General features: G+C 44.6%; 1 protein-coding gene across 1 annotated transcript; it reads left to right on the forward strand.

Annotated features, from left to right (window-relative positions):
* Positions 1-3,946: 3,946 nt before the first annotated feature.
* SDC1 (syndecan 1) lies at positions 3,947-26,950 on the forward strand. Its single transcript, XM_044445156.1, has 5 exons — positions 3,947-4,145; positions 23,733-23,817; positions 24,000-24,586; positions 24,963-25,110; positions 26,452-26,950. The coding sequence occupies exons 1-5, from the start codon at positions 4,086-4,088 to the stop codon at positions 26,616-26,618; spliced, it is 1,047 nt and encodes a 348-aa protein (XP_044301091.1). The 5' UTR covers positions 3,947-4,085; the 3' UTR covers positions 26,619-26,950.
* The last annotated feature ends 28,987 nt before the right edge of the window (positions 26,951-55,937 follow it).

Genomic DNA, 55,937 nt, shown 5'->3' on the forward strand with positions numbered 1-55,937 from the left:
TGACAAATGGACAACAGAGGGGCTCATGTTTATTTAAGCATAATTACCATTTCATATCTTGTGCCCTTGAAATTGAATGAAGAGTATAAATCAAAATAAATACTGTTTCTGGCTCTGACTGGGAAGATACATAAGTAGTTTGGTTTTTAGGTTAATTTGGTTGTCTCAGAAACTCACATTAGTTTGCAAAACCACGCTTGCATTTTGCAAGAGTCTCACTCCTGGGTCCCTAGACAGAAAGTGGGGCAAGTGATAGGGAGAGAAAATTCTGGAAAAAAAATCTTATGGGCTTACTCCTAATTTCCATTGGTGTGGTAAATAGAAAGAACACAGCTAGTAGCTCAGTCCTTAGTAGGAAGATCATTCTTGCTCCCTTTTAATTGCACAGAAAGGGAGCCTCCATCAACTTACAAGGTTGGAAAGCAGAATTCAAAGAAAGGAAAAAGGCACCTGTAATTAAGTAGGATGATGATGATGAATATGTTAATTGCATTCTTCAGTCACCTTTCCCTTAAAAAAAAAACCTCAAGCAGCTTACCAGAAGATTAAAAATTACTAAAGATGATTTCTGCTAAATACCATGATGCCATAAACAAGGAAAATGTCAGTGACAGCCAAACTGATAAATTAACAAGCCCATCACATGCTAATGATTCCCTAGGAAAGTGAGAAATTAGTGCTGAAAAGACCATGACATGTTGACAGAAGGCCACACTGGAGAGAGCATTCCATAATTAGGGGTAGAGGGGTGGGGAACTACCGCAAGATTAATGTATCCTCTAAATGCACTGCAGGAAACACATCGCCCATTCACTGATATGGAGAGCATTTGCCTTCTAGTTTCAAATTACCTAGTTATGGGCAAAAATGAAAAGCTGGCATCAACAAGAAAGGAATGTGAAACACCAAATAATTGTACATGTCATCTACCAAAATATTGTCAAAACACTGATTTGTGGAACATGAATGACAAACATTGGGAGAATGCTATTGTTTTTCAAATTTTGTCATGTTCCTGGAAGGATTTGGCCGGCTGCTGGTGGGAAGGGGATACCCACTGAGATGAACCTTTGGTATGATCCAGAAAGTTTCTTCCTGTTATGGCTTGATCATTATTCTAAAAACTCATTCTGAAACTTCATACATGGCTTCATATTTATCACCATCCAAAATCAGAAGATACCAGCAAGATGCCCAGGACCTTTCATTCCAAACCTAAAAATTAATAATCAGAATTTGGATTCAACTGTACTCATTCCAGATGTGAATTCAGTGTGCTGCAATTCAGTGTGTGTTTGGGCAGTGGTGCACATGCATCTTTTCACTGCAGTACTAAATTGGATTTGCTTAGATCATCCCTCCCCAACCTGTCATTCTTGATGTTTTGGAATACAGTTCCAAGCATAATGGCTAGGACTAACAGGTGTTAAATAACTGGAGTGTACCAGGTTGGGGAGGCTTATCTTAGATGGTTTGCCTAATGGGTGAGTTAGTGCAGAAAGCAAGGGCCTTGCGGGGCCATGCAACGATCCCACCGAAGCTACGATAAGCATAATGTCAGCATAAGTCAACCTGCTCTCTGAGTGCAGAGCTGAGAGTTCCGCTTGTCAGCCCACCCACCTCCGGAAGAAGTGACCTCTGCTGTGAAAGCTGCTGTGCGGTGGCTTGTTTCCAGCGCCACAGCACCAGTGTTGCAGGCATCTGCAACCTGGAGCAATAGGGTGGTAATCTTCTTGTGGTTTCTGCATATGAGTGCTCTAGCCTGCTTGGAGCAGCTCATTGTCCTCCTCTGAAGAAAGGCATGCTGTGATTAGCTCCAAGTGAGTACACGCAGGCAGAAATACAGAAGCTCACTTTTGCAGCCATTCATAAAAAGTGCAGGCAAGGATTCCAAAAAGTGCTTTCTAGTTTGCTTACTTGGGGACTTCGCACTGTTTGAATAGCAGATTTCAAAGATATTGTTCATTTCATTTAATTTAGTACTAGGCCTACCTGAGCATTTTGGCCACACTTTAAACAACAATAATAATGGTGAATTACTTGCAGCAAAGATCACTTCTTGAGTTTTAAATGTGCAAGCTTAATGTTGTGAGCCTTTCTTGGGAGTGTGTCCAACTGAAAGTAGGGAGACATCTCTGTGTAGGCTCAGGGTGCATAATTGTTGATGTTCCCAATCTGACATGGTAAAAGGAAGATAGTGATCTATAATGGGTCAACTCAGAAAGAAAGAGTCCCTGCATAAGGGCAGAGCAGCTCACCACCAACCACAGTCTAAAAGCAATGAACATTCATAGCATTCCAGTCTGATGAAACCAGTAAGCTCTTACTCCAGCGAAGAACACGTTCCATGCATTCATAGCAAATAAAGAGACAAGCATCTGCATATGCTAATAGCAATATAAGTAATGATAGTACAGAACAGAAGCATAATGCATATAAGAATGACCATCCATTAACATTTATTTAAAGCATACCAAAAACTGAAATAAACATAAAACTTACCCATTGGTCAAATGACAATATATCCTAGCAATCATCTTTCTGATTAAGCCATATCTTCTTCCCCACTACAGAGATAGTGCCTCCAAATGCAATGGGATTTCTGAGCTTTGCAAATAAGTAACTACATGACACACCCGTCACATGGATGCACTGAACTTGCACCTTTGGCTTTGCTGTCTGACGATTAATAACCATCTCACTACTTTCAGATATTGCTCTTTGGTGTCTTTATAGCTACCTGATAGCTGGTGTACTTTTTTTTTCTTCATTATTTCACCTCCCTCCCAACAAAAAATAAGCAGCGGAGGTGGGATGTGGGGAGGATAACTTGCTTGGCAGACATCAACAGCATGGCAACCCTGAGTCTATTAAAAGATATCGTGTTACTTAGTTTTTCTCTCCCCAGGCTCTAGTTTTAAAGAATAAGATCTGTAACGAATCCAGGTCCCAATCAAATGGGAGTATTTGAAATCTGGATCCGCGCATGCGGAGCGAGACGTAGAAGAGGGGAGGGAGCAGAAGTCGCGCCCAGACTCCGAGCATGCATCCCTCTGCTCAAGGGCTTAAGCATGCCCGTTGGGCTCCCTTCAGAGTTCCCAGGAGCTCGGGAAATGAGGGAAATCCGAAGGGTCTGATCTAGTTCTAGCATTTGGAGATTGCAGGTTTTTTTCCTCTGGCGATCGTGCTCTCCCTTTCGTGCCCGGGATTTGGCGGGCTTTCCTAATCCCCCCCCCCCCCCCCCCCCAGGTGCCAAACTCTGGCTTGTTCTCTTTATGGGTCAGCCTTCCCCGACCTGGGCGCGCCTTCCAGAGATGTTGGATTACGACTGAAAGGATCACCACTGGAGGTGCCCGGGGTCGGGGAAGTCTCCTCGTTGCATTCACATACGCTAGGCGGGGTCTCCCACGGAGGGGGAATTTTCCCCGATCCTTTAGATTGGGGACGCGTCCTCTCGCCGCCACCGCCCCTTTCTTCCTCCTCTTCCCTTTCCCCGGGAGGGGGTGAGCCGGGTTTGAGAAAGGGAGCGGGAATGGCTGGGGTGAGCATCGCAGCCGCCCAGGGTGGGATGCAGGCAGAGCGTAGCAATGCAGGAACCGCCGAGGGCTTGTTAGATAGGACCGTGTGAAATCAGGGGCTGGAACAAATCTCCCGTGAAGGTGATGAAGATGAAGAAGGACTTTATTCTTCATTATCATCATCATGATGAATGGGGTGCGTGCCCGGGAAGCAAATAATTTCTCAAGCCTCGGTAAAAGAGGACGGGCGGAAGAGCGAGGACACGACCATTACGGGCGGAGGAAACGCTGCTTATGGTCCGCCAGGAAAGGGGGCGTGGCGGGTGTGGGCGTGGCCGCGTCCCGGCGAGGGCGGGGCCAGGTGAAGGTTGTCGCCTTCGATTTATACTGGAAGCCAGAGTTCAGTCCTGCTTGGTCCTGGGCGCTCCTTTTTTGTTTTTTGTTTTTTTACTTTTGCTTTTTGCAGCAGTCGTTGGGAGGAGAAGCAGCGGCGGCGGCAAAAGACGACGGAACAGGAGACTTGCTCCCGTGTGTGCTTCGGAAGGCGGCTGCTTCGAAACGGCGAGGATGGTCCAGACGGCCGGGGCGCTGTGCGTGCTCGTCTTTTGCTTCCAGGCGGTCTTGGCGGTGAGTAGCCGCCCGGACTGGGAAGGTGGAGGGCGGCTTTCTTGTGGCGGGTTGGCGCTTGGCCGGCGTCCTGGAAGGCGCGGCTGCACGTGGTCAGGGCAGTGAAGGAGGGGGGAGAGCGAGAAAGACAAGGGCTTTTTTTTTTTTTTTTTAATAAGCCCTGCAGGAGTTTATATTGCTTTCTTTCTCAGAGGTCCCGCGGTCTTGGGGAAGGGCCCGGCCGCGCCGAGACCCGAATTCTCTCGGAACAATTGACTTGGAGGGAAGAGGGAGCCTCGCCGCCCCCTTTCTCTCGCCGCGCGCCCTCCCAGTGCCTGTAAAGCGGTTCCAGTTGGTATCTGTGGGGCACGGCGCACGTGTAGCCTTGCCTTTCTTTTTTTTTGGGGGGGGGGTCCCGCATCGCTTTTTCTAACGCACCTTTCCCCACCACACACACACAGGCACACACACACACAGACGCAGACTCTCTCGCACTCACTCTTCCACAGGTTCTTGGGGGAAGAGAAGCGACTTCCGAAAGTTCAGTTTAGGAGAGGGGCGTCTCCATAATAGTCTATTGTGTTGGCTGGGGGAATCCAGCCGAGGCTGCCCCCGAAGGCTTAATTCAAACCAGACCATGGAGTCTCATAACCTGACTGGAATTTTTCCCCCTTAGCCTCAAAGCCCCCTTCCTCCCTCGTGCTGCGCTCCTTCCACTCCCTCCCTCCTTCCCTCCCTCGTTGCTCCTCACCTCCCTGTAGTCAGCCGGATATTTGCCTTGTTCTTTTGAGCGGCGCGTTGCCCTTTCTGCTGGCTGGCTTTTCCTTCGAAAGACAGGTTCCAACTCGAGCAGAGCGCCGAGCTACATGCCCCAGGACCTGGCATGCCTTGGCCCGTTTCATGGTTGGCTTCGGTCCCCTTCTTCCCGCTCCCCATGCATGTAAATCGCTACTAGATTTGGGGTGTGCAAGACTCAGTGACCTCTTGTGGCATGCCTGCCTGCCTGAAACGTGGTAGCTGAACGGAGGTGAATGTCATGTCTTCATAGGAGGCAGTATGGAAATCAGCACAGATGGAACTTGTGACATATGTACAACACACCCGATTGCATTTGTTCCAGAAATGAGGTTGGATGGTACAACTGTGGTTTGCTAAGTAACCACCCCAGGTGCCTCACGCTCAGCTTGCCCGTGTTGCTTGAGCCTGTCAAGCTGGGAAAGAAGCAGTGATGGGAAATCATGCCAGTTATTATAATAATTCATTGATAGCCCACTTTTTTTCCCTTGTGAGGAACCCAAGGCAGTTTACAAAGCTTCATATTATCCTCACAGGAATATGAGGTGAGGTGGGTTGGGCTGAGAGGCAGCGACTAGTTCAGAGTCACCTAGTGAGCTTCATGACTGAGTTGAGGAATAGAGCCCAGATCTCCCAGCTCCCTGCTCTAGCCACCAGACCACCTCTTGGAAACAGCAGTTACTAGCCCTGTGGTACGATTGTTCTTCTCCCCAGTTTTCTGAGTTGAACTCCTACTAGCTTTACACTATAAAAGCACAGACTGGGTTCACACAACATGATAAGCCACAATGATTTATAAACCAGCAGTTTTTCCAGTTGGGTTAGGTTGGGTTAACCAAGTCCTAGAATCTAGTGCTTATCTTCTAACTTTGAAAGCTACAAGACACCTGGAAGAAGCAGAAAATGTTCGGTTTCCAAGACTGATATTGGGCAGAGAAAGAACTTATTGGACTAGTCCCTTAGAGGTGTATGGATTCTTAAAAAAGACCTTAAGGTTTTTTTTAAGTGTGCTCTTTGTAAGGGCCAAATAAATAGGGCATGGCTCTGATTAAAAGTGCCTAAAACAGCAGAAATGCACAACACCCAAGCTTGGAGGCAGAACACTAATAAGGCTTCAAAGAGCCCCCCCCCCCACCCTTTTTTGCTTGCACAACCAAGAGTCATGGTTTGCATAAGTGAGTAATTTCTCTGTCCCTTCCTCTCCAAAACTGTATAACCAAATAAACCGACATATAAAAAAGAAGAAAACTGGATCACAGTTGGGTAGTTTCTTCAACAGTGGACTTCATTACAGGTACCATTGCAATTAAGCATAATCATTAACTTTGTTGTGCTGCAAGGGATCATCAGAGGAAAGCATGGGTGCTTCTGAGGTGCCTGTAGCTTTCTGCCTTTGCACCTTTCAATGGAGGGAATTCTGTAGGGTTTTTTGTTTGTTTTTTTTGTTTTAATCTTGCTTTCTTTCAGTGTGCTTGAAACCAAAGCAGAAATCTGGGTGTTAATTCAGTGCTCAAAACTCACCTGCCATCTCCATGGTATTCTTTGTTGGTTGCTCACCACTGGTGTCCTTGTTATATGAAACTCTGCATTTTATAGGCATTCACACTTGCTTCATTAGGATTTATGAGCAGAAAAGGGTGCATAGAATTGCATCATTTAGATATTAGAAATGGGAGTTTACACTTCATTTGGCACTTTGTGATTGCTGAATCCATTACTTTGGAACACTTATTGAACTAACAAATCTGAAGACTGTGACTGTAGTCGCATCCCTACAAGCAACACTAGCCATTAAAACAGCCTGCTGATGTTTAAACTCTGGTGCCTACAGTAAACTTCATTACTGGTGTCTTCCCTAAGCACTACAACCAGCAGATGTCGCCACTGAATAAACAATATACATTACCTGTCTAATAGCCACTCCCAGAGTTTCTAACCTGACAAATTAACTTCATTTTGAAAATCCCATGTTAGATTACACTGTCCATCAGTGTAACTGCTACAACAGCATGCACCTGTCTCATACAGAGGTGATTCTATTTAATTTATAAATGATGAAAACTCGACACCCTGTGCCAAGGCTTTAAGAACTGCCTGTTTGTTCCAGTTTTTGCTGTTCATCCTAACTAGTTTGTGCATACCCAGTGGACTGACACACCGGTGGGACTCAGTGCTAGAGCAGTGGGGACCCTGTGGTTGAAAAGAGCAGTCAAGGAAAAGTGTAAATAATTTCAGAAATGTGACAGGTCAGCAGACCTTGCAGAAGGAAGACTCACCTGTCTTGATGTGGAAACCAGAGTGTCCAGGGTTACTTTTAAGCCGCTAGTTTTCTCCTGTCCCATGGTGGGTCCCATAAGTACAATAGAACAAGTGGGACCACTGTGGTAATATTGCATACTGCCCAACGTATTTTTTTGCTGTACTGGAGCTATTTAAGTAGCAGCTGCACTACCATCTGTCACACATGCTGTAGCTGTATGCTGCATTGAGCAGGAGTTAGGCTAAATGGCCATCCAGTTGCCTTCCAACTCTTGATATGCTACAGTTCCAGATTCGGAGTGCATGCTACTTGATAGATTACAGGTGGGTTTGTGAACTGACTCCCCAGTTCACAGAATCACAGAATAGTAGAGTTGGAAGGGGCCAGAGGGCCATCAGGTCCAACCCCCTGCTCATGGTTGGACTGCAGTTCAACCATCCCTCTGTCCGGTTGCATCTTGAATGCCTCTAGTGTGGGAGAGCCCACAGCCTCCCTAAGTAATTGGTTCTGCAACATCTGTTTGTAGTGATGTTAGGTGATATGAAATACCACTCTGTGTCTGATCTGGCAGGTCTCATGTACACATGCAAGCCATCTTGTGAGAATGCATGTATTAACTGGTGTTAAGGTACATTGGTATAGTTAACACTTGTTTCAGGCTAGACGCTGTAGGAGAATATACTCAGGTATACATGTTTAGAGACAGTATCTTAACTGTTGAATTTTTGTGGACGTACATCTGGAATAACTTTATCTGTTGAAGCTGTGTGTGTGTTGCACATGCAGGGGGCATAATTACTTGGCAAGCTTTGCAGCTAGATTGTACTTGTTTATAAATCATCCCTACCATAAGCTGCCTAGCTTCAACTTTATTTAGACTGCAAGCACTTTATCAAAAAGTAAAATGTATATGTGTTCCCAGAATGCCATGCTGCTTCTCATAGAAACATTCATGCACCTAAGGTTGACTTTGTGCCTATACAAGAGCCAAGTAAATGACCAGGTATTCTTGATGCTGAGTTCTTCAGTGCTAGCTGTAGACAACCCATGGAACCTTCCTGACTGTGTATAAGTTTGCACATAATGGAAGCCCATGAGTTAAACAAACAGGGTAAGCAGGAGAGAGTGGTGTGTGCTTGCCACCTTTGCTTTTAATCAACAACCTACAATTGACTCCTTTGTAGATTTTTGACCATGACATCTGAATTTGGATGGATGGGTTGTTTAGGGATTGGACAACTAACTCAACAACAACTGTTGCATTGGACTACCCCAACGACAAACTATGGGTTAACCATTGGGTGATTTAGCTCTTAAGGAGCTCACCCATAATGGGTTTGAATATCATGCTGAACAACCTACTAAGGAGTTGATGGTACATTGTGGAGTGAAACGTGAAGTAAAGGGTGCATTGTGGGCCTCTAACTCATGAATGGCAAGCCGTGGATTGCTTAAAAGGTTGTCATTACAAGTGAATCAGGTCTATGTTAGCTATCAAACTGGATTTATTTACTGAGAATATAGGTAAACCTTGTCTTGCCTTGCATATTGTGTCTTTGCAATCTTACATATTCGTAACTCATCTTAGGAGTTCTTTAGATATGTCACAATTAAGTTTTGTAGACTATGGATGGTCTTTCCTAATCATACAATACATACATTCATACATTCTTACAGTACAATCTGAATATACTATTAAATAAGTACCCACTGATTTCTTCAGTGAGGTGACTTGTGTCAAGGTGACTTTTTAGGACCAAAATGTACAAAATAAAATGGTTTGTGCTTGTGCCTTAGATCTAGTGGGTGAGTGTTCTTGACTCTATATGTTGGAAAACCCTGAGTTTTAGTAAGGAATGGGTTTTTCTGTAGACACCATTATCTGCAAATTGGATGTAGTGGCTTCCCTATACTTAACCATCACACTCACCCCTGATTTTCTCTTGCTTACAGGGTTGTGAAAAACATAATTTTAACTGTAATGCTGACTGACAGTCTTGCGGGTTGCATAGTTCACCACGGTCCTAAAGTGAAAGATTGGTTGCTGGAGCCCTAAACCTGTTTATCTGAAATAGTTTAATCCCTGTCAAAATTGAGATCTACCCAGTGTTGCTTCACTGCAGACAGAAGATAACTCAAAACTTGCATGACTGATTAAGCCAAACTGTGAAAATGCTATCCTATATAATATCATTTTATCCTCTATAATACTGTCAAATCTCAATTATGTCAAGAAAGTCAAGTGCATAGCACTCCCAAAACAACTATTTTTCCAATTAAGTTAAACAGGTCTGAACTCTTCTCTAATTAACTGTTGATAAAGTCAGGCTTCATCTACAACCCTTGGGAAATTAAAGATTTGGGTATATTTTAATGTTTCTTACAGAAGAGACATAAATGTATTTCATGTTCCTTCTCTACATGGGATCAGACTTTTACAATGTTAAAAGTTGTGGAGCTGGCAGTACATAGCAACAACTGCTAAACCATAAGGTTTTAGACAATGTTATGCATAAAGTAAGTTGACATAATTGCAAAATGGGAGAGGTCTGCATAATTTTGAACTGTATTTTTTCACTAAAAAAAAAAACGATTCACCTCCCTGGAGTGCAGAGGATGGTCAGTTCTGAGAAAATGTGAAGATAGGTGGAGAATGGCTGAAAATTATGCCAAATGCTAAACTTTCACACCCAACTACTTCTATTTAAGGAACAGAAATAGCTAGGGTGTTTTCAGGTGTATCCCTAAAATTCTGTGGCCTAGATTATCTTTTTAGATATACATGATGATTAAGATGCAACTGAAGCTAATTGGCTAGGTATTAGAATCCTTTCTCAATTGCATTATTATATTCATGCAAATTTTCATAGACCTCAAATTATCCAGATAATTTGCTTAAATAGAAAACCATACTAGCCTCAGTTACTGAACTGAATTTCCTAGGAATACCTACAGATTGTACTGATAGAAAATTTTAGCCCACCAATGAATGTATTTCTTACTTCATTTGGCAAAAGGTCAGCAAACCAGAATCAGAATCAATCACAGATGCAGAGTTTAATTCTAGAGTTAAAGTTTAAGGGTCATTCCAGCCTTTTCTGGGCTGGGCAGAAAGGAAGTAGAATATGCATTGCAAGCAGAGTCATACTAGCCTTGCTTAGGGTCAGGGCTAGGGAGGTGTCTCTAACTAGGAGCAAGTGTCAAGTCAGGGGTCAGAATGGAAGGTTAAGTGCTGCTGTGGGAAGCCTCAACTGCAGTGTTTTGGCAGCATCTAGACTCAAACATAGGAGAGATGGCAGTACAGCACCTCTGCATAAACTATGCTGAGTTGCTCTTTATTAGCATCTTCTTCAGAGCCAAGCAGCAGACTAAACAACTTCAACTTCAGTCTAGTGAGTGAGGAAACCAATCTCACTAGGAATAACTAAGGGTAGGAGGAAAGTCACTTGCGCTTTCTGGGATCAAAAGCTTCTCCCCCTCCCACTTGCCCCAAGGCTTACTTGGAGCTCTCCAGTATTGGGTAATTGCTTCTGAAAAAAGAAACCATGGCTTCTCTGCGTTTAGAGACAGGGAAGCTCCTAAACAAAGCATTTGTCTGTAAAAATATTTGTCTTAAATGACTAATGCTAGTGAACTGAGGAAATTGATAGGTCATTTTCCATCCATAGTCAGAACTCCACTCACCTACAGCTGGGATTGCTAGGCCCTGTGGGCTTCAGGTGATCTAGACCGACATGATGTAAGCCTAAGGTCATGTTGGATGATCTAAGTGCTGACTGGCAGGGACTACTTGTTCTTCTAAGGCCTGTTTAGACTTGACAGCTAGTGCACCTCTAGGAACCTTTTGGCTAACAGTGTAGTGGATCTCAGCACGTTGGGCAGGAAACAATAAGCTGGCAAGAAGCATACGCATAATTATATTTGTGACTGCATAGACAATCTGTTTCTTGTACTTGAATTTTTGTCCTGGATCTGTGGCTCTTCTGAGGCTTCTGTGGCCTCGGTGTGCTAATAACGGCATCTTCATTGAAGTTCTGGCAACTTTATAGTCTGGAAGTCTTCAACTGATACCAAATTTCATTTTGCTCTATCATGAGAGATTTTGTGATACACTTATCAGGGCCTTCTCCTTGCTTCTTTATGGAATGATACTTTAGATGTCCTAGGCAGCGTGTGTGGCTCTTGCATCCTCCATGGATGCTTGAGGCTGCACAGCAGGAAGTGAGACAGATCTCCCAAGGCACCTTAAGAATCTGGGTTCTGGAGAGAGGCCAGCATTAAGTACCCCTCAAGATGAACTTCTCTTGGAACTTGTAATTTATAGAATGGTGCTTGCTAGTATTCACAGGTCTTCACAGTTATCCTTTGAAGAGCTTTGGAGCTGCTTTCCCCCACTGAGGGGAAAACACATGACATTGAAGACTGCTAGACATTATGAATCATTGCTGTTAGGCAGACACGGGTGTAGGTTCCCTACAAGGAGGAATTTCTGACCTAAATAGGAGTAGGGACTCATTCCTTAAAACAGATGAACTATTTCACTTTCCCCCTCCCCATTCTTACAGCATAGCTCTTGTTTTTGCAAAATGTCTGGATCTGAATCTACCTTCTTTGGTTAGCATTTGAAAAGATCACAGTTGTTGGTTTGTGGAGCAAGCAGAAATAGGGTGCTCTCAGCTATCCTTAATGAGGATGGGGAAGGTTTTTTCTATCAAAAAAGGGGAAAAGTCAACAGTCACACATCATTATTAAATAAATTTAGAGCACATAAGATGGCTTGTAAAAATGCTCTCGGCCTTGGGCCTACATTCCAGTGGGAGGGGGTGATACTGATGAGGCCAGAATGCTAGCTTTCCTGAACCTCCTCCAGGTTCTTTTGCTCCTCCTCCTGAAGTATCTTCAGTACATGGGCTGATAACCCTGTCCAGCAGAAACAGGAGATTGACGTATGGGAAAGTGAAGATTGCCTCTCCCTTTTCCTCTTCCCTGCAGGCTTCACCGGGGTGGGAGGAAAGGCAGAGGCTTCCACATTTAGAAGGACCTCTGAGCAGCAAAGACCTAGTCAACAGGACAGTGCCTTTAATTGTATTATTCAAAACCACAGGTGAAATATTGTAATGTTTCAGAAAATAGTTCCCTCTATTAAAGCCATAGCTACTTAGCTTGGCATCTGCCAATTGGAGAGTAAGGCAGGTGAAGATTCATGTCAGCTCTCCTCTATTAAGGAATATTTTTGCCAGAGCGGAAAAGCCAGGTCTGGGAGTACTGCATGTCCCTGTATCATTGGTATTGCCATCTTAAAGTCATAACTCTGTACATTCCATATTGTTAAAAATATGAATGATGAGTTTAAAAGAGGGCTAGGTTGAAATTTTTTTTAGGTTGAAATTTTTTATTTAAATAAAAGGCTAGGGTTAGTGTTAAGGTTAAACTCAAGCTCTTACAATGTTGGTTGGCCCACAATTGTATAGACAACTCTGAGAGCCCCTTATCTTAAACTTCTGGTGGTATCTTGTTTTTGTTTTGTTTTTTTAATGAAGATAACTTATCCTAATAAAAATTTAAAGCAAGAGCATTGTATTTAAATTTGGTGTTCTCCTGGGTGCTTATTACTCATTAGCAAATTCCTATTTAGCCAATAGCATTTCTTCAGGAGCTCACAGACTATGGCTTGACTCAGTAACCAACCATTAATTTCTATTATCTAACAGTGAAAACTAATCTTAGTAAAATATTAGATGTAATAAGAAGATAATCTGAAAACTAGGCAAACTTGTTAGTTCCACCATGGGTCACTCCTCATACAGTTGAAGTGAAGAAGCACAACAGTGAAGAAGAATTGAAAACTCTGAAGACCAAGGAGGTCTGTGATGGTCCAGTATTTAAATGACTTATACAATCAGTATATGATTTATACAACAATCATAATTCATAAATTATTGTAAAAAGTTTGCTGACCAAGTGGAAAGACTATCTTGCTGAGGAAAATGCAGAATGAGTTTTTCAGACCGATGTCTTAGATTCAGCACCTGGTCTCCCCAATTCAGTGATCTCTAATAAAAGACCTGGAGATTCACTGCCAGTTGGAATGCTGAAAGGCAGTCTCAGACATTCAGTTGTACCACTGGACTCAACCTGGAGTGGGCATGCATAGGAGCATGCTTGTAAAAGGAAATGGTAAGCATGCGTACATACGCGTTTCCTTACTTTCGTGCTGCTATGCTTGGCACTGTATGGCCTGTGAGTAGGCTGCCTCCTGAAAAAATGCCTGGCTGGTTTCAGTTGGCATAGACATGACTGAAGGAATAATACTGGGTTCATGGGGTCCCCGTTATGGATTCGTCTTGCCCCAGGAATATTTCTCACCAAGTTAAATACATTTACTGGTAGTAGATGGGCAATTACAACTGCAGATCATTGAATCTGTCACTTGGCTCACGTGGAATGACAAGCCACAAGTGGGAAAGGACAAGAGCAATGCCTCTAATGTTCCTACCACTGATCCTTTTACCCAAGAATGTGTTGTTGGTTGTTGAGCATGATGTGTGAACCTGGACCGATGGTTTATTTGGGAGAGAAACAAGCCAGCAGCTAACCCATAGTGGTTAACCCAGCAACGAACTCAGTTGCTTCACTTTTTAAAACAAGTATAGATTCATGTTGTTATGATTATATTGCAATTATATTCTGCCTTTTCCCCACTTGTAAGGACCTTTTATACTCACAACAACAACCCTGTGAAGTAAGTTTGGCCAAGAGTAAATGACTGCCCCAAAGCCACCTAGTGAACTTCATGGCCAGGTGGGAGCCAGAGCATGGATCTCTTAGATCCCCAGTTCAGCACTCTAACCACCACAACACACTGGCTCTTTCTGGTTTACTCAACCCTATATTGGCTTATTCCCCCCACCCCACCCCACCCCACCCCAAGGGTCTATAAATATGACGGGTTTATGTTTCAGGTGGCTAGAAGGCAATTCTGATTTATTGAACTGTTTTTATTAGTATGTTGGTGCTGTTGTAGTATACAACAGAATTGGAGGGCACCAAGTTAGGGAAAGTTGTTATACACCATTGCAGTGGTGCAAATCAAAACATTAATATGGTGTTTGTGTAGAGTTCCTTGGGAATCTCAATCAACCAGTCACACAAAAAAACAGTGTTACCAAGAAAAAAGAATAATGTACTACTTTGGGGGCATTTGCAAACTGTTTGAAGCAGGCTATTTTCTGCTTATTTCTGAACTTAATTGAAACATTATGTGTAATTCAATCAGAAGGGTAGACCTATCCTTAAAGGCAGCCTAAAAGTAATTTTAAATAAATAAGACATCTTGCCATTGAGTTATTCATAACCTTGGTGCTAATGGGTTTTTCCCCTTTAAAGCCAATCTAGAAATAGTTTAAATTAAAAATAAAATCAAGGAATTCTGATTTTAAGATGAGAATTCCATTGCAATGAATTGTGGCTGCATATGTGGTCATGCCATTTAAAGCAAAGTGCACCATGTAAAGTTCCTTGATTTAATGCAAAGCATTTGATTTCCCCATGTAGGCATTTTTATTTAAGTGGAGAATCTGATGTGACAAAAGCACAAGAGGTCAGGCTTAGCACTGAAGCAGCTGCAGTGGCAACTACTGCCTTAATGCTGTAAGGGGCTAAACTTAAAAGAAACTTGAGGCTCCCAAAAGCGGCTGCCATCAACCAACTCATAGGTTCCTAGTTTAACTAGCTATTCCAAATGATAGTCTAGTTTGTGCACAGTGTGTAGATGTCAGATCAAAGAGGGTCATATTTCTGTATCTGAAAAAACATTAATTACCCCTGAATTCTGCACTCGTTTCTATCAAAACTGAATGGGCGTGATAGCTGCAAGATCTTATGTTAATGTTTACAGTGACAGCCTGAGGTAAAGCTGAAAAATGCAGGATCACCTAATTGCAGGTCTCCCGCAGGTCTAATTGGGCCAGGTGGTGCAATTAGAGCCACATCAGTATGTTCATGTCTCAAACTGGTCGTGTCTGAAATAGCTGCCCTCATATGGGAAGGGACCGCACAGATATCTTGAGGATCTGCTCCTACACTCAGCAAGATCTAATTTCTCCTTGATTGTACCACCATGCATGGAGCTTAAATGTTTTCACAAAAGCCTCCCTGCATAGCAAAACTGGGTATTGGTGAAGGCTAGGCGAAAGCCTTTTGTCTCCTGAATGAAGAAGACTTGTCCCTTCTTCTCCCCCACCCCACCCCTGGTATCACCTCCAATAGCAAGATTAGGAAAAACTTTACCTTTTGGGTCAACCCTTTGTACAAATCTCTGCCCATGTCTTACCATGCTTTGTCAGCTATGTATGTGTGAATTGAGAAGTTTGTATGTGCTGCTTTTGGAGCAGCTGGCATAACCCTTTAAAAATCAGAATTAAAAAAAAAAAAATCAAAGGGAACATCATAGCAGAGGTAATAAAACTCCACTGCCTGGGCAAGCAAAGCTTTCACCTTGTGCCGAAAAGAAAACTGGTATGGTGGGCTTTCCTTGGGAAGAAATTCAGAATTAAGATGCCATGATTGGAAAAGCTCTTTCTGTTCACGGCTGAACTTGCTTTTGATGGTGGGGGTGGCTCTTGGGAGGGGTCTTGGAGTACACACAGACAGGTGCACCCATATAGAAGTCTGTCTTCCGAATGTCAACAAATCCTTTGTTGGAACATGCGAGTCAGATTTGTATCTGTCAGGGGCATGGTGATACCACCATCAAGCATGTTGGTAATGTCTTGTAAAATGAGTTTCACTGAAAATGTAATTGTAAACCTTGAGGGTAGCTCATGGAAATAATCAGCAGAAGAACGTCTATGTATTAGTGTCTGTCACAAGGTGAAAAGCTTGCTAGACTGTTAAATGTCACACAGCTGGCACTTGCTGTGCTCAGTTTGGTGGCCCTGGTAGATGACCTTCACAGTTCAGTGCACCTTGCAGAGCTGGAAGATAATCTGCAATTTCATGCAGCGTGTGAGTTTGTTGGCGCTCCCCTCAGTGGGTGGAACTGGTGGAAAGGAGATCTCTGCATGTTCTCAGATTGAACAGAAGCTCTGATCAGCTCTTGATTCTGTTTGCAGGAAACAGATACAAAATAGAGATGTTCCATGAATATAACAACTTTCGGTACCAATCGTTGGTCCATGTTTAGGCTGTCAGAAATTCATTGTATAGCCGTAACCAGCTACTCCGTCTTTCTGCTCCGTTCTCTGTAACCAAGGAATAATAATGGCATTTCTTCCAGGATGGTGAAAGGGATTTTTTATAAGTGACATTCATATAGGATGTTCCCTGAGATTACCAAATTGAGTTCTGATGCCTTAGTGCAAGGGTGAGCAACTTGGTTCCTTCCAGATGTTTTGGAACACAACACCTAAAAACCTTCTCTGTCAGCAGTGATGGCTGGGGCTACCCTAGTTTGTTGTCCTTTACTCTAACTTGGCTCTGCCGCCACCTGTGTTCATTAAGAATAGAAACATGGAGATCACTGAAGCACTTTTTACGTGCAAATGAGTTGGTTTGCTCCTTGACTCAGTGATATTCGTATACTCTTTACAAAGTCAGGAGGAAATAACAGAATTAAACACTGCATAATAAAAAACTTGAACCTAGAACAGAATAATTTGGTTGGTAGTTTTGGTGAGAGAAGATGGGAGCAAATTTGCTATAGCCTATTGATAAAGAATACTGGATTACTTCCTGCTCTGATACCTGAATGATGTGCTTCAGACTAGAGCTGGGAATACTTTTAAGAAAAGCAAGTAGCCTTCCCCATAACAGTAGTTAGATTCCAGAAAAGTTAGATTCTAGCTTACTCCACTCATTGCTGTGCTAGAAAAAGTAATATTGGAACACTTTCTAGAAAAATTTCCGATGCTTTAAATTTTTTTAATCTGATTAATATGTTCATTTGACTGAATTTTATCCCAAAACACATTCTTCCTAAATAAGCACACTAAATACTTCATTTCATAATCAGAACTGAAAATGTAATCCATGTCAATTTTATGTGTGCTATAAATATATCAACAGTTTCCCAAATAGCTGCAAAGTATTTGAACTAAAATATTTGCTTGGGGGGAAATTAACTTAAACACACAGTATTGCTTACATGTAATATTCAAACATGTTCAAAGCACTGTGTGGAATTATTATATTGGAGAATTTGTAGAAATGTAGAGACAATAACATATACATTATGACATAGTTATACCTTGAACAAAAATGACTGTTCCTGAAAGAGTACACTGTTTTTAGGCTATACACCCAAAGAGAACTGTTACGTTTTATATCACTAGTTGATTCTTTGGAAGCAACAGTAGCACCTTCAGCTTCATTCCCTGTATGTGCTGCTAATCAGTACCATTTCAAGTTGAGAGAATTCTGATTCTGAACTAGCTGAACACGCTGCCTCACTGAAGGGTGGATTGGGTCTGTTGGTCCAGGCCAGGGAACTTGGGCAGAAGGGACCGGCTCCACTCACGCCCTGACTGGGGGAGCTGTTTGGCCACTCTGTGAACAGAAGATGGGCTTGGTAGACCCTTGGTCTGATCCAGCAAAGGCTCCTCTTATGCTCTTGAGCGAAGCAAGCAGTGGCCACAACCTTCATTTAATCCGAGTTTTCTTTCAGCTTGTTAGTGAAGAATTGCTAGCAAGAGAGGGCATATACATGAAGTATAAGACTGGTGCAACGGCATTGTGCACAGGAAAGGGTTGGTCTTCCTTGTTTTCTGCTTCCCCTGTGGCCAACTGAGCACTAGGGTTTGTCAATGTTTGCCTTAAAAGTTCATATCCTATATTTATCCCATCTAATATGATTGATTGCAGTAGCCCAGACAACTGTGAATAAACGCAGAGCTACAGGTTGTGGAAAATTTTCCAGGGAACAATGTAGCATTAGAAAATGTTCTGTTTGTTCGGCAGAATTTCCTGGTGGTGTGATCTGCTCAACAGCCTGGGACGGAGGAGCAGAGGTTTTTAACTAGAGAAGTTTTTAACTTCTGTGGCAGAGGTTTTTAACTAGAGGCTGGATAGCTACCTATTAAGTAAGCTACTGTTGTGGATTCCCTGCATCAGCAGGGGCTGAGTTAACTGCTCTGATTCCGCATCATCATTCCTTACCTTCTGCTACATCATTCTGAGTAACAAGTCTCTATCATATGTTGTTCTGTGCTTTTTGGAATACTTGGTTGTTGTGTTTGTGGCCATATTTGCATTTGAATGGCTTTGTGAGTTCAGAAAATGTTGCTAAATTAAAAGTAACCCCCTCCACAAAAGAGATTTTTAGGCACACTGGCATATAAAATCAAGTTAAGCTGAATTACATTTCATTTCTTGAGCTGTGAAATAGGTTGAGCAATCTATTTCAGTCACTGTTGTGTTTGTTCAGAAGCTAGTGATGGTGCTGGGTTGTCTGAACATGTCTTTGTGTTTGTATCTCAAAGAGCAGGAATTAATACATAGTGCCTAAAGAGTAGCATTTAGTAAACCAGAAAAACTGAAGCATATTACCTGCCATCCAATCACCCTTGTGATCCTGGTTGGAGAAAGAGGCTCCAAGGCTACAGCTCTGGGAGTATTAATATGCCAAACCTTCTCCAAGCTGATCAGTCATCCTGATGGAGGTCAGGAGAAGGAAATGTGCAACCACAGAAGTATTTTGCCCTGTACATTGGCTGTATTACACAAGATACTCAATTAAATTCAGAGTGAGGTGTAAAGGAATACGCTGTGGTTTGTGTGGCCATCCTCTAGTGGTGGTCCCTTCCTTCCTGAGTCAGAGATGTGTATTTGCTGTTGGCTTGTGTTGCCTGGCGGTCCCTTCTAAAGGCCTTCTTCCGAAGCAGGACAGACAGTGCTGCTGGGAAAGCCCTCTGGCTGAATTAGTGGGAGAAAGGCACCAACCTGGTGCCTTTGCGCTGTTGTTTCTCTACTCATGTGACCTGTGCCAGCACTGGTACCACACTGCTGCATTTATTTGAGGAAGTACCAGGGAGAGCAACAGTGATGTCAAAGGGATAGATCTGAGCATATCACTCAGGCTTCTTCCACCCCTGTGCCTAGCACTCAGGTGTAATGGAAGATGCTGTCTCATCCCTACATGGAGCAAAAAAATCACCTGCTGGTCCAGTCAGCTTCAGGGTATTGTCCTTTTCCAGGAAAATGTCTTTGGCCACTCCAGGATTCCTTGGCTTCTGCTGCCTTAATCGTGCTAATCAAAGTTATGGTTTTAAGGAATGGTTGCACTGAATGCTTGCTGTAAACATTCCTCTTGGCTTGAATAGAAAACCTCTGCTGTGATGCATTTCCTTTCTCATAGGTTATGCTGTCTGGCCACTGTAACTGACTAAGCAGTGGGTTTAAGCCTTCCCGTGGGAAATACCTAGAAAGATGAAAAGTCAGGTCAAAGCCTTGACCATGAGCGGTGGGTGTTGTCTGAACAAAATAATCCCTCTCTTTGATTGGGCACTGATTACAAGAGTTCCCTTGTCTGCAAAAGGATTTCCTGCTTGCCTTGCTGTGACTGAGAGAGGTAGCAGTGATTCAGCATGTAAACTGCGTTGTGTCTCCCTGCCAAGGACGTCCTGGAGTCTGATCAGCCATGTGTCCAAATGTTTTGGGTGTAGGAGGCAGGCCCAGTGGAGTTGCAGCCAAGCAAAAATAATGCCATGGCATTGCATAAACCAAACCTAGGTTTATGCTAATAGCTGAATAGATGATATTTGGCCTAGTTTTGGAGTATCACTTTGAACTACAGGTGTGGAATCTCGTGACTGAAGGCACTTCTGCTTTAAAGTGGTTGTGCCAAGAAAAAATGGATACTGTAGAGAGGAATGCTAATTGTGCTGTCTTCTGTGTACTAGTTCTTGTAGGCATAGATTTTCTTTCCCCATGGGGCAGCCTTCAGCCCAGCAATTTTCTACAGGTGGAGTTCATTCTGCCTGCCCTGCTTGGTTCAAGCGACGGCAATATGCTTATTGCCAATCTTCCATCTACAGCTCTCACCCAACTTGTTCCTTCGGGAAGCAAAACCTTCAGCCATGCATCTGAGGTGGGTTGTGATTTGTCCGCTGAGAACCTCAGCCTAGCATTTTGCTTCAACTCAGCTACTGCGTTATAAGCAACGTACATCAAGAGCCATGCATTTATTTGTCTAAGCAGTTGGAAAAACTGCTTGAAGCACAGTTGGCTGAAGTTGAGTACAGTGCACAGTACTCGATATTACGCAGCTCATAAAAAATTAAAAGTAAATAGAATGAAAAGCAGTTAGTCCAGGGTTCAAGTTGTAACGTTTACAAGTTGTTTCATTGCCTTACCAGTTGCTTGATTAAAAAACAACAACACCATATGTAGTTAAAAAGAGCAGATAGCCGTTGATGTATCCAGCTGCCGTTCATTGGTGCTCAGAAACGACTGAACTCATTGTTCTTAATGTCTCTCAGAATTGGAGCCAGAGTCTTTTAAAAGAGCAAGTTATCTTGTGAGTAGAATTGTGGTTTAGCAGTTTAAGGGTGCTGCCAGGCAGTGGGCTTATAGCACAAACAGTTGAAAAACATTGTGCAACTTACACATCTTTCCTTATCCAGTGGATTTTTCGGTTTATGGAAAAAAGACAAAAGAGGCTGTGGTGGAAAAAGGGAGGTTGGGGGCTAGAGTGGAAGATGACTTCATTCCCCCCACATAAAATTCTGTGAATGAGGTAGGACAATAGTGTAATAAAAACATCCTTTGGGAAGTACCTTAAATGCTCAGAGAGCAGAAGATGTTTTTGATTCTCTAGCAGTGATGACCTTGTTGCTGGGCCAGATATTTGATGGCCTGACATCGAGTACAGCTTTCCACCTCCCAAGAAATGCAAGTGGTGATGCTTGCACCTTTCATACTCCCATTCAAATTTAGCATATTAGCAGTCTGTTTCCAGCTTGTAAATATGTAGTATTGTGGGCAGTGCTTGCTTTCATGCAGTTGGTACAGTAGCAGCCTATGCTATCCCAGCCAAGCTGCAAGAAAGGAAGCTTGTATGCCTTCACATGCATCATGCAAAGTGGGGAGGAGAAAAGAGATTCCTGCTCTCTCTGCACTGGAACAGTGAATGGCTCCCCATGCCAAAAGCTGAATGTCAGGAAAGGGTGCATAAGTCACTAGCATATCCGTTTTTATGCCTTCTCTGGAATTTTGAGTGCTTGCATAAACACTTGTAAGAATGAGCAAAAAAAATTCCCAAACACATTGAAAAGCGCTTAGTATGTCAAGGACAACTTTCAGGGAAACTTAAGTGAAATGAAAGAGTGATATTTACTTGAAAATGAACCAGAACTGCTCTGAAACTGAATTCTATACACTCTTTAGTGCAAAGCAGGTGGATAGACTTAAATCAGCAAAGAAAAATAGAAATGGAAATTGAGTTTCCTACTGATACTATTTCATACATCCTTAAGCAGTGGTGCAGATCTGATCACTACACTGCATTGATTTACAACTAGAGCAGGAATAAGCAATCCTGGATACAAATGGCTATTTGGGAGACTGGCCTGGGCAGCACCATAAATTGAGCCATGGCAAAGGACCTTCCTGAAAGACAGAATGCAAGGCAGAGGTGGGGTCATTTGAACCCACAATTTTCGCACCAGCTGAAGCCATTTCACAGTAGTCGAAGTTGCTGCTAAAAATGCTAATTACAAAAGGGGGGGATGGGCCTCTTGGGGGGGTTCCAGGGAAGGTGTCTGGGGGTGCATTAGTGTGCAGGAGCATCACCTTGCGTGGCCGTGAGCCACAGTATAGTTTACACACTTGTGGGGTTATAGCCGCACCTTGCACCTGTCTCTTGCCCTGTGTCTGCTGTGCATGCTTTCATTTTTTGCCCAAAGAGGGAATGTCTGTGAACTTTTTCATAAGGGAACGTGTTATGATCAGCACCCTTGACCATTTGGGGGGTTAAATAGGAAAGCGCAAGGGCCAATGCACTGGACAGCTTGGTCCTCTCTTTCTTTCCCTATTGCTCCTTTCTGCTTTACTCTGATAGCCCCATCATCGCAAGCACAACTGCAAACAAAAGCAAATTGCCTGTGGTTGATCGGAATAAGAACAAATTGTTTCTGGAAAGACCAGAGCAATTTATTTTCATTAGGTGAAAACAAAATATGTTTGGTAAGTGGAGTGTACTTATTCATAACTGAGAAATGGTCAGATTCATCATTTACTCGGAAAAGCTACTTTTAAATCAATTATTGCAATGATTCCATTTAGAGGCTAACTGTGGGCTAACGTGCATGTACCTAGACTATTTAATGTGGGGTGGAGCCCAGTGTTATGTGAATGGGAGTTTTCCGGCCTGACAGGGATTTCTCCTGTCCCTGTATTTCCTTGTTCCCTCCAGATTGGGCTCTAGGGTGCTCCTTGCCCCTCTAGAGTGCCAGACTTGAGCGCTTGTAGGGGTCTGCTGTTCCATCTCCCAGTTTCACTGAGAGAAGCTCTTAATTGGATCACTTTCCTATGTTTTGTTTTAAGAAAAATGTACATTTACAATTTTTAAAAAATTAAAAATCATTTTTAAAAATTCACTTTCAGTATAAGGTGGCTTATACGGAACTGAAAATGTAATCCTTGTCGATTTTATGTGCATGATAAATATATCAACAGTTTCTCCAAGATGTGTAAAATATTTGAACTAAAATATTTGCTTGGGGGAAAGAATGTTTTATTTATTTATTAAACATACAATATGGCTTACAAGTGATATTCAAACATGTTCCAAAGCAGTATGGGAAATTATTTTATTGGACATTTTGTAGAATTGTAGAGACAAAAGCATATGCTAAGGATAACATTTGTGTATATGTAGCAAAAAATGAGTGTTCCTGAAAGAACATCCTGTTTTTAGGATGTATGCCCAGAGAGAGTTGATATGCATTATATCAAGAGTTGATATAATTTGCTGTTCCTGAGTGCGCTTCCACTCACTCTCCATTTCCAGCTGAGAGAATTCTGATTCTGAGCAACTAGTTGACCCTTCTGCCTGGCTGAAGGGTAGATGTGGGTCTTTAGGGGAACTTGGGCAGGAGGGCGGCCGTCGCACTCACATACCTTGGGGTAGCTGCTTGTTCATGGACTTCCTCTCAGTTCGCTTGATGAGACAGCCAAACACCACGAAGAGAGCAGGATTCCCAATAAGATCATTGCAACCCTACTCAGCAGGGTCTAGGAGATTTCAGTTGTGTCCTCAGGTACTCCATTCCCTCTTGGGAGGAATGCATAAAACATTGCACTTGGTAACAAATCTGGCCCTCTGTCCAGGGTGCTGGAGTGCCCAGCTCTTGCTACAAGCAAGGGCAGCCTTGTATCTTTGTGTAGAAAGCACAGACAAATATGTGGTGCCCCCTTGCAGGCAGAGACTGAGTGCAGTGATATGGAAGCGCCCATGCCATGTGTACCCCACCTAGCAAAAGAATGGACATTTTGCTACTGTTTAGTAAAATCTGCTGAGCCTACCCTGAAATTTCTTTTGCTCTTCTATTCCAAAGCAACCGAGTGACTCAAGCTTCCCTCCTGAAGACCAGGACTCATCTGGCGATGATGAAGATCCCTTTTCTGGCTCTGGTGATGAAGGTATGCTTAAATTTGTGCGCGTTTAGTTGTGATCAGTGTTTTACTTCAAAGGAGGGGTGTGATGGTTGTTGGATGGAGTTGAGTGGTCAGGGAATGGGATGGCATTTCTCAGAATCTTGGCTGAACTTGCTTTTAATACAGTGCCCTTGTAGAACATCGACTAAATGAATTTTGATGTTCAGTTTCTTCCTCAGTCGTTCCTGCGATTTCCAAAGGAGAAAGCACAAATACATCCTTGATACCTGCAGTGTCCACTGATGTGGGAGATAACCAGCCTGAGGTTCTGGGAACACACAGTCCTGTAGAAGACTATACGAGAGTATCTGTACCTCCTATGAGCACAACCTTGTTTCCATTAATTGATCTCATGCCTGAAAAGCCAGTGGTAGCTGTTGAAGAGGATGGCCTGAATTCCTTTGCTCAGCAAGCAACAACACGGTCCACAGTGAAAACAACAGGGGTCCCAGTCATTGATCATCCTGATTCCACAGTCAGAGTTACAAGTGCGCATGCCTCTAGCTCCGGTGGAGTCATTGAGCCTGAAGACATCCATAACAAGCACTATCTATCTCATGCTGAAGAGCAAAGTCCTGCTTTCGTGCCTACAAGTGAGAGAAGTCCAGGTATCAGTAGCCACACAACAGCGTCCACTGCAGCGTCCACTGCAGCGTCCACTACAGTGTCCACTACAGCGTCCACTAGTGTCTATGAAGAGAGCTCTTCTCAGCCTGAAAATGTCTTAATATCTGAGGATGGTTCGGGTGCTGAGGTGAAGATAAAATGCTGTTGTCTATGCTACTTTAAGTTGATCTCTTAACCATTGTTGTTGTTGTTCAATTGCAAAGTTGTGTCTGACTCTTTGCGTTCCCACGGACAACATTCTTCCAGGTCCTCCTGTCTTTCACCGTCTCCCAGAGTCTGTCTTTTTATAACCATGCCTTAATCAATTAACCTATTAGTCTCTTTAGCTGTGCTATTGACTGGTACTATGACTGTCTAAATGCAGACCTTGAATGCATGTTGGTAAGGGTAGCTTGTAAACTAAGTGAACTACCCTCTTTCAGAATATGCAAATTGTGTGAAAATGTGTTCCTGCTGAAATGAGGGAGAAGAAATGTAAATGACGTAATCTTTCTTCCTTACAGGGAGACTTTGTATTTACTATACTTGATGAAACACCAGTAATAAGAGATGAATCTGAATCGCGCAATGCAGAATTGGATTCAGGAGCACAGGATTCAAAATCTGAAGGAGCCCCACAAGGAATCATGGACAGGAAAGAAGTTCTAGGAGGTATATAAAATTAGATTTTCCTTCTTTCCTCACACACATGCATACTCTCTACTGCTAAGCAAGACACTCCTAGTATGGTGTCCAGTAATATTAATATCTGTGGCTAAGCTGCAAGCATGTTTTTGGTTTAATTACTATATAAGTAGTCATGGCATGAATTGGCTGCAAGCTAACTTTTGACATCAGCATAACAGTAATAATTGTTCATGATCCGATAGGCCAGAGTCTGTTAACCAGGAGCTGTATGCCTCAGTAGCAAGGGCTAGGTAAAGGGCTATGCATAAGTCAAGCGCAGACATTGTTGGCAATCCATGTAGTAGATTAAAGGCAGATTAAAGTCATAGCATTTTTGTGGTTGATGTCTGTAGTGCTTGCTGAGAATATCCAGGTATTGCTTTCATTCCATCCCTCATTCAAATGGGACAATTTCCTTTGCACTACTGAATTGCACGCCAGAATTCCTTGGAACTTTGTCTAGAATGGGAGTAGGCAACCTTTTCAGGGCACACTTGTTAGTTTTTTTTTTCCAGGCCTAAGGCACATTTGTTCAGTAGTAAGTTTCAGGGTTTATTTTTAGGATTCACACTTTCTTAATGACCCTCCTTGGAAGATTTCCTTTTTCCTGACCAACCTGCTTCCTCTTCCTCTTCCCCTTCCTTCCTGCTCAGAATGGTCTTCCCTCATTTCCTGCCCTCATGCCCTCATTGTTGCACTCTGTTTTCCCCCCGTGGCCACTTCTGCTGCTGCTTCGTTCTCCTGCCAGGCCGGCCTCAGCAGTGAGGAAGCACGATGGCAGCAGTCTGCTAGCACAGCACAGCAGAAGGCAGCTGCAGGGGCAGGGGACAGGTATGGGAGGAAAACGGGGGAGTGGAAGAGGACCTCAGAAATCTAGTTGGTGCATTTGCAGGTCCTGGCTGACAGTGAGTTGCAGACCTCCCAGCCTATAGCCTGCAGGAGCTTGAGAGTGTGTGCAAAAGGCCAGGCTTGGCTGAGAGTGTTTTAGAAGGAGCAAATGCCATTCTTGAAGGAAAAGTAGACCCAACAGGCAACCATTGGGATTGTGTCATCTAGAGCGGAGTGGAAAACCTATGGTCTACACATACTTGACTACAACTCCCAGCATCCCTGGCCATGCAGGCTAGAACACGTGGAAATTAGAACCCAGCATCTGGAAGGGGGCACACATTCCCCTGTCCAGATGCAGTCTGTAGACTTCTGCCATGTGGACAGCTTTTCAGTGGCATGCCCAGGTGATGGCTCAAAGCACTGGTTGCTCGTGGAGGAAGAGAATACCTTTTATCTAGTCTGGAAACATTAACCGAATCTTTGTCTTTTCCACAGGGGTCATTGCTGGTGGATTAGTAGGCTTGCTGTTTGCTGTTTCCCTAGTTGTGTTCATGCTGTACAGAATGAAGAAAAAAGATGAAGGAAGTTACTCACTGGATGAGCCAAAGCAATCCAATGGTGGCTACCAAAAACCACACAAACAGGAAGAATTCTATGCATGAACAAACTGAACTTCAGACACTTTTCTTCTGTCTCTGGACACCATGAGTTCTCACTGCATTTTAAGGGGGGGAAACGAAAAGCCATAAGACTGAGTTTCAGCCTCTGTCTCCTTGCCATTGGGAACTACTATATTTTTCCAAAGTCAATCTGGATGAATAAAACCCTTATCTGCTTTCTTGCACAAAGATTTCCTGAAAAGTAGGACTTCTGTCTTATCTATGGACTCCTGGGGGAAAATAACAATCCAATTGTATATAGTCTTGATGTCTTACGACCATGTCAAGAAATTAGTAAGGTACAATGTGTGTGTATTAAAGACGCTTCCTCCTTCCCCGGTATTTACTAGCCACCATTGTTTAATTCAAGGTACATTCTTCCTCCTTTTTCTTATTTTTTTAAAGGTTATTACGTGGCTTTCAACAGTTACTTTTTCCTTTTCAGTGATAACACTAAATCATTATATTGCAGGCAAACGTGGGAACAGTGTGGGAAGGAAGATTCTTCCCAAACAGTCTGTCCAGCGTGGTTACTTTAAAAAAAAACATGGCCCTTGCCAAGTTAGAGATGCGACTATCCAATGGGACGCATTTTATGCACGGTGCATCAAAACCTGAGTCAGCACAGAGATGACACATGGGGAGCGGTGGGTATTGGGGTGTGCACCCTTTTCCGGTTCTTCTGGTCCTACTGAGTGTGTTCTTGGCTGTGTGCAGAGTCCCCATAGTAGCCCCAGGGCCACCGCCTGTGATCTGCCTCTTCCACACTGTGCTTTCAACAGCGGCTGTCCTTCCACTGGATTGTCAAGCCCTCTCTCTCTCTCTCGACACACTGCCTAAGTTGCTGGGTGTGGCATGCAATACTCAAGACAGAGCATGCTAAGGGTAATGAGAGCTCCTGTTGCTGCCAGATCCCAGGGACTAGAATCTTCTTAGCCTGGTGTTTGTAGTAGGACTTCCAGGAGCAGAGGCTCAGCATGCAGAGCCTGCGGGGAGGGGGGAGCCTCTGACATATTCATGGCTGGCTTTTATCTCAGTCCAACTTGTGTTAGAGCAAAGTTTGAAGATCAAATGTCTTCAGAAGAATTCTGTGAGGAAGAGGGGGTTAATGATGGATGGATGGTGCGCCTTCATCTCCTTTGTGTGTCCAAATGTAATGTTAGGTGTCTTGTTGGGTTGTGCATCAATGGGACCAAATAAATGAATGTCAGCACTTCCAAAGCAGTATTTAAATGTGTTTTAAGTACACTGTGTGTGGAGGAAGGGGAGGAAAAGCTCTTTTGAAAAACAGGTAGCTAGTGTAAAGTAAGTGTAGGTGTATGATTTCTGTAATGTACAGGATGATACGGATGTGAATGATCTATGCTAAACAAGTATTCTGTAAAGGATTTGGGTTCTTGGTTTTTTGTTCTGTTTTAAAGAAAAATGCATATATCCACATTTAGGTTTTTCTTTATCTCACTGTTTACACCTCTTGGCTTGCAACAATACTTTCTGTTCCTAGCAAAAGGGTAGGTTGACAGTAGCACCCTGTAAGTAAACACACAGTCCCAAAACTGGGCACAAAGGAGTAAATGCTTCAGTTGAAGTATAATTGTGAATTGCTGATCATGCAGTTGGTGTCTTCCATCTCCCTGCCAAAAAGCAAGCAAGCAGGCAAACCACCTCTCTTGATCTTCATATTGGTGAGTTAAATGATATTTTTTTTCCTGGTGAAAAAGCATGCTGTCAACCTGTGACCTAGAGTCAGTGCAAAGCGACTGTACGTAACTTCCTTTTTACAATGAGATTTTAAGTAGTGTTCTGTCCTTTTTATGTAAGAAAAGGTTGTCACTGACCTTTCTTGATTCAAGAAACCCTTCTGTTTGGCAAGAAAAATGGTAAAGCAGGGTTGTTGTTGTTGTTTTAATGGTCAAGCTGAAACTGGAATCCTGTAACTTTAAATCATATGGACCAACAGTTATTTTCCACATGCAAGTTCTTCAGTTGGTTCTTTTTTTGTATTCCACAGCCGTACACATGCAATAAAAAGGCAGTCTGCCAAAATGAATCGTCTGAAGTCATTACCTGAACCACCTTTTCCTACTCAGGTTTTATTTTCAGCATATTCTGAGCTGCACAAAATACTTCCTTAGAACAATCCACGACGTGCAGGGCTCTAAATTTGTGTGTTAAATGCAGACGACTGCCTTGACTCATTAACTTGGTTTAAATGAAATAAATAATGATACTTTTCCTATGTAAAAGATTATATACACCACCTTTCAGCAGGCCTGAGGCTCCAGTGGGGACTCCATGTGTGTATCCAGTGGGTCTGATGTGAGCTACGGCTTAGGGAAAGCTTATTCCCCAGTAATCCTGCTTTGAAGGTGCTGTGTGGGGCTTTGGGTACTACAGCACATGTTGCGTTATGGTGCCAGTGGTAGTTTTGGGCAAGTGTCTTTGTGGCAGAGCACGTGCTTTGCATGAAGACGGTTTCAGGTTCACTAGCAGTTAACGCCATAGTCGGACTGGGAAGAGTTGCTGCTGCAGGTCAGTGCTGACATTGTTGGGTTAGAGGGATCAAGGTCTGTTTCGGTATAAGGCAGTTTCCTCTGCCGCACCTGCCTGGCTGCTTTGACCAAACTGATGGGAGGGTTCAGGTAATTCTGTGGCAGTTTTTGAGACTGTTCAGTATGGGAAAAGAGAGGGGGGTGTGGGGAGGGATCACATGATGTATATAAAATTATGCTTGGTCTGGAGAAAGCAGGTAGGGAGACATTTTTCTCTCTCTGCCATGGAACTCGACCATGGTGTCCTCTGGGGAAGCAGAATGGTGGGACATACCAAAGGAAGCGCTATTTCACACAGCGCGTGGCTGGAATTTCCGACAGCAAGATGCAGTGATGCCTGCCAACTTGGATGGCTTTAAAAGGGGTTAGATAAGCTCATGGGGGAGCGGGGAGCCAATGGTGCCTGCTCATTGGGATTCTTTGCTTCTAGTGTCACGGGTAAAACACTTCTGACTACTGTGTACAGGAACACAAGCAGGGTGGGGGCTGCTGCTCTTCAGATGAGGACCCTCTTGGCCACCGTGGGAAGAGCATGCTTGTATTCGATGAGCCTTCAGTCTGATCAAACGGGACTGCTCTCATGCGAAGCCATTCTTTGATCAGGCAGTCAGAAGAAGTGACCGGAGAGACATGGAGCACAATTCTGCCAGCGCTGGCTGCAGAGACAGTCTTGCGGTTCCCCAGTGGGGTTAGAGCAGTAAGTGTGGCAAGGGCCAAAAGCGGCACATTAAAAGCATGCTCCCTTTTTTGGTAGAAATGGTGGGGTGGGGGGGGGTTGCATCACTAGGTTCACAGAGCCCTGGGAAAACCAGGACCGCCGTGGTGGAAACAGATGCCTAGTTGCTGAAGCACCCACTTGCGCTTCGTAAAGCCTTTCCAGTTGAGGGAGTAGAGAAGCCATAGCCGCTAACAATTGGATTGTATCCAATGTTGCTCCTGCTTAGAATGGGCCTATTGGAATGAATGGGACTGAATGAGGCCAGGTACTGTGGGAATGTCCAGTGTCTCTGGAGGGCAGCAGGCCAGGCTAGGCTACGGAAGGCGGAATTGGAGAAACACTGGATGGAAACCTTGGCCAGATGGAGATAATTTCGGGTGGATGGATGGATGGATGGATGGATGGATGGATGGATGGATGGATACTGCTGCCTGTCTTAGATCTCAGGGTAGCTTACAAAAACAAATCACATAATTTCAGTACAAGCAACTTACTGTAAAATCTAACCATGTATATTTGACTTGTTTTAGGCCTGATGGTAGCACAGTAGCCTTGGAAAATGTTTTTTTGTTTGTTTGTTTTTTAACTGGGAACGATCAATGCTTGTGAGCTCATGGGTTTGAACTTGGAAATATTTTTCTGTGGAAAACAATTTGTCCTCTGCACTTGGAAAACTTTGCACTTTGAACTGTTTAAGCACCAGCTTTCTAGATGGAAGTTTGAGGTGCACAGTAAACAAAATTCTTTCTTCCAGTAAAACTCGGTGAATTGCATTCTTTATTGAAGGTTGTCTGCTTGTCCCATTCTAGTCCAGAACAATCTCCAGTGGTTGAAGAGTAACTGCTGATGTAAGATACCACCTAAAGGGAAACAGTTGCCCCATAATACTGTGGTTGAGGACATACCCAAATTAGGTTTTTGTTGTGCAATCCACCTGCCTCATTCACAGATTTTCAGAAGACTCCAGATGACATCATCTTCAATTTGCACGCATCCTGTCTGTTTCCACTGCTGCTTCTATCAGTTCTCTTTGGGCAAAAAATCTGTTGAGGGAGGAAAAAACTGGATGGCTTCACAGTGGCCTTTAGCTAATAGTCCTAGGGGTTGCGTGAATGTGTGTAAAAAGTTCTGAATTAGGACTTTCAAGCTGAGGCACTATTTGTTGATTGAACTTCTACTGTGTTGGCTTTCACATCCATACTTATCTGTCTGATGGAAATTTGAGTGTGGGGGCAGAGGGGTTGTGATTGTGAGGCTTGGTTGGAATGCAAGCTATGAAGTAATCTCCAAAGTATGTAAGCAGAACGGCCAACATAGTCTGATCTTGAGCCATAGTAACACAATGGAAGAACAAATGCCATTGTCTAATACGAGCCGTCCCCAGACAAAGTCTTCCTACAGTATACAAGTTCTACACTAGTAGTATACTAGAAGGATGTAAATATTTCCACAAACATATTTATAGAACACTGAATGCCTTCCAGGCAACTGTTGTGTATGCATGTGGCCACAAACATGTAGAGGATGGCCTCTACTTTTTCAGTTTGCCCTTGACTTAAAGGGTAAAACATGAACCACATACCATTGCCAACACGTGTATCTAGACACCATGTATTACATACAGACACATCTGCATGTGATACTCCTTTCCCAGAGCATATTATATATACATGTGTTGGGACATGTCCATGGCTTTCAACAGAACGAAAGGGAAGTACATCATGCAAGGACACTGGCAAAAATGGCTCCTATCTTCAGTTTCCTCTTCCATCCCATTTCAGTTACCTGTATATATTAATAATGAAATGTCCTGTAATGCAGCCATCCATTTTCAGGGGACTCTGCATAAGCACAGGGGCTGCGGATGGTACTTGGCTCCTGCTACAACTTAGTTGCATTTCATATGCTGGCAGGGAGCTTTCTTTTCCCTGCACAGTGCAGCACCGCGAATGACAGCACTGAAGAGGGAAGGCGGCCTTGCGGGTATTCTAGTTTTTGTCCTAATCTCTACTAAGACAAGCAGCAAAAATGCTGGATCTGGGTGGTCCACATGCAACCCTCAAGCTTGAATTTGTCATTGTTCTTTGAAAGAATGTCAGCTTAAGAAACAAGCTGGCTTTATTATGGCCATTAATATTGGCAGCATTTGGCTGGCTGAGTCAAGGGCTTCTCCATACTCCACGATGTTTGTCTAAAGTCACCATAGCCAGAGGTAATTGTTTGTAGTTAAATGTGCACAGCTAAAGCCAGTAAAATAACAACAACAACAACAATAATATAAAAATAGAGGGGCAAGTATTTGACATGCCAGAAGCCTGCCAGTTCTACTGAAGTCCACCCCTTCCCCACATCCTAATAACCAAGTGGCAACTCTTTAAGGAGTGGTTATGTGGTTTCCCTACAGTAAGCATTAGTCACACGTTAACCCGCAGCTTTAAAAACATGTCTGTGGGAAAACTGCACCCAAGTTGTGATGCTGAAGCTCATTACCCTAAGAAGCAACCTTCTGGATTAGTCTCCTGAATTATGCAACGTTTCTGCCATGGCCTGTTTGTGTGGCAAATATTCCCCAGCCCAAAGTCTGTTCCCATCCTGAATGGTTTCTGAACCTCAGTGAGGTATTAAGGCCAAACCTTTCCAGGCAGATGAGTCATCAGAAACTCAAATCACAAGTTTTTCACAGCCAGGTATATGAAGATGGCATCTAATAATTTAGAAGGTAATAACTGTTCTTTAACTGTTGTGCCTTTAATGATACCAGAATTCTGATATTTCGGGAGTGTAGCAAAGAGTCTGTTGACATCTTAAATGCTTGTGGAATAAGGAGAATTGAAAACTATTACAAAGAAGCTTCCTGCATCTTAGAGTTGAGAACACATCTGGAAATTGGACAGAGTTTGATAGGAACCTATTACAATGGTAGCTCACGAACGCCTTGGTTCATGACCAAATCGGGTCGCGGACAAAAATTTCATGAAAATTTTGACTTGGGTTGCGATTCTTCCCACCCCCCTGGGAGCACTCCTGCAGGAAAGACAGGCACAATCTCAGCCATCTCCCCCCGCTCCCCCGCAACCAGCACAATCGCAGCCATCTCCCCACCCCCCATGAGTGGGGAGATGACCACGATTGCAGTCGTGTTCGTGCAGGGAAGGCGTGCGTGATCGCAGCTATGCTGCGCCCGTGTTTCTGCAGGAATGCGCCAAGAAGTGAAGAAAGAAATCTTTGCCACAAATGCTCAGAGACAGGGCTGTGAAAGAAGGAAGAGCTTCCATATATACAGTAGCCAGGATTGTAAGAGAAGCCTCACCATCACTCTAAGAAGCTGATAGTGGTATCTTTGGGAGAGGGAAATTTACCAAGGTGAACAAGGTAAGGCCCATAGATATGGTTACAAAATGTAGCTCCAAACCCTCTATTGAGCACTGGCACCTCTAGGATAGAGAAGGGATTAACGAATGAGTGCCACTTTTAGTTTAGACGGTACATGGAAAGGGAGGGCTATTCCATGACTTTAACTGGTCCTTCCACTAAGGAATGCAAAGCAGCGAGCAAACGAAGTCTTGTCTCCTGCTATAATCCTCACAACAGCCCTGTGCTTGTGGCTGACCAGGGAGCTCAACTCGGGTCCCCTTGGTCCTAGGCTTACCATTCAATCTATTGCAGAGGTGGAACAAGGGAAAGGAATATTTAGAAATGCTAAGCGCTGAGCTGTGGCCATGGGACACATTTTGTATTTAATATACTTATGCCCCACCTTTTTTCCTTCTACAGAACTCAAAGCAGCTGACATAATCATCCTCTTCTCCCTTTCTCTTCACAGCAACAACCCTGTGGGGTAGGTTGGGCTGAGACAGTGACTGGCCCGAAGTCATCTAGTAAACTCCCAGATTGCCTGGGTACCAGTCCCACGTTCTTCACCACTACACCACACCGGCTCTTGGTTACACTTAGAATCATACACTTGGAAGAAGCCTAGAAGGCCATCTGGTCCAACCCCCTGCTCAGTCCAAACTAAGGTCTCCCATCCAAATACTAAGAATGCCTGACCATGCTTACCTTCTGAAATTAGTCAGGATCAGGCACTTCCAGCTATATGGAAACTCCAAGTTTAAAGTTCCATTTTATATTATTGTGAAATAGTGAAAGTATTCAGAGGTCACCCACCTCAGACTCTCATGGAGGAGGTAGCAATAAATTCAAGCATAGCAATATTAAAAGTCTTTCATTAATTGTGTCTCTGGAAAGCACCAAGGCATTCTTTTGATAACATCTACTTGAGAATTGTTTTCATGCAGGAAAATAATGTACTGGGTGGAATTCAGGAGGAGGCTGTGACTTTCCTGAATGACTGTATGAAGTGGAAACAGTGCAAGTGAATTAGAAAGAAAACAGCCTATTCTTTCCTGCAGTTTTGAACTAAAAGGAATGAAGTTCAGGATTGACCTTGCACAAACACAAGGCTGCTTCTGCTAACAGGAGGGCTTTTGGGAGATGCTGCACAAAATCTGCTTGTGTACTTTGCCCCGCAACTGACGTGCTTTAAAACACAAATCTGTCCCTCTTCTAGCCAGCTCCCTCAACAATGTCCCCAACAGAGGTCAGAAGCAAAAGCAAGCAGCCACAGTCATTTAGCCAGATGCATTCCAGGAGGATCAGCATTGTCAAAGTTTAAGCAGCTCGTCCTGAGCCCAGCAACCTCCCTTCCAGATGCAGTAAAGCCCCTGCAGTAGCATCCATGCCACTAGCACATCCTCCTTTTCCCCCAGGCCACGTCAAAGGGAGATTTTAGGCACCTGTGCTCACAAATGACCCTTGGCCTTGAGCAGGGCTCCCGAGACTCAACAAGGAAGCCTTTTCAGGGATGCTCGTGAGGGGTAGACACTGGGTGGAATGGGATGGGTCTGCACTGAAGGACTGGAGAAAAGATCTGTGGATACGCCGTGTGTCTGAATGTGCTCCCATTTTGCCTCTCCCGAAGTTGCTCATTAACATTCAGTCTCTGTCTGTCATAAGCAGGCAGGTACTTGCCTTTCAATCTGCCAGCTATTTTTTCTTTGATTCTCCTTTCAAAAGGAAGTTGTAGCATGCCTGAGCTGGATTCCTTCATGAAAAGAAAGCTTTGTCTCACTTGTCAGGATGTATATTAGCAAGGTGTTGGCTTCAACTCTCCTCTCCAGCCCCCAGATATTTTGGGACTTGAAAATCAATGATACTTCCCACTCCTTCTCGGGGAAGATTTGGGTCCAGAGAACAGAACACATGCATGTATCTCTAGGCTGTAAATTAACCCTGTAAAAGATAGGCCTCTTGGTGGCAATTTTGCTTGCTTTCTGCCCCCCTCCCCACCCCACTGTGGAGAGAATCTAGGGCTTTTATGACCCAACCTGTCAGTCACAGAAGCGCACTGACCACAAGGGTATGGAGTTCCGTTCTGCCTCTTTCCCTGCTGATGGAGTTATCAGTCTCCCATCTCAAGTAAGCGAGGATGATGTATCAAGGGTGGCAGCAGCCACAGGTGACCTCATGCAAAAAGGCAAGCGTGTGCTTGCTTGTGGGTTCTTGCATTCCCTCACACATTGCACTGAGCAGGGCCAGTATGCTCAAAACGTGAGATGGGGCACAACCCGACGGCTCCATGCTCACAGATCAGGTATGGAGCCCTGGCACGTCTGATTCCTGCACTCCAGGTAAGTTTGGGGCTGTGCTCATCAATGTACAAAGGGGACAGGGATTGATGGGGGAGAAGTTTTCCTTCCTTAGTTATGTATGAAATTAATGAGCATTCCCTCTAGAATATACATCAAAGTACGGAGCACCCTCCTTTGATCAGGAGAAACTAGCTCAGCATCACCGAGTTCCTGAAAAGCATTTAATCTTCATGGATCATTCAACAGAGGTAACATTGCAGGATATTCAAGAAGCCAAGGCACCTATTGGCGTCACTGGTGCTAGTGGAAGCAACTGGCAAAACCAGTACAGGCCAGCTTGTCATGGGGAATACAGCCACCTCTCTCTCTCCTGTGTGTTTGGAATGCCTCCCTCTCCCAGGGATGCCCCATCACAGGGGTGAGCAACTCATGGCCCTCCAGATGTTTTGGTCCATGTCCTTGCTCTGTCACACACATACGCGCGCGCGCGCGCACACACACACACGACTTGTCTAATGTCTGTGTTAGCTGCACAGTTTGGTTGCCACCTGCCCCTCCATTCCCACCATGGCAATTTTTCTGGGGCTTCCAGACAAGGGCTCCTGGCGCTAGTCTTGTGCAGCAATTCCTTATTTTATTCGCATAAGCGATTTTCTGCAGTATGGAAAAAAGATAGAAAATGTGGTGGGAAAATGCAGGGAAGTTACAAGTGAATGAAAGAATTGCCCAGATTCCATCCCCACCCCATAAAATCCTGTGAATGGGGCAGGGTGATGGCGTGTATCAGAGAGGCAGCATACACTTCCATCCCACATTCTGTTTAAAAGCTCAGAGCAATTTCCACGGGGCTCCAGATGTTCTGCCATCCAGCAGGCTTCAAGAATACTGTATCCATGCTTGGCACTCCCAACCCATCCCCTTGGCCCCGTGAGATGAAAAGCAGCCACCGAGATGTGACCTGCTACTACTGGGGCTGGTTTTATGGAGCAAATATTTTAGGACCATCCTCTCTGGAGGGTTTTCTGCTGCTTTAGCAAACTGAAAATGCTCCATGGCATAATTGTAGCACACTTGCTTTGTGTGAAAAAGGTCAGACATGTGGTCCTTGGCATCTCCAGGCAGGGACTGGAAAAAGATCCTATTTGAAGCTTAGGAACACGAGAGGGTGACTGACAATGCAGAACAAGGGTGAGCAGCATGTGGTCCCCAAAGCCCCAAGCCCCAAATCCTTCTCATCTCCCACCATGGGCTGTTCTGACCCGGGCTGTGGGCTAAAACATCTGGAGGGTACAAGTTGCCCACCCTGACATACAGGATTCCCCTCCCTCCCCATTCCAGTTGTCCATCGGCGCGCCTGTCTGATCCACCAAAAACCAGTTTAATAGTCCCTCTTTGCAGTGTGCCCTGGAGACTGTTTTGCAGGGGGGCTCTTTAAAAGACAGTTCTTAGCACCCTCATCAGAATACAGTTCCCAGGATTTTATTTTATTTTATATTTTTTGGTAGGAATCAACAACAATTAAACCAGTGTAAAAGTGATACATGAATCTGTAGTGTAGCCATGTCACAAGAATCATTTTCCAATTCATCTTGTATAAACAGCCATTTCCTTCTCAGCTGCCATTTGAGCAAGTAAAGTGGGTCTTCCGTTGAAGGGCGGCCTTTTCAACTCCTGAAGGAACCTTTCTGCTACCAGCCTTGCTACTGAAAATGCTGAGTTTGGGTAGACTCATATCTGGCTTTAGATGCAAGCCCCATTCCCAGGTTTTGCTTAACTGATGCACATCACACACAACTCTGAAAACAAAAAGAGAATTCTGGGGAACGGTAATCCCAGAGCTTGAGGATCCAGGCACACGCCTTCGGGTGGGGGGTGGGGGGGTGGGGGGGAGCACTTCTAGTTCAGTTCCTGGTGCATTTATAGCCCACTAGCTTTAATGGGAAAACTGGGAGAAATGAGAGGATTAAAGCCTTAGGGGAGTAATTATCTCTAGGCAGCAGATAAGGAAATCTATGCTTATTCAATAAAAGCCAAGTCTGGAGTTGATCTGATGCAGAAGAAGGAGATAAAACAAAATATTAATCAGTAATTTAGAAATGCTCTCAGGTGCCCTTAGGCAAACGGCTTGCATTTCATTTTGTAATAGACTTTTTGTTGAAGGTTCTCATAGGCAAAGAGTGGCCTGAATCTCAAGGGGAGCGGAGGTGGAATCCATGGAAATGGCAGCCATGTCCTTGCTCATTAGCCCCTTCTATGCCCTCAATTCCACCAGCGCAACGCAAGCCCATTTAATATTCCGATTAAATATTCTGTTCCTTCGGGTGTATTGTCGTTGCCAGCGAGGGGCAACGGTGTAGCTAGGGTTGGACTCCGGGGCCAAACCCCAGGGCCCCACAGCCCAGGGGTCTCCAAAATGACCGTGGCCAACAGGCCTGGTGCCAGGCCAGGAGTGAGGCCAGGATGGGCATGCTGGAGCTCACTAGGCCTGACCCTGATCTGCTCAGCACTCTACTTTCTCCTCATTTTAAAAGCTGTTTTGTAGTCAGGGAGTGGCCAGTCCCAGATGCTCATGTTATTCTTATTTTAGCACATCTATTATCCTTTTCTACAAGATGATAGTGCTTATTCCCGAGTAAATGAATCTAAGAATCTGTGCCACAAAGTAAATTCTAGTTTATCCCTGCAGTCATGCTGGTAATATGGTTTGAATGAATTTAGAATGCAAAACTGCATGTATACAAGGTCCTTTTTATCATTAAGGTTAGCAAACAAGATTTATCTGTCTAATGCAGGGGTACTGAGCCTCTCACAGCCCAAGGGCAAAATTCAATTTCAAAGCAGCTCTTGCAAGCAGCATTCCAGTGGTGGGCAGGACTACAGGCAAAGAAAACCAGACCACATGCAAAAGAGATGTGACCAAAATGCAAAACAACCCCTGCCACACACACACACACACACACACACACACACAGAACGAAGCATACTGATGTGTAAAATGCTTTTTCCTGTGGCTAAAGAAACTTCTGCATTAGGGACCCTCCCATTTATGAGAAATAGGCTTGTGCAAAATGCATTTACCACCATCGGGGCATAGGCTGACACAGAATATCTGGAAAAGTGAGCTTGTGTCACACACAGACGCAGTTGTGGGAGAGGTCAGAAAGGAAATGGTCCTTTAAATTTCCTTAGCGCGTGGTTGCTTGACTCAGGTAGCTGGGCAAAAGGGCAAAGAGCTGGCTGAAACTTACGCGCTGTTGTAGTCCAATTTCTCTGAAGGGAACCAAGTCGGGAAGGCTGTTCTAGACCTGGTGCTCCCTTAACATAATTCCACAATTTCTAGAGTTCTCTGGAGAGACATAATTATGGCTAATCTGATATTGACAGAATCTCTATTTTCCATTTGTGAGGAGCAAATAAAAACTTGGGTTCATGGGAAAATCAAACATTTGAACCTCTGCTGCTTTATTGTCTGGTGCTCCAGGTACCTGCAGTCACTAGATAATACATTACTGGGCAGAAGGAAACTCAATGGCCAGTTCTTAGCCCATATACAGACACTTTTATAATCTGCCAGTCACATACACCAATACAGAGTGTTAAGTTCCCAGATAATCTTAGTACAATAGCATCCTTTAGGCATGACACAATATTCTAAACCGATCAGAAATACTGGTAACAATAGTATGGAAAACATTATGATTGCTGTATTGAGAAGCTTTTGCATATAGGGTGGAGTAAAAATATTTTAAATAAATAAATAAATATTGATAGGTCAGTCTAGCAAATTCTTGACAGTTCAGGGTCAGTCTGTTTGCACATGCAAATATGTCTGATGGAGGAACCCTTCAGGAAGTCTGGTTTGGCAACTTAGCAGGAGCTTGCCTCTGTTTTTTTGTATTTTTGTATTTATTGGTAATTTATTATGTCCTATTGTATTTCAATGTATCTTATTGTGTTGTAAGCCGCCCCGAGGCTTTGGCAAGGGGCAGCATAGAAATGTAATAATAACAATAATAATAATAGGTGGGCCCATTCAGAAACAAATGAACAGCATTATTTCAGTTTTTCTACAGCTGATAAGAACACAGGTATTTAGTGAGGCTTGTGAGTCTACCTAAGAATGCCATTTTCTTAAGGCAACAGCAATATTAAACAGTGACTTGGCTTGGAAAGCTTGTGCTTTGTGAGAAAGAGGCGCAGGTTTGATATTATATGTGCCTTTTATATGTGCCTTTGTGTTACAAAGGCACATATAAGCAATGTTTTTCTGCCAGGATTTATCTAAATTTTCCCAACAATATCCCCGCTTCGTTCACAAGCACAGCTATGTGACACTATCTATTTTAAAAAATCAATGGAAACTTGCAGTTATGAAATCCTACAGGTTTTCCCACATCCCTTGTTGGCTGCTTGCGTTGTATCCTGCACTGGTGACGACTTCTTTCCCTCTTGTCACATCATGATTTTATACCATGCTAATGGGCTACAGGTTTCTTTAACTACTGGTATGTGTTAATTAATGCATCCATTAACTGAAGGAAAGGTGAAGTGAATCAATACAAGCTGCAACTTATATTTAGAAGCAAAGTACATTTCCCTCAAATTTGGGAACATAGAATATTCCGACTGGCTTCGAAGAGAGAAAAGGTTTTGGTTGTTGTGGGACAAGTTTTGTGGAAGACGCAGATTTAAAATGCATGTTTGCCATCGCACTGAGTACTGCAGTCCTAATGGTACATGGGCTGATCCTAGAGAGGGTGGAGTGTTACAGGGTTTTATACTGGGTGCCAAAACAAAATCTAGTTGGGCTGCAAATAAGAAAGAAAAAATTATTACATTTTCAATTTGGTTAAGTAAAGAGGGAGACAGTCCTTCAAGGCTGTAATCCTAGTTGCAGATACCTGAGAGTAAGTCTCTTTTAACTTCAAGGGTCTTGCTGCTGAGTGAACGTGAATAAGGACCACTCCGCACAGTCTGACAGGGAAACAGGTAGCAGGCCCATTTGCAATCTGATTGTATAATCAGATTAGTACTGGACTAGCATGGACTGTTATTTCATTATCATGAATGAGTGGTGATTTGGTTAGTTTCTGGACTCTCTCTCCACTATGTAAATACAGGAACTGATTGCTGCAACTCATTCCAAAATGTGAAAAATTGCCAGAAAGAGTGGTGTAGAGTTTGGGAAGACCCAGTATTACTGACGTGCTGTTTTTGTCCTGTGTTAATGGGCAGATTGATCCTGGGGCACGCACCATTTCAGTCCAACATCTTGTCGGTTTCACGGTTGCTATTTCGTGTTATCCTGGTAACAGCCTGCAGAGGTAGGTTAAACAAAGTTAAATGTAGTGAATTTAATGTGGCGCTGTCTTGAGATGTGAAAAAGCAACTGGGTATTCCACTGGGTTGTATAATCCTTTTACTAGATGTGCAAAGAGATGTGTTGACTATAAAATTTAATTGGAGTGTTTCTGATATGCCCCCTTTTGGTTGCTTTCCACTTGCACACCCCAGTCATACTAATTGTACCCCTCTTTTTCCTCACTTGTGCACCCATGAATCTCACACATCTTTGTGGGTGGGTATTTATCTGGGTACTCCAGATGACATTTTTATTGTGCAAATGCCTGGCCTCATTCATAAAATTTAATAGAAGCTTCACATGATGTTGTCTTCTGTTTCTAACCTTCCCATGTCTTCCCACTGCTGCTTCCAACTTTTTTCTTACCAGATAAGAAAACCAGTAAGGAGGAAAAGACGGGATAGCTGCACGATGCATCTGGAAGCACCCTCTTGTAGCTTTGCAGTTAATTCCTTCCGTAATAGTTCCTTCTCTTTGCTCCTTTGTACCTTCTCCAGTCAGTTGTACTTACCTTAGGCCTTTAATGCTCTTAGCATAACTTTTTAGAAGTTACCATGGGAAGGGGAGGGGGAAAGATTCCACAGTTGTGTTCACTGAAATCTGTATTAGTCAAGAAAGGTTCGCCACAGCTTTCAGCCTTGCCCTTCAAACCTTTAAGCCACATGGCCTTTTTAGCTGCATTTTTGGTGACCCTCGGGGATCCCATCCCACTTACCTGATTTAATGACAGTGCTCAGGCAAAATCGATGTTCTAACTCACATTCTGTAGATATGGTAAGACAAAATGGTTCTTTTCAAAATTAGGAATCTAATGGGAATTATTTTTCTCCATAATGCTAACTCTGTATAACTGTTTAGCAAATCCTTTCCATGTATCTAAAGAAAAGATTGTTCCTCCAGGCTAATGTGTGAGTTATCAGAACAGGTTTTATGTACCAGATACACAGAATAGGCCCTCCAAAGCCATCAATGCAATTCTCATTACTGTCAGTAAAAATCTCACTCTCTAGGCATTTATTCATTTAATCAATCCATTTCTTTGCCGTCTTTCAAAACTATAGTCTTCTCAAGATAGCTTGATAGCATTGAGAACATATTAATAAAACTCAGTGTAGATGATTTTTAATAAACCAGTTTCAATGTAATATAATTTCAGTGAAGGAAGGAAAGAAAGAAGGAAGATTGCTTTGTTCCACAAATGATGGCTTTGATTCACTAGTGCTGAGTGGGTGACTCCAACTCCCACCATCCCCAGCCAACAAGGAGCAATGGCCAGGGTTCATGTTAAGACTATACTTTCCACCATCCTTAGCTGAAGCTGATGGGAGCTTTAACAGCACCCAGAAGGCCACAAGTTGCCCCATCCTACACCAATGGTTGAATGTTCACCCAGCAGTTCTGTGTTCCAGTAGCAATTAGCACAAGTCCCACTGGGACAACTGGAGCCATTAGCCCAAGCAAGACCCATTGCAGTAAGCGGTGAATGCACCTGCAGGCAGAATCAAAGTACTGGAGCCGACACTTGCACCAGAAAGAAAATGCAGCTTTGCGCCAGTGGAAGGACATAATTGGGAACCTGCTGGGTAGATGTGGAAGCACCAAAGACTGAAACTTTCACAGTTAGGATGCCGTCCTAGACTTCTGTCAAAAATTTGTTTTCTTTAAAGAACATTCTGTCGTCTACAAAATTCTTTTCACCTTCTTTTGTTGACTGACATCAGCATGACAATTTCACACTCCTCTAATGAGCGTAAACTCCAAGAAGTACTTCAACAAGGAAAATGATTGGGTTTGATTTCCTTACTCACCCTTTAGTTGGACCATAAGGAAGGCTGAGCGCCAAAGAAGTGAGGCCTTTGAGTTGTGGTGCTGGCGGAGACTCCTGCGAGTCCCTTGGACCGCAAGGTGATCAAACCGATCAGTCCTAGAGGAGATCAACCGTGACTGCTCTTTAGAAGGCCAGATAGTGAAGATGAAACTCAAATACTTTGGCCACCTAATGAGAAGGAAGGGCTCCCTGGAGAAGACCCTGATGCTGGGAACAATTGAGGGCAAAAGAAGGAGGGGATGGCAGAGGATGAGGTGGCTAGATGGAGTCACTGGGGCAGTCGGCGTGAGCTTGGGTGGACTCTGAGGGATGGGGCAGGACAGGAGAGCCTGGAGGAATGTTGTCCGTGGGGTTGTGAAGGGTTGGGCACGACCTTGCAACTAAGCAGCAACTCACCCTTTGCAACTTGCATTTCCAGAAAAGCCATTTCAGGCCGGGCATGGACTTGGCCATGGTGCTTTCTCCCTTTCCAGTGCCGCTGAATATGCATTGAAAGGTCCATGGTGGTGGTGGTGAGGAGTAGAAAGCATGGCGGCACAGCTACTGTTTCTCCCACCACCTCAGTGGAAACTTGGGTCTACGATCTGCAATAAGGCAGCTTATTCCTCCCATAAGGCATTTTGCTGAACAAAGAAGGGAAGGAAATGCTTTGGAAAGTGCTTTGAGAAATCATGTGAACCAGACTTGAAGGAATCACGTGGGCCATCTAAGAACCTGCATACTGGATTCTTAAATGACCATGACCAGGGGAATGAGCCCAATAAACAAGGCCTTTAAAAACAGCAAGTGATTGATGGCAACAATGAATCGAGGCAAGTCGTGCAAGCGAAGTTGCTCTTATGTACGCTGGTGCGGAGGAACATTTTGAAGGGGAGCTGCGCATTGCAAGAGTCCCCATAACCCGCCTCCAAGGATTGCCCAGGAATGGAGGTGGAAGCTTCAGTCTCCCTGCTCTCTCTGCGCACCTTTCTTCCAAATAGCAACAGTGTGTGGCATAATATGCCCTTTATTAGCAGATCTGGCAGACAGAGAGCAGCGAGGTGGCCAAGGGCAGTGCAGCATCTTGGATTTTGGCTAGAGAGCCCTTGAAGGGAACCTGAAGTCTCATTGCTGGTTGTTGAACTGTGCGTCATCCACCAGGGTTTGTTACCTCAACTGGGTTCAGCCAGCAGGATTACCCACCTTTCAAGAAACAGCAACACGGACTGCAATGACAACTCCTACTCATCCCGTGTGTGTGGGTTACTTGTTGCCCAAGCACAGTCAGTGTTTCCAAGCAGCACAGAACCTGTCCCCTCCAGATTTTCCAGAAGCTTCTTTACCCAGCACCAGGGGAACAAAAATATTTTATCTGGAAGTCAATTAACCAGTTTCCATCTCCATCAGGTGCTGATGGGTCTTAACAGCCTATGCAAAATACTTTGGATGGCAACAGTGACAACTTCCAACAATAAATAATTAATGGGAAAGTCCAATTCCATCAACTACTGTGAGGATTGCACCAAAACTCAGGGAAGCCTGAGGGAAGTAGCAGATGGCATCATGTCTTCTAATAAACATGTCCTGGCCCTCCTGGGAGCCTTGGCCCTTCTGGGAGCCTTGGCCCTCCTAGGAGCCACTGTTTGTGTATCTGAAGGTGCCAAAGTGGCCTGTGAACTCCAAGGAACCGATCATCATATATTTTGAGTCTGGCTGAGTCCTTTGCTGTGCTGCCCAAACAACACATGTTGGCTGCAGAGTTGGGTCTTTATGTGTGAGTCTGCCTCATATATCCATTCAGTTATTCCCACAACAGGCTTGTGTTCTTAATCCGCTGATTGTGGAGAAAAAATGTACCTTGGAGAATAGTGGTTTGGCAAATGAGTTGGTGGTTGCGATGAGAATTGAGCTAGGAACTTCTCGGTTTAAGTTGTTAGCTAGAAAGTTACACCTATCCTGAATCCTTAGCAAGGATATCGTTGGGGAGAAGGGCCCCTTTCAGCAATGGTTCTAGTTAGACCATCACTGATATGGCTCCTCTAAGGCCGTACTCTTGCTTGCAATGGCAACTGTGCTTTGAAGTTCCACCAGGGAGATGATGTCTGTGCCTTGCTTGATTTGTTAAGTATTTGCTCATTGAGCCAAACCCCTTACAGCCTTCGTTTCCCTACAGAATTTTTTTCTGAGTGTTGAGTTTCCTGCTTTTCAATAAGCAAGTTCACCCAGATTTCTTATGCATTCAATTGTGGTCTATGTGTAACGAAAGATATTCCTTAAAGTTATGACCCCGTCTATGTCTCAGGGCGTGTAATAACAGTTTGCACAACATTTAAATACAAGCTAGCTCTATTGGAGACTACAAATAAGAATAGCAATTAAATTGCCCCATGCTTATTCCCAGCCATTGTCTTTGTCCTCGTCCTTGTCTGTCTCAGACTGAGAACAGATGGTCCTGGTAGACCAGTTCTTTGTATTTTCAGTCCAGTCAGAACTCGGTGTGATTCAGCGCTTTGTCTTCGTGACTGCAGGACGTTGTTCTCACGTTGTTTCATATGACCATATTTGGTTTCATGCTGTTACTCAGTCATCACATACTTTCCATGTCTATTACTTTTTAACAGTCAAGACTAGATGTAGAAGGACTTACATAAAAAGACGGCTTTTTAAGGTTCATGCCAGCATTCATTATCCCACAATTTTTGTAGTGGAAAGTTGCATCAGATGGTAAAATACAGCCAGTGTGGTGCAGTGCTTAAGAGCCTGGGGCTGGGACTCAGGCGATCTGAGTTCTAGTCCCCGCTCAGCCACGGAGCCAACTGGGTGACTTTGGGCCAGTCACAGACTCTCAGCCCAACCTACCTCACAGGGTTGTTGTTGTTGTGGGGGTAAGATGGAGGAGGAGAATGATGTAAGCTGCCTTGAGCCCTTTGTAGGAAAAAGGCAGGATATAAACTGAAAAAAAATTAAAAAATAAATAAAGTTGGGTCCAAATTTAGCCATAACTAAAGCAGACCCACTGAAATCAATGGCCTATATGTATGTCTACATCTGGTTTGGATCCAAGTAGATACCCTACTTTGCAAAGGATAGTCCTCTGTTTGAAGAGCTGTCAGAGGACAATTCACATTTGATGTTGTTCTTGTTTTGATGGGCTGTCCAGTCCAAGTCTGATTTAACTTAAAGAAGTATCAGAACGGAGCACAGGGAAGGGGGCTTTGAAGTATCCCATCAAAGTTGGCATCTGGACAGAGATTGAGGCATCCCAGTAAAACCGCTGGTTACAGTCTTTCCTAATAAGGTGAGATGTATCTCCAATTTAATTATAACTTCTAAATTTGCAGTTATCAATATACCTTAACATATGCAAACAGTTATGCAAATTGCTATCATTTTTGTCTTCTTTTTTGGGATGATGCATTCCCTCCTTTTTGGCAATGATTAAGTGGCCAGCCTAAATCCAACTCTAAGGTTAACACCTTAATTACCTGGAGGTAAGCACTATTGAATTCAGTGAGACTTACTGCTGAGTAGATATGCACAGAACTGTGCTGTGAATTCAATGGAATATCTGCCCAAGTAAGTGAATATAGGTTTGTAATACTGATCACAATTTAATCCCATTAAAATTACTGCAATTTAGGTTAGCCAAGGCTAACTTGCCCCATTGCTTCAAGTGTGATTAACTTTGTGTGGATAATCATAGAGAAACAATTATCTTAATACTAGGATCTTAATACTCTTTCCAGAATTATTTTATCAGCAGTTGAAAGGAACCCTGTACCTCAGTGTTAAAGAACTAATTTTCACAGCTCATGCCACCCAAATAAGTATGGCTAATGAGGTTCAGCCAGAATCTAAGCTGGTTTACATGACATGACAACCAATTTTGGGCAGCCAACCATAATGGGTTGTTATATCATCTGCACCCAGAAGCACCCTTCCCAACAGGAACAAGCTTGTTCTAGGGATTACTTGTACCACGATGGGTTATCATGTCTGAACCTGGAAGAGCAATTTCATGGTGAGTTGTGGGAATTGGCTCAACAAGAGTGGCAGCTGCTCCGCCATCTTCGTGGTTTAGCCTAAGCAGCTGCCAGTGACAACCTCTCCCTGGATGCCCAAGCGGTGCTTTGCAGGGACCTCACTGTTTGTCTCCCTTTAATAATAATGTTTCAGTCCCAGAAGGTTGCACACCCATGTGCTTATTTTTGTGAAGTATGATAATTTTGCTAGTTTATTAATTTATTAAATGTTTTTCTACCACCAGCGTCTCGGGACAGCTTGCAATGGTTCACAAGCATGCTTTTACAGCTGTCTGATATGTGTAGTCTTGCCTGGTCAATATCCTTTTCTGTTTCCGCTGTCAAAGGACACAGTGAAGTGGAACAGGTAACAAACGTGACAAGCGGAGGAGAGTGCATAGTCTCCGGGGAATTTCCGCGGCTTTCTTTGGAGCAATCGCCGCAAAGACAGTGACTTCCTAGCCATTAAGTTTGCCCGCCTGTCTGCCTTTCAAGCTTTTCTATCCCATCCTATTACAAAGAGTTTCAGGATGACCGTACAATTAAAAAAAAAATTACGAAACACAGTATCACATCCTATATAAAACCCCAATTAACATAGCAATTAAATCTTAAAATATTGTGAAAATTAAAATGTTTTGGCCTGGTGCCAAAAAGAATAAAGTGTTGGCACCAGGCGCACCTCTCTGGGTGGTGTATTCCATAACCGGGGCACCACCGCATAGAAGGCCCTTGTCCGGGTAGCCACTCTCCTGATCACCTTCGAAGGGGGCTCCCAAAGAAGACCTCCAACCCAGATCTTAAGGGGCAGGCAGATACATGGGGAAGGAGACGCTCCTTCAGATGTCCAGGTCCTAAACCGTTTAGGGCTTTATAGGTCATCACCAACATCTTACATTGGGCCCGTACTTCAGTTGGTAGCCAGTGAATTATATGTACCAGCATTATATGTATAGGCGAATGGGGCGGCATAAAAATGTTTTAATAAATAAATAAATAAATAAATAAATAAAAATATATCTGTTGGTCCCTGTTCATGTCCTGGCTGCTCTGTTCTGAACCCACTGAACTATCTGGACTGTCTTCAAGGGCAGCCCCACATAAAGCGCATTGCAATAGTCTAGTATTTCTGTGGATTTTAAAAGAAACTTTGGGCATCACAACTGCAACTGCTCCAAAACGGAACTGCAAGAAGATGGGGGGAGTTAATATCTCACCTTTTTGGAATTTGAAACTTGAGGAAGTGTTGAAAAGATGGAGGGTGCTCAGAATGGTCAGTTCAACATTTAAATTCAAGAGGATCACACCAATGAATTGGATATACAGTTCACTCCCTTTTAGTACATCCTCTTTTGTTGCTTTTCCTTTGTTTACCTTTGCTTTTCAGTTGACCACTTAGCAATTGGTCTCTGACAACTGTGCACAAATTAGCCTCTATGCAGTCTTACCTCGTTAAAGTGTTGTCTAGTCCACATTGTTACTCCTTTTGACAACTGAAGCAGACAAACAAGAGTGGCACTCTTGCAAAAGCATAATTTTTAAAAATACGAACACAGTGATGTGCTCTGCAGAGTCCAATTTAAAAATGCAACCCCAAGTGCTCTGTTCTGAGGCGCTGTGAGAAAATAAGAAGTGCAGTGGTCAGCAAAAGGGTCTGATGCTTGGAGGAGGGACACGGAAAACGTGGGGCTCATGGGGCAGCCGTGCGGCAGCAGGGAAGCCAGGGACTGCTTCCCCCGAGTGCCAGTTGGGCTCCTTGTGGGCGGCTGTCAACTGTGCTTGTCTGGCACTGCTAAACAAGAGTGCAAAAGTGGCTTGCTGGTTGTGGGGCTTGCCCCCCACAATGCTACCTGGGCTCAGATGGCACGTAAGCTCGTTTGCTTAACCCACCTTGTTTTAGAACGCTGCCCCGATCTCTGCCTAGCAACAGACGGTGCTCTGCCTGCCTGAGCCCATCCTCCGTCCTTCACTCTCCCCGGCAATTGATTGTGCTGCCATCGCTGCTCCGGGGGTATCCCTGCCAGCAGCCACACTCCTTCCTCTCTTTGCTTCTCTACAAAGTTTGTTCTGCCCCTGCTGGCTTTTTTCAGCTGCACGTGGTCTGTACATTGGCCTCGAAGGAGCCTGTTTTCCTGCCAAAGGTAGCTGCGGCTCAAACTCTGCCTCTCCCTGGCATCCTGCATTTGCTTACACACCCTTTCAGGGCACAGGGCATCCGAAAGAGTCCGAGAAGCTGTGCATGTGTGGTGGAATCCTGGTGCTGTTTGCTCCCTTGAGGAGTTAAAGTGGTTGAAACCAGCACTGCTTGGCTCCTCCTCGGGTTCCGGGTGGGTCTTGGAGAGACACGGCACAGTGGCGGTGCCGTCGGGACTTCACGTGGGCTTGGCGTGTCACCTAGTGCCAGAGGATGCCATGGGCCATGAGGCTCTGCAACAAGCCACATGACTTGTTAGGGTGGCCTTGCAGCCACCAAGAGCCACCCGGCAGGGCCAGGGATCCCTGGTTTGGATAACATGCCAAGTCGTGGTGGTTTTCGAGCCTGTGGCTTAACATGGCATGGTGGGCCAGTTGTTACTTGCATGAGTGGGACATCAGGAAGCATCCGTGTCAAGCGCTTCCACAGACATGCCCTCTTTTTCTGGAACAGGTAAGAAAGAAAAAATAACGAGAGAGCGCCGCAGCATGGTTTCCGCCGGGCAGCTGCCCGCTTGTGGGGTGACGCTCTGGCATTGCTTTGTCTGAAACAAACGGAAGGACTCTCGTGCATCCGCTGGCTGCGCTTTCATCTGCTCTGGGAAGGCAGCAGAAGGGCGCGGGAGGGGGGAGGGCTTCTGCCTGTGCTGGTTTGTGGGAAAGGGAGGATGCGTCTGATGCGATGGCAGAGGTGCGAACCATGGGATGCATTTGCCAGACATATCACGTTATGGGATTTCTGTCGCATGGTGGAGTCTGAGGCTTCTGAGGGCTGAGGAGCACCCAGCTGTGCAGGGCCGCCTGTTGCTTTGCTTGCGCATCAAGGATGTTGGGCAAAGAGGCCATTTCTTTCCTCAAGGGTGTGCGAGGCATGTGCGATGACGCCTAAATGGAACACCTCTACCTTGTCCTTTCCTCAAGTTAATTCAAAGGGCCTCTTCAGGCCATAAAAGGAATAGGAAGGAAACTTCAGAAGCACTGCCTTGACTCCTGATTAATGAATATAGCACCAAGCGGGGGCTCCCCAGATGTGTTGGATTCCAACTCTCATCATCCACAATCAGCATGGTTGGGGTTGATGGGAGTTGCATTCCAGCACATCTGGAGGGCACCAGCCTGGGAAGGCCACTCTAGTTGACAGCACATTAAACCTCCCCTTATTTATTGTCTTTTTTATGATTTGGCCATTTGTCCTTCCGGCCTGCCTGTTTCAACTGGCCTTTCCCACCCCAGCATGCAATCCAGGCTCGAGAAGCCAGCTCGGGGCTTTGAGTTGTCTGAGAGGGGCCTGGGGGTCTCCAGCAAGCCTAGACGTACAGGGCACTGCTTCTAGCAATGCTGGGGGTTCCTACCCAACCTAGTATCCCCCATGATGTAGGAGAGGATTCTGGGCACACTTTCACTTAGCAGAAGGAGTTCTCCATCCCACAGAGAAACAAGAGGCACCTGGATGCTAGCACGGCCGCAGGGTCCTGGCCCGAGGAGGTTCAGCCGTCCCCGGGGAATGTGGCCTCCCACCTTGTTCCAGCCCAGGGACAGAGCCCCTGCTCTGGGTGCAGAGGGTCCCAGTCAGAAGCTGTAGCATCTCTGGGTTGGGCCCTTGCAAGAGGCAACAGAGAACCTTTGTCTTTATTTGGCTCAGCGATTCTGGAGAAATCACGTCAGTCGTTTCCTTCTTAGCTGGGAATGGTGCAGAAAGTAGATCTGCCGTCTGATATGGTGCAAAGCACTTTAAATAGAACAAGCCTGGCACATCCTGCCTGTCCCAACCTGCACTTGTTGGGGTGCAGGTGCCAGGGCACCGCACGGAGTTGTGGGTCCCCTGAACACACAGCTGCATCGTGATTTAAAACTTCAGGTAAGGTGACAGGACCTGTCCTGGTTACAGCCTGGCAATCCTGTCTTGGCGCTCCTAAATGCGCTCACCTGGGAGCAAGGCCTGTCTAACTGACTAGGACTTCAGTCTGAGTAGACCTGCACAGAATTGTTTTAGAAGACGCTTCTGCTACCTGTTGCCTTGGCTTGAATGTAAATGGCAAAGGTGCGCTCGTAAGCACGGGATTTTCCAGCAGAACCGCATCCTGCGAGTTCACAAATGCTGCAGCGAGAACCGAACGGTCCGTGTGAAACCTGCAGTCAAGAAAAATGTGTGCATATGCCGCCAGGAATGAGTAGGAGTAGGACTGCAGGCCTACTCTCAAGTGCTTATTAGCAAATTATTAATACACAATGACAAGTGTTCGTTGCGTGCAACACTGGGAGTGAACCCAGTAATTGTGTGAGCCAACAAGTGATCTATTTTTTGCTGTGTTTTGCCCCTCCTGAGAGTTTTGTGAAAAGCTTTAGATTTTTGGCTGCCATGGAAATGTGTTGTGTTCAGATTATGTGGGGAACGGGGATGGCCTTCTTTGCATGCTGAACGTGGAGCAGAGGTTGCCACTGCTGCTGTATCCTGAACCAGGAGCAGGCAGAAGGTTGTTTGACGGATGTTTGGGACTTCAGCTGCCAGAAGCCTCTGCTAACATGGCCAATGGTCAGAAATCTTGGGAACTGAAGTCCAAACTGCCTAGAGATCTGATTTCTACCCACCCTGTTTAACATCTGGCTACCTGAAATATGGGGATCCATGTAGATGCTAGGCAAAGTGTGCACTTTGAAGGAAGTCCTGAGATGGTGTGTTGTGTCTCCACTTGCAAGGCCCCTCTCTGCTGCCCTGTCTGAGCTTATTAGTCAGAGGCAGCATGCCCCTGGGTGCTGGAGTGGCTGGGGAGGAGCGAAGCAGCAGGCCAGCGTCGAGGCCTTCCCACCTGCCCTGTCCCTGCTTCTGGCCACTGATCGCTGGACGCAGCAGAGCTCCTCTTATGTTCAGCGTGTGCTTTCATGGTAAAACTTGCCGTCATTCCTGCCTGAAATAATGTTGCTCCACAGCACACAATTTGGCAGGAGGATCTCTAGATGTTTTGGGCTTCATTTCCTAGCATTCCTGTTCACTGGACATGCTGTTGAGGGTTTCTGAGAGGTACAGCCCAAAGCATCTAGTGATCTACCTTCTGCCCACTTCAACTGAAGACTATCCTTCACCAACCTATTGCCCTTCAGATCTGTTGGACTACAATGCCCATAATGCCCAGACTGCTGAAACTGTGTGAGGATGAAAAGAAATCGAAGCCTTTAAGCTTCCGGTTGCTGCTCAGAGTGGAGCTGATTCTTCTGAAATTCTGTCCCCTCCCTTTTTCCAGTTACCTGTGGGGTTATCCTATTCTTAGCACTACCCAATCATTGCTCTTCTTCTGTAAAGCTAGAGCATATTCAGGATTGCAACCAACTCTCTGTACTTTGGAAGGCGTCACAGCAGGTGCGCATGTGTGTGCATCCCACTATATGCCTTCACACGACAGGGCGTTACATAGCTGTGTGGGATTAAAAGAGGCCATTCACATGACCGTGTCTCTTCTCCGGGTGAGGGGCGTGTTTTACAGTGTTACTTGTTTCGGTGCCGTTTGACAGAGCTCCTTGCTGTAGCCTCCTAAGAAAAGGAAGCAATACGCGTAGGAGGAGAAATCCTTCGCTGAATCAGTAAGAACAGAAAGTCTTCTGGGGGTCGCATTACATCTACATTCTTTTCCCCTACGTTCAGCGTTTCTGTAGTCTAAAAAAAGATGGCAGGATTGTGGGGAAGTGATGATTTCTCATCAAGGTCCTGCAACGAGTGAGTGAGCAGAGGATGACTATTCCACGGCAAATGCTCAGTGGGGAAGCACCGCTTGTCTCCTCGTATCCCAGTGACTCGGTCAGTGCCCCGGCCTGTCACGAACCTTAGCGTACGACGGCACCCGGCTAAAGCACCTACCTCAATGGAAAATGCAGTCTTGATTACAGAGGAACCTGTCCCAACAAGGCAGGTGCTCCCAAAGCGTGCTTTCAAAGGGTGCAGCCCGCCGGAACAGTTCACAGGGTTTCCGACAGCCATGCAGCCGTGCTGTGGGCTCTTCCTGCTGGAAACAGAATCTCAACTTCCACCTGGAGCTGGAATAAATCTGATATCAGTAACGGTCTTAATTGCAAAAGGAAGGAAGAGCGGCAACACAAGGGAGCGGCTCTTGGCTGAACGTGTGGGAACTGGTTACCAGTGTGTTAAGTGGGGCAAGATGGATACAACGTGTTTCTCTGCCATTTCTCCATCTCACTGGCTCTCAGTGTCTAAGTACTCATTTTCCCACTATGGGAACCATCCCCTTCACAAATCTATAACCTACACAAAGGGCATCTCGTAGCCTGTTTTACCTTGCAGGAAGGTAAGAGCTGTATGCTCATCATTGCTGCCTTTAAGTATCTTTATCATTGATCCTTAAGTCTGTTTGTGGTCCTTTTCAAATGGGAATGGAGCAAGATAAGCATTTTAGTAAATGAAGGAGATATGAGGATAGTTGGAAGCACTGACCCAGTCAGGATGGCTTCACCGCTATGGGGACTTGTTCTTTTCTTGCGGCATCTGATGGCTTATGGTGAACTCAGCAAAGGACTCAAGTGAATTCAGATTTCTAAGAATGACACCATGGACTCCACTGCAGAGTGGCCTTTTCTGAGTCTCAAGGATTCTGCAGACTTTTATTTTATGTACTTTTACAGACGTTTAGTCATTGAGAAACATATAAAATAAAAAGACCAAAATTGTGCCCCTCTTCAGAAGGCAAAAGTGTGATTTTTTCCCCCCCAGCTGTTTGTGTCTTTGGAGGGAATGTGCACATTTGGGGAGAATGGAAAGTCACGCAACTCTGAATTCGTTCAGATGAATGCAAATGCTGTTTTGAAACACCCAGGCCTGTCAATGAGTGGATAACAGAACAACAGGTACCTGGCAATCCATGAAACATAGATGGGACGTGTTTCTCCCCATGGCTCATTATTGGCTGCTGCTGAGAAGCCCTCTCTGAGAGGCAGCTCCCTTTGGGTTTACAGGATTTGAAGAGCATCTGCTCAATCTTCCTTTGGAAATCAGTTTTCTTCCCCCTAATGACAGACTGCCATGTTATGAGCCTCATGTAAGCACAGCGTTTGATGTCGACCTTGACTTGCCGATTGAGTGGAAATTATTCTGGCCAAACATTTTCCCTATTTTATTTTATTTGTAAAAGTAGTGAGGTAAGTTGAGGAGGAGCTTGGCTGAGCAGCAGAGTTCGTGCCTGCTTCTGCCCAAGCTAAGTTAAGCACAGACATCTTCAGTGCATTTGCCTCTCCGTGGTATTTACTGGGACATCATTAGTCTGGCCAGGGGCAGATGAGGGCAGTGGCTCCTGCATTTCTGGATGCTCCGAACAGGGAATTGTAGCAGGAGCAGCTCTTCTCACCCTGGTGTGACAAGCTGAACCTGCCAAAACTCCCTTTATGATGGCAACCCAGCCCTTACTCTGCCTATCAAGTTTGGTGGCCAGAATTTGGAGGTGCTGCTTTGCTTCCGTGGTTTTATCTGCTGTTATATGCTGGTGTGTTTGTTTGTTTAGGATATTTATTATTATACTTATACAGTATTATTTTAATCACTTTGTTCATATTTATTAGTTCTATCTGCATATCGATTAACCTAATAAGTGCTCTGACAGCACAATTCTATGCTTGCTAGACAGAGCCTAAACAGAAGAATTTTTGGAGTCCCTCAGAAACTTTCTCTGTGGTCAGAGCTGGGTCTTTGAACTCAAACCCCCTGCCTTCATGGCCTGTGCTGGAAGAGCCACCCTGGCGACAGAGAGGAGGAAGGGGCAGGCAGTGTCCGACGCGAGGTGCCTTGGCGGGACCTTGCTGAGTTTCCTGGCAGCTGAACACGTCGATGGCCACAATGGGCTGCCCAAGAGTTTGCATGCTTCTACTGCCATGCATCGGACACCCATCATCCCCCCAGTCTGCAGTGCTGCAGGCAGCCTCATCAGATTGTGCCCTGAATGGTTTACAGGAAAAAACAGATAAAATTCACTGTCCAGGAGCAATGACAGCTGCAGCAGCAAAGGCAAGTATATAACAAGGGACAATAGAACAGTGGGGGCTGGCTCCTCAGTTACAAGGCAGGGAAGCAAGAACGTTTTGCAGAAGAGGTCCAAAATTCACTTCATGTCCTTCCTCCCAAACGGAAGCCGTTTGCGGAAGGTGTCCTGGGTGAGGGGTACTTTCAAGATGTCACGTTGTATGTTAGCTATCGGGCTAGGAGGTCCTAAGAACTTTTTCCTTGAAAAGATTTGCATGTTGCTTTTTACGGTTTTGATGGATTCGGCCATTTGTATGCTGGCAGGGTGGCCCATTGTACAAGGCCTCCACTCGGTGATAAAGAAATATTTGCCAGCATGGCAAGTGGTGGCAAGACAGCCACCCCTATGGAGATCCCTCTTGGAAGTGGAGGTCCATGCCAGCAGGTCATTTTGGCAGCCAGTGTCTTCGGAGTCCCTGACTTTCATGATAAATTGCCGGGGTTGGTGGCCATGCTCTTCTTTGAGAGGTCTGCTGGCCATGTGTCGCGTCAGTTCCTGCACGGTCTTTTCTGATTGAAAAGCCATCTGGGGATTCCAGCATGTTTTTATGTGCAAGTTCTTCAGGGAAAGATACGGCTGTGGGATCTGATTGCTTCAGATAGCTGCGGATTTCCCTTGAGAATAAATGGAAGATTGTTATCAGTGATTTATGGAGAGCAAGAAGAAGATATTCTGGGCATGTTCCCATGTGGGAGAAAAACAGAGAGCGGCACAGCAGGGCTGACAAACACCGGAGGGAGCAGTGGGGCTGATCCACAGATGGCCATTTGTTCCCGGAGTGACGCTAGACCTCTGTGGGGTAGGATGGCTCGTGGTTGCGACAGTCCGCTCTTTGTGAAAACTTGCAAAAAGCTCACGTATAGTATAAAACACACCTGGCTTACATCCAGCGCTAACCCACGCTTTGCTTTTAACCCATGGGTTGTCGAATTCTGTCTTGTTCTGATGTGTGCTTCCAGCTGGGCTTGCAAGTCATAGTTTGCTAATTATAAACAACCCA

The sequence above is a fragment of the Varanus komodoensis genome, unplaced genomic scaffold, assembly GCF_004798865.1.
Source record: "Varanus komodoensis strain SLA01 unplaced genomic scaffold, ASM479886v1 scaffold47, whole genome shotgun sequence".
Taxonomy (NCBI): domain Eukaryota; kingdom Metazoa; phylum Chordata; class Lepidosauria; order Squamata; family Varanidae; genus Varanus; species Varanus komodoensis.

Excerpts from the sequence above, each read along its gene's own strand:
- SDC1 (XM_044445156.1), top strand. The coding sequence starts at position 4,086 with ATGGTCCAGACGGCCGGGGCGCTGTGCGTGCTCGTCTTTTGCTTCCAG. Across the intron at positions 4,146-23,732 it reads GCTTCCAGGCGGTCTTGGCG|CAACCGAGTGACTCAAGCTT; the intron begins GTGAGTAGCCGC and ends TCTATTCCAAAG. Across the intron at positions 23,818-23,999 it reads TTCTGGCTCTGGTGATGAAG|TTTCTTCCTCAGTCGTTCCT; the intron begins GTATGCTTAAAT and ends TTTGATGTTCAG.